Source organism: Rhinopithecus roxellana, chromosome 21 (assembly GCF_007565055.1).
Source record: "Rhinopithecus roxellana isolate Shanxi Qingling chromosome 21, ASM756505v1, whole genome shotgun sequence".
In the NCBI taxonomy this organism is placed as follows: domain Eukaryota; kingdom Metazoa; phylum Chordata; class Mammalia; order Primates; family Cercopithecidae; genus Rhinopithecus; species Rhinopithecus roxellana.
Genome location: NC_044569.1, coordinates 15,085,201 through 15,157,289, shown reverse-complemented (window position 1 = coordinate 15,157,289; position 72,089 = coordinate 15,085,201).

The window sequence follows — 72,089 nt, the reverse complement described above, 5'->3', positions numbered from 1 at the left end:
TCCTAGAATTCGCTGATGTCACTGTTTTTTTCTAACCTTATGCCATAATTAAGAAATGTTTCAGAATATTCAATCTTTGGTTCTCCACCTCCAACAATGAACTATGCCCCTGATTTCTACACTTATGTCGTGATAGAATGATAGGTTTACAAAACATTGAAGTGTTCATCTTCTGGTGTTATGCACAAGTTTTACTTGGCTTTTATGGTTTGGGCTGGAATAGAGTGAAGTTAAAAACTCATTTAATGCTGTGGATTCAGAGATAATTGAGATTCTTTCCCTTAAGGAGCACTTTAATAGTTTGTTTACTTATTTGTGTATATTTGTCTATGGGGGGACAGATAAACCTGCTTATGTTACCTTTTAAAGCAGTTTTAGATCATTTTTGCTCCTCTTTTTATTTGAGGCTACTGTCCCATTTTAGCCAGATTTCATCTACTTAAAATGCTAATTAGGTTGGAGGCTAGCACTTTAACAGCTGTCCATTGTCCAGCAGATGTGGCCCTGGTACCACATAAGGTATGAAGTTTGAACTAAAGCCCTTCATAGAGCTGAAGCCATCTAAGGATTTTGTTCTCAGTAGAGGTTGGACTAGCATATAACAAAACAAAACAAAAACAAAAACAAAAACAAAACTTCTCTGTCTCAGGCTTTGCTCTGAAAAAGAAGGAACATTTCCTCTGATAATTCATAACCATAGGTCCCTCACTTACGTTGATTTGTTGTTCCAATATGCAATAGCAATGCAATCATGAAGATTCATAGTTAGGAAATTAATATTAGTGAATAAGAGGTGGTAGCACCTGAGGGTGACTGGCAGAAGCTTTTGCAAATTCTCTTTGGAATGAAACAATTAACACAGGCCCCTAGGTTTCCAACAGAGAAATCACAACTGAACTTGAACTTGAGCTTGTATGCCCAAGTAGTATGATTTTTGTCATATATAAAGCAAAATTTGGCAGAATTACAATGAAAAATTGGCAAAACACTACAATAGTAGAAAGTTTGTCACATATTTTCATTCAATTCTTGTCTGATTTGACTGCCCTTTACTAAAAAAAGTACAATATTTAATCTAACAGTAAAGAAGCTTGGTCAAATGTACAGATATTTTACCTGTACCTAGCAATGACAGCATCCACATTATTCCCAAAAATATGCAAATAATTTTTTAAAGTTGCATATACATGATGCTATAAAACAGGTATCTACATTTCTAAGATGGATTCACACATTTAATTTGAATTCTTAATTTAAATTAAAAATTATAAGTGAATTGCTATTTGAAAATATAATTGGAAGTTTTAAAAGCACACTGAAAAATAATTCATCTACCAAAGAAAAGTCAAAATGGAAATTCGAAAATATTTTGAAGGAAATAACGAGACTATTTATGTCAGAATTTTTATGAGGCAGCCAAATTGGCGTTTGTCACTTTTAGTGTTTCTCTTTATAGGGGGTGAGGAGGATTGGAAATCAATGAGATATCCCATATGATTTAAGCAGTCAGAAAAGGAGAAAATAAAGGCAATCCAAAATAAGTATATAATAAAAAAGTAGAAACTAATAAACCCTTTCAGTACTGTGGGTTTGTACACTTTCTGATGAGAAATCCGCAAAAATTCAAGTTATTTTTATTCTGTATGCAATGTGTTGTTTATTCTCTAGGTGCTTTGAAGATTGCTTATTCTTTGATGTTCAAGTTTCACTGTGACATGACTAGGTTTCACTGTATTCTCCTTGTGATTTGGTATCTTGACTCTTGCAAATTTTGTTTAAATTTATGTCTTTCACTAAATGTGGGTTTTTGCCCATTACTTCTTCAAATCTTTTTCTACTTCCCTTCCTTCTGGGCCTTTAACAACCCACATGATAGAAATTTGGATATTGTCCCATAAATCTCCGAAGCTCTTTTCATTTTTATCAACCCATTTCCTCGCTTTTCACATTAGGTGTTTGATAGATCTATTGATCTATCTTTGTTCATGTCCTTAAGTTAATGATGCTTCTTCCCTACCAAGGCCTTTTCCTGTGTTGTTCCCTGTGCCAGGAATTCAAACCACCTTCCACCACCCTCTCCACGGAGTTAACTCCTATACATCCTTCGGGTCTCATCTCAAGTGGTGCTTTTTACAGCATGTCACCATAGTATTTCTTCTTAGTGTTTATGTCCTTTTATGATAATACATGTGCTAGTGTGATTATTTGATTAAATCCTGTAATTTCCATGAGATAAACTCCACTGGAACAGACAGAGTTTAAATTTTCTGCCACTATTCCTTCGCTTGTGGCACAAAGCAAGCATATAATAAATGTTGAGTATAAAACATACGGCTTTGTTCTTTCATGGTATTATCAGCCTATACACCTGTGTTTACTGTAGACAAGGCAAATACTCATTTGCCTCTCTTTTTGACCTCTCCTTGATGAACTATAAAATTGAGAAATTGGATTAGATTTTACCTATCGATTTATTCAACACTGAAATGTCATTTAAAGAAAATCTATTATTGATTTAAAGGATGCTTTTAATAGAAAAAGGATAAAGATCATAGCTTTCGGTTTTCTATTTTCTTAATTGTAAAATCATAATGAAATGGAATAGATATTGAATATCACTAAAACCTGCTTAATTCCCATGTTATATATTGTAATTTCTATATGAGTTAGCACCCTTTTGTAGTTTTTCTCATATGCAAATAATTTTGTATAAAAGAGTAATGGATCTTCATAAATTCATCATTATACTTTCTACTCCTAAAAGAAAACAGAAGAACTCAAAACCTTCGCTATACCTATTGTTTGATGTCAAAGAGACGGCAAAAGCAACAGGAATGTATTTCAAAAAGTTCTAAAGTATCTGCTCATTAATTTACCAAGCCTTCTTAAAGACTGTTATCAGAAGTATATAAGGAGTTATAAAATAGTTTGTATACCATATCTAATAAAACTACACTAATTGAATTTATAGAAAATACTTATTTGTTGAATATTATTTAGTTTCTTGAACCTTTAAGTGTAGATTAAGGAATTATAATATGGAGAAAGACAAAAGTTAATGGAAAATAAGTTAAACTATTCTAAGGGAAAAGTCCCTTTCTGCTGGTTTCTGTAAATGCTAAGTAATCTTTCCGTTGCATGGAAGTTTGCTGCAAATACATATGTTTTGCAGTTAACAAAGTGTGAATAAACCCTCTCGGAAATATTTGCTCGAGGGCCCCCAAATCCCTGCTGTGAACATCTAATCAAAATTCATGTTCTACTGACAATAGCTCAGTAATGTCAACTTCACTTAGAGGACAGGCCATTTACTTTATTATTTACTGAATTATGTTGTGATCTAAACCACTTTGTGATTCTGACTCTGCGCAGTTGAAAAGATTGTGAATGTGTGTGATCAGTCTCAAGTGGCTCTGATCAGCAGTTTTCTAAGATGTCATATAATGTTGTCAGCAGTTACCTTCCTTAGTTTGAGTAAAACAAGATGATAGAATCTTCGTAAGCTGGTTGACTGTCCTTAGTATTTCTATGAGGGTAAGTATGTGCACACATTTAAGCAGACAGCTCCTCTTGTTGAACTTGACACAATGGTAGAAATGTTTATTTGTGTCATAGAGAAGTATGAGGGAAACAATGTTTTCAGCATAAACATTCCTGAAGGGAATCTGATATTTTGCAATTAACACATTTTCTTCAAACATAAGAAGAAAAAGCAGGTATATATAATCATTCCTTTTTTGGTCAGAAGATGAGATTTATTAGTTTCTTGGGTATTCATGAGAATAGCTATTTCCTGTGTGACCTTCTACAGTTATCTAAATTGTTAAAGTAAGAAAGTTAGATAAAGGTTACCCTGAAGAACAGAAAAATGAATTCTTTGTCTACTGGGAGAGATTTTTAAAAAATAGAAGATTGTTCCACCTATACGTTAATGCTAATGTCATGATATTTTACCTTACTGAAGCAATGCTAGTGGAGAATCCCAGGCAAGGTGACATTTTTTTAACTTTCAGGTATCTTCATCATTGCAATGGAAAACAAAATTCATACAACTAGTCATAAATTTGGCATAATTGGCCATAATACAGTGGCCACAAGAAGCTTATTTGGCACACACTGGTACAAAGCTTTATTAAATTTAAATAGCATTTTTTTTTTGAAAACTAACATTTGCATTACAAACCTTGAAACTTAAAGGAAAACACAGCAGTATTATTTGAAAAGGTAATAATCTATCAAACATACATTAAATACAAACAAACTGGGTTTGGCCTCTTCAGTATTTTGTACTAATAAAATCATCAAGATTTGCAAACTTTGTTTTTTCTTACCTACATCAATTTCTACATTGATAAATATTTTGTTATTTGAGACTCATCTTTAGATTATTTTTATTAATTTTAATTTTGAGAAAGAATTTAGAAAGAAATATGATGCCAGTTGTCAATAGTAATATCCATAAAATGAAGATTTAAGAAAAATGTTACAGTGACGCCTTAGCATTTCTTGAAAACTGTATCAGTAATTTCTGATAAAGTATCTTTTAAAATTTTAATTGTAATTGATTTAACACAAGGCTGTAATTACAAGATTTTGGTAATTTGAAAATTCTTTTTTACTGTAAACTTTTTATTAACTTGAATTAAGTGGGTTGGAGTAAGTAAAATATCTGTATGTTAAATAGCTTTTAAAAAGATATTCACATATTCACATTTAGGTAGGTAGTTTTTCTTTTTCTTTTCTTTTCTTTTTTTTTTTTTTTTGAGATGGAGTTTCGCTCTTGTTGCCCAGGCTGGAGTGCAATGGCATGATCTCGGCTCATCCCAACCTCTGCCTCTCGGGTTCCAGTGATTCTCCTGCCCTAGCCTCCTGAGCAGCTGAGATTACAGGCATGTACCACTACGCCTGGTTAATTTTGTATTTTTAGTAGAGATGAGGTTTATCCATGTTGGTCAGGCTGGTCTCAAACTCCCAACCTCAGATGATCCGCCCACCTTGGTCTCCCAAAGTGCTGGGATTACAGGCGTGAGCCACCGTGCCCAGCCTAGCTGAGCAGTTTTTATATTAATTACATGTAAAAATAATTTATAACTTTATTATCCAAAAACTAATGAGGATGACAGAGCTAACATAGTAGCTCTTGAAAAATGAATAAAGTGAAACAAAATGTGTAAACATATTTAAATTTTGAACAAAGATACATTTTTTTCTCAGCTTACTTACAAGGTAATTTAATAAATCCCAACAAAAATTTGCTGCTCTTTTCTTCATTCTTTTCTCTCCTTCCTTCCTTCCTTCCTTCCTTCCTTCCTTCCTTCCTTCCTTCCTTCCTTCCTTCCTTCCCTCCCTCCCTTTTTCCTTATCTTTCTTTCCTTCTTTTCTTAGTTTCTTTTAAAATATAGTATCTATTTAACAATTGGAAAATAAAAATTGTATGTATTTATCTTGTAAAACATGTTTTGAAATATGTATAGATTGTGGGATGACTAAATTGAGCTAATTAACATACGCATTGCTTCACATACTTTTTGTGATGAGAATACTAAAAACGTACTATCTTAGCAATTTTCAAGAATGTAATACTTTTTTTAACTGTAGTCACCAAATCGTACATTGTATATTTTTAACTTATTCCTCCTAAGGGAAATTTTGTATCCTTTAAACAACATTCCCCAATCCCTATCCCCCACCCTAGTCCCTGGTAACCACCATTCTACTCTCTACTTCTGTTTGTTCAGCTTTTATAAAGTTCACATATAAATGATATCATGAAGAATTTATCTTTCTGTGCCTGGCTTTTGCACTTATGTCCTCCAGCTTCATCCATGTTTTAGCGAGTGACACAATTTCCTTCTTTATTAATGCTGCATGTATTTGGTTGTGTATACATACCACATTTTCTTTATCCATTCATCTGTTGATGGGCACTGGTTGATTCTATATCTTGGCTAGTGTGAATAAGATTGCAATGAACATGAGAGTATAGATATTTTTTCAACATTATGATTTCATTTCCTTGGAATATATACCCAGTAGTAGGATGGCTGGATCATATGGTAGTTCTATTTTTGATTTTTTGAGGATCCTCCATATTTTTTATAATAGCTGTATGAATTTACATTCCTACCAACAGTGTGCAAAGGTTTTTTTTTTTTTCCTCCACATCTTCTCAAATGCCTTTTATATTTTAAAAATAATAGCTAGTATAATAGGTATGGGATGATGTATCATTGTGGTTTAAAATTGCTTTCGTCTGATGATTAGCGATTTTGAGCATTATCCTGATATTCATATTGGCTGTTTGTATGTCTGCTTTGAGAAATGTCTGTTCAAATCCTTTGCTCATGATTTTTCTACTATTGAGTTGAGTTCCTTATATATTTTGGATATTAACCCCTTTAATATATGCATGGTTTGCAAATATTTTCTCTCATTCCATAGATTCTTTCTTCACTCTGTCAATTGTTTCCTTGGCTGTGCAGAATCTTTTCGGTTAGGTATAATTCCATCTGTCTATTTCTGCTTTTGTTTCCTGTGTTTTGATATATTTTTTCCATATATCAAAAAAAATCATTGTCCAGACTAATGTCATAAAACTTTTCCTTATGTTTTTCTCTCGCAGTTTTATAGTATTAGGTCTTATGTGTAAGTCTTTAATAATTTGGTGTTAATTTTTGTATATGGTATGTGCCTTAGTCTATTTTGTGTTGCTATAACGGAATACCAAAGACTGGGTAATTTATAAAGAATAGAAATTTATTTCTTACAGTTCTGGAGGTTAGGAAATCTAAGGTCAAGGAGGCTGCATCTGGTGAAGGCCCTCTTGCTGCATCATTTCATGGTGAAAGGTGGAAGTGCAAGAGAGCATGAAAAAGCAAGAGAGCAAGAGGGGGCCTAACTTGCTTCTTATAACAATCCACTTTGTGATAAGTAACCCACTCCCATGATAATACCATTAACCTACTCATGAGGGCTCTGCCCTCATGACCTAGTTACCTCTGAAAAGCCCCACCTCTCAACACTGTTGCATTGGGGATTAAGTTTCTAACATATGAGCTTTGGAAGACACATTTAAGCAACAGCAGTGTGAGATATTGGCTTACTTTTATTCTTCTGCATGTGGATATCAAGTTGTCCCAATACCATTTACTGAAGAAAATGTCCTTTCTCCATTATGCATTCTTAGCACCTTTATTAAAAATCAATTGGCTTTAAATGTGTGAATTTACTTTTGGGTTATGTATTCTGCTCTGTTGGTCTGTGTGTCTGTTTTTATTACCAGTACCATACTGTTTTGATTACTACAACTTTGTAGTGTGTTTTAAAGTCAGGTAGTGTGAGGACTCCAGATTTGGTTTTGCTCAAGATTGCTTTGGCTATTTTGCATCTTTTGTGGTATCATACAAATTTTAGGAATTTTTTTCTATTTATGTGAAAGTGTCATTGGAATTTTATTAGGGATTACATTGAATCTGTAGATTGCTTTGGGTACTGTGGATGTTTTAACAATATCCTCTCAAATCATGAACATAGGATTTCATTTATTTGTGTCATCAATGATGTCTTTCATCAATGATTTATTTTACTAAAGAACCAGTAAATCTCAAAGAGCTATAAACTTGTGACAGCTCTTTGTTTTTGCAGATACCAATAAAGGCTTCTTAATCCTTTGAGCTGAAAATCTTGCCAAAATTTCAGAGCTTTAATATACAATCCTGACATAGTGGAGAGATGTACATCTAATATCTTAGCACATCACAACAAACAGTATCTCCTTTACATAAGCTAATAATTGCAGGAGGAACATACACATGTGCATATATGAATGAGTATGTGTATGTGTAGGGGGAGAACATGTTGGTAGGTAGAGGAACTTTTAACCATGTAGGGTAAATTAGACAAATATAGAGATGTGACAGACTTGTAGCTAATATCACCAACCTGTATTCCTCTCTTGGCCTTTCTCTGCTGGCATAGCCAGCTTCCATTTGTAAAGTTTGAATGTGCTACACACTTGCTTTTCCAGCTTCCCTGGAAGCTAGAGATTTGGACTATAAACCCCATCTATAAAACAAGAGCTAAGGGAAATTCTTTTTTAAGGCTTTCAGGAAAGTTATTTCTCCATAAATAAAGAGATTAGCAGAATAAAACAGTCTTTGCTTGACATGGCAGTGCATAAACATGAAGCTGGAGACTTCTGAAGTCATATTGCAAACAACAGAGAGATAGAATTACCATGACATGGATGACAAAGGGTAACATTGGGAACTGTTAACATGGGTCATGATGATATCTTTTTGACTCAGAACCAAATGGAAAAGCACTGCCTCTGGAATTTTTTTGTATATGAAATTTTAAGTGAGTAAGAATTTTCAAGTTGGATATTATGTTAATTATAGTAAAATCATATTAACTGAAAAGTGATCAATTATTGTGTTATGTAGTACAATATCATTATATTATATATGTATTTTATATAGTATAGTGTAAATCAATTTTTGAAACATTTAGAACAATGGAAATGAAAAGAGTAAAACTTAATAGTATTTTCAACTGATAATACATTTTAAAATTAGGAAGTTAGTAGAATTGGGTGGGGATACAATCAAATACTTGTGGAATTTTCTTGTTTTATCACATGCCCACGACCTGAAATTGTGTAATCATGTAGTCGTATTTTTAAGAAAACACAGTAAAGCATAGGATCTTTCTACTTTCTGTTCTACAATTTCAAACTAAAGTTTATTTGCATATTCAGTGATTTTTAAGCAATATCTTTATTTTTTAAGTAACATGGGGTACTTATAACTCTGCCCTGATGAGATTCTTTGGCTGTGTTAGAATATTTTTGTAATAAGTGAAACAGTTTTGCATAGTTATGCCAGAAACCTATGTATAAAATACTGTTGACATGTTTTGGAATATAAAATTATTTCTATCATGTTCTGATCTGAATAACATTATTGTACTTTTTGGAGTGTGAAATAAATACACAACTGTAATGAAATGCATAATTTTAAAATTATTGTTAAAATATAGTTATGTGTATGTTTAAATATTAATTAAATTCTAAGTAATCAAAACCTAACATTTCATTTGCTATTTTTACATATTAAAAATGTCTTTGGACTCTTCCCTTGATCTGTTCTACTCAGTTTATGAATATAAATTACAAGGATAACAGAGACTAGGACTCACTATAAACAGATAAATGCTACTAGTAATTCAAAGCACACATTTTATTTTTGGTGACTGGGATTCTACCTTCATATATAAAGGACAGCACATATATTCATATAAATTTTGAATATATAAACATAATAAAATGTTACTGAATATATTGTTATTATTTGACAATTATTTATAGAAGAGTATTTGGGAGATATATACAATCATGTACACCATTTGTCCAGTTGCATTACATTTTAAGAGGCCATTTTGATTTATATTCCAAGCTTTTATTTGCATGCGATCTGCTACAGATGGCCTCTAGCCATACTTATCAAGAGCTAAGCATTCTCAGCTCTAGTAATTATGGTAAATGAATATCAATCAATCTGTTTTGCCACTTTATATAGACCATAATTCCAGATGGAAGCTTGCTGTTTATAAATCTGAATTCCTGCCAAAACAGAGATGTTGAAATTCATTTGGATACTCTCTATATGCAATATATCTAATACATATATATGCACACGCATGTGTGTGTATGTATATGTAGGTATAAAATAAGTAATATATATAAAATAATATGTTATATATAACAAGCTATATATATATATATGCATATATATAACTTTCTCTACTATTGGAATTGTAACTTTAAAACAGAACAATGGTCCAGTATGAAGTTTAGATGGAAACCTCATGATGTCATAGCAACCTGCCAAATAGATGTTTAAAATGAATCTCCAAGTCCATAGGGTACTGCCAATATGACTCCTTTGGATTCAAATAACTCAGCCTTATGGGAATTAAAAAATATGTATTTATTTTGCAAATGAGGAATCAAAATAAAGTAAATATTTTGAACTCAGTTTAAAATGGCTTAGTATTATTTTTTCAGATTTAATTGTTTCTAAACTAGAATACATTAATTTAAAATATACTATGTGGAATATAGTCTTAAAATGTGCTATTACATATAATGGAATAAGCTTATATGTATAACTTGGTAAAAATTAACTTTTTCATTAATAGGGATTCTTTGATTTTGCTCACTAATACAATTCTTGTTCTAGAATAGGGCCTCTTATATAGTAAACACCCAATCAAGTTTTGCTGAATAAATTAACTTTGAAAGTCAAACTGCTTGCTACGTTTTGAGTGTATTCATGAGAATTCATGTGTTAGAAATTTGATCCCCAGCGTGGCAGTGTTCAGAGGTGGGGCCTTTAAGTTGGATTGGGTCATTAAGAGGTATTAATGCTGCTCTTGTGGAACTGGTGAATTCTTAGGGAGTGAGGAAGTATCACTCTTGCTGGACTGCAAGAGTTACTATGAGATCAGGTGGTTATTAATATAAACTGAGACTGCCCCTCATGTTTTGCCTCTTTTGCATACATTCACTTGCCCTTCCACTTTTGTGCCATTTTATGATGCAGCACAAGGCCCTAATCCAGCACTGGCCAGATGCAGCCACCTGATCTTGGACTTTCCAGCTTCCACAACCACGAGCCAAATAAACCTCTTTGCTTTATAAATTATCTGGTCTCAGGTATTCTCTTACAGAAACAGAGAACAGACTAAGACACTGCCATTATTCAAGGTTCTTGGAAGTCTTTGATAGAAGTTAATACAGTGGAAATATAGCTCATTTTACCTTTAATCTCCCTGAGTCTATTTTTTTAAAAAGTATCAATATTTTTATAAAACCTTGAGGTCATGTACCTTGGGTTCATATGTTAATTTTGTATAGGTAAGAATATTCATTTGGGTCTAAATACAGATAGTCCTCAAATTATGATGGACTTAAGATGGTTTGACTATGGCTTTTGAACTATACAATGTTGAGAAAATTATACACATTCAGTAGAAACTGTACTTCAGATTTTGAATTGATCTTTTCCTGGTTTAGTTATATGTGATATAATACTCTCTGGGGTGGTGGGCAGTGACAGAGGGTCATTCTAGTTTTCACTCTTGGTACAGCATTCAATACATTACTTTAGGTATTCACATTTTATTATAAAATAAGATTCTATCAGATGATTTTGTCCAACTGTAGGCTATATAAGTGTTCTGAGCAGATTTAACGTAGGCTAGGCCAAGCTATGATGCTTAGTAGGTTAGGTGTACTGTGTTAAATACTATATTGTCTGCTACAGTATTTTCAACTTACAATGGGTTTATTGGGATATAGCCCCACTATAAGTTGAGGAATATCTGCAATATATACATTTATCAAAATGTGAAATTACTAAAAATTTAAGCAATAGCTAACTCTGGCATTATATCTTAGACACCTCTGAGACTGAACTGAGGCATATCTCCTTCAATTCTTTCATTTTTTTTTACTCCAGTCCTAGCATATATTCAACAATTATTTGAGTGGCAAGTATATATAAGACATTATACTGTATCCAGTTAATGACAAAAAGATGAATGACTTTTCATACTCTTAAAACACCTGTAATTAACATGGAGATATAGTATCTACAAAAATAACTACAGTACTTGACATCATGTGTAATTAGGACATTGCATGCATATTAAAGCACAGTGAGATACCACTACTTACTGATTAGAATGGTGAAAATCTAAATCTCTGACAGTACTAAATATTGGTGAGGATGTGGAGCAATAGAACTCTCATTCATGGTGGTGGAAATGCAAAATAGTACAGCAACTTTGGAAGACAGCTTCATGGTTTTTTAAATAAAACTAAAAATATTCTTAACACACAATCCTGCAATCAAACTCCTTGGTATTTACACAAGTGAATGGAAAACATAGGTCCACATAAAACCTGCAAAAAATTTTTAAATAATTTTTAAAACCTAAAAATAACAAGTTCTTCATTAGGTGATTGGCTAAATAAACTGGTATAGCCAGACAATGAAATATTTTAGCATTAAAAAGAAGTGGACTATCAAACCATGAAAAGACATAGGAGAACCTTAAATGCATATTACTAAGTGAAAAAATCTAATCTGAGAAGGTTACATGATGTGTGATTCCAATTATCTGACACTCTGGAAAAGGCAAAATATAAAAACAGAAAAAGTATCAGTGTAAGCAGGAGGGAGGGATGAATAGGCAAAGCACAGGGGAATTTTAGGGCAATAAAACTATTCTGTATTATATTACAATGGTGGATACATGTTATTTGTCACAACCTATAAAATTGAGAACACCAAGAGTAAACCCTAATGTAAACTATAAGTCCACTCTGGGTGATAATGATTGCCAAGGGAGATTAATCAGTTGTGACAAAAGTACCACTCTGGTGCAGGATGTTGACAGTAGGGGAGGCTATGCATATGTTAGGACACAGCATATATGGGAAATCTCTTTACTTTCTATCCAGTTTTGCTGTGAACTTACAACTTCACCAAAAATAAAGTTTTTTTTTTTTTTTTTTTTTAAAGCTACAATATGAAGAAATTTTGCAGAGTGCCAACAAAAATAAAATCCATGTGTTTGGGAATTTATAAAAGGCGGTTTATTGGTTCTGGTTAAGGAAAATTTTATGAAAGATTTAACCATGATATAAGGCTAATATTTTATTATGGGTAAGAGTTAAATATTGCATATGAGATAAATGGCAGTGGCAAAAATTTGGCAGGTATAGTACTCTCAAAATGCTTTTCTGTGGAATGGCACAAGGTTAATTGGACCAAAAAGCAGAGAGCAATTGGTGGAGTAATGGAAGCTAAGATTTAGAAAGTAGATTTGTGTAATTTTACAGCTAGAATGTTTGATGTGTTCACTCCTCATTTTACATACATAAGGAAGGAGGCTTACAGATAGGATAACACAATTAGTTATGGATATTTGTCACCTGATTCCTAGTTCTAAATTGTATTACTTTATGCTTCAGTAATTACACAAGTTCCTAGAACTTTAAAATAAGAAATTTAAACTTTATTTAATTGGCCATCAGTTTTTGTTGTTGTTTGTTTTTGTTTTGTTTTGTTTTGTTTTCTTATGTTGGACAGTAGCAAAATAGAACACAATCTTCAAATCAATATGGTAGAAGTGAGCAGAATGGATTATGGAGAAAGTGGAGATACCCAAACATGGAGAACATTCATATTTTGATAGTTCAGACCTGAGCTAAATAATACATTTTATTATAAAATGGATCATTTTTGTCACCAAACACCAAAAAGATTCCAAAAGCAAAGCGATGTATTTCAGAACTAAAGATACCATTACCACAACAAGCTTGATGACTTCTCCTGAAGTTATAAAGCCTAGTTTTAAACCTAATCACTAAAATGAAGAAAAAAAATTCCTGCGTCACAGGACTGTGAGCTGTCATATTAGGCACACAGCATGAAGAAAAATTGCTATTGCATATATGTTCTAGATATTATGGGTCTTTTGATATAAAGTAAAAGGACCTCATGACAATTATTCTTATCTCCTTGGTGAAGTAGGAGATAAGTCATGATTTGGGTAGACTGATAATGTTCTTAGGAAGTGAAATTGTATTTAAGCCTTATTCTTGAAATGAAAGGAGCAAAGATCATGCACTCTATAAAGTGAAAGAAAGTGCAAAATAACTTGGGGCCTGAATGGAACTTAATGAGAAACAAGAGATTTTCATGGAACACAATTGAAAAGAGTAAAGTTGGGTCTGACAAGAGCTGAAAAGCTTGTCTTTATTCCCCTTTGTGAAATTGTATGGTGGCTCGGAAATTCTTCCCTTTGTATAATTGTTCAAATTTTCTCTCCGAATTTTACCTTGGAAAAAAAAAAAAAAAAGCCTCTTTGCAAATTATCTGCCCATTGTAAAAAATTCAGGTTCTCTGAGCTCAGAGTTTCTTTCCTGTAACACCACCTCATGATGTGTGCAGATGTCATCTGACCTTCTTCCTGTTGCTTTGTGAGAAGTGGGGTGCGGAGAAGTATGAAAATCCTGATCCTTTGGCTATTGCTATTCCTAGAAGTAATCCATGGTCTTTTATTTCTGATTAGAAGTCCTGTGTGTTCTGCCAGAATCCGTGAAACTGTAGCAGGCTAAATTATTAGCTTGCAAGTAGGGCACAATCTCACCTCCTTCACAATTCTTGACAGTTTTCAGATTAGAACATCAACATTGCTTTAGCGGTTGACCATGGGAATCTAGTGTAATGAAGCAAGTGAAGCTTACAGAATACTGATAAATGGAACCATGAGAGAGGAAGAAGTAACTGAAAGCCTTAACTAGGGACAAGATAGAGTGTAAGTGTAGTGCGAGGATAAGATAACAGGTAAGAAAATTTCGAGTCCCTAATCTGAGGTCCTATTTAGCCTCCACAGGTTTCTGCTGACTGCCTCTGAATTCCAACTTCTGGTTACCCAAATTTCAGTTTCACCCATTTGTTACTTGTATGTCTTCTTCGCCACTTACTTTATATAAACCCTATTTTTAAGTGGTTTATTTTCATAAATTGTTTGAGAGTAGACAGTTTGATTGCTCCCACATGTCAGCTGGAAGTGCCCTTCCTGTCACATCCAAATGAGATTGGTTTCAGCCTCCATTCTGAAATGTGAAAAGTCTAATGCTATCCCCTAATGTTTTGTGAATTCATAAGGAGCTTTTATTTCCATATCACCTTTGGATCTGAACCCCCACCTTCTCAGAATTCTTGCTGTTCACTCTGTCCCTTGTGGATCTTCCTTTGTCATCAAACTAGTATCAACACAGAACTCAGTCCCTTTTTTGACTTCTTTTCTGTGACAACCCCTCCCACTTTCCAACTCCATGTTCTTTTTCTTTGCTGTAGGCCTTCCTAATGTTGTGGAAGAATATCAAGGTAATGGCAACAACTTATTGGTTATCCCTTGGAAATGCTCTTTGACTCTTTTTCATGTTGCTTTTCCATATCCCATTATATTACTACCTTTGAAATTGACTCATCCTTCTTAGAAACATAACTGTATCATGCTATTATATATAAAATATTATATTACATGACATAATATGCGGTTATTATGGTATTATAGTAACAATGATATAAATAATTTTCTTATTTAGGTAAATCCAGTACATACTCAGAATTAGCACTGAGCCTATGCTTACAGTTTCAATTTGGCTGAAGCTTTGTAATTACTTTGCAGGGCCATTTTGTTCAATGTTTAGATAAAAATAAATTTTAAGCTCTGAGTGTGTGTGTGTGTAAATATATGCTTTGGGATGGGGTTCATTTGCATAGTTAATTTTATTTCATTCATTTAATATCCTATCAGTTGCATTTTTGTTTTTATCTCTATACATTTTTATTTATATTTTATTTACATATTTATTTACATAGAATAAAATTCTCTTTGCTATATACAGTTCTATGGGTTTTGACAAATGCTTAGAGTTATACATCTACCACCACAACCATAACATGGAACAGTTCCATTGTCTCTGAAATTCCCTCATTCTTCCTTTTTGTATACAGCTCCTCTAACCACTGGTGGGTTCTCTTGTCTCTATTTTGCCTTTTCTAGAAAGTTATATGAGTGGAATTGTGGAACATATAGACTTTTGAGTCTGGCTTCTTTCATTTAGCCAAAGGCAGTGGAGATGGTATGTGAATCAATAGTTTGTTCATTTTAATTGCTAAACATTATTTCTTTGTAGGGATATATCACAATTTACTCATTTACTTGTTGATGGACATCTGAATGATTTCCATTTTTGGCAATTATAAATAGAGCTGCTACAATTGCATACAAATTTTTATGTGAATGTAAGTTTTCATTTTCTTGTTTAACTTTAAAACAAGTTGCCAAGCTGTTTTCAAAAGTGATGGTACCCAGTTTACATTCACACTAGCATTGGATAGTGTGTCACTTGCTCTACTCTTCACTGGCATTTGACATTGTCAGGGTTTTTATACCTCCATTATATTAGTGTGTAGTGATATCTTGAAGTTTTAATTTGCATTTTCTCATGAATAGGGCTATTGAACACCTTTTCCTATGCTTATTTGCATACACGTATTTTATTTGGTAAAGTGTTTGTTCAGATCTTTGCCCACTTATTAAATTGGCTTGCTTGTTTATTATTGAATTTTGAGAATTATTTCTATGTTCTAAATACAGGTCCTTTGTCAGAAATGTGATTTGCAAATATTTCCTTCTACTCTGTGAGTTATTTTCACATTTTTAAAATTGTGTGTTTCACAGAGCAGAAGTTTCTTCTTTGCTAATATCCAATTTATCAATTTTTCTTCCACAAATCATATTTTTGTGTCACACTGAAGGATGCTTTGCTTAAACCATGGTTAAACCGATATTATTTCTATGTTTAATACTAAAATAGTCTGTAGTTTTATGTTTTAAATTTACTCTGTAGTTCATTTTGAGTTAAAGTGTGAAGAATGGGTCAAATTTCATGTACTTTTTGGTAAATGAATGTCTAATAATTTCTATTAGCCATTTTAATTTTATCCATTTTTAATTTATCCACTAAATTCATTTAACTAATTTTGGATTATAGAGTTAATGCAATGATTTTTTTAAAATGAAAGAAGAAGTTTAATTTAAAAAAAAAATCCTTATTCTCACTACCCAAAGTTACTCACTGTAAACATTTTGGAGCATATCTCTTCAGGCTGTATTCCTCCTGCATTCAGTTTATAATAAATCAGTGAAGATATGAAACTATTCACAAATGTATCAATGTATTGAGTTTTATTAATGTAATTTACATAGCTTAAAATTAACTGTTTTAAAGTGTATATTTTATTGGTTTTAAATATATTCACAAGGCTGTGCAACCATCACCACTATATAGTTGTAGAATATTTTCACCATTCTAGAAAAAAATCATTCACACCTGCTAGCATTCACTCCTTATTTTCCTGTCCTTCCAGCACCTAACAACTATTCAACTTTCTATCTTAATGGGATTTGCTTATTCTGAATATTTTATATAAAGGTATTGATACAATATGGGAACTTTATATCTGGTTTCTTTCATTTAGCATGTTCTCAAGTTTCAGACATGTTATAGTGTGCATCAGTATGTCATTCTTTTTATGGATGAATATTCCATTATAGAGATATGCCAAATTTTGTTAATCCATTTATTAGTTGATAGACATTTGAGTTGTTTCCATTTTTTAGCTATTACAAATAATGCTGCTATGAACATTTGTGTGTAAGTTTTCGTGCTGATATATATGTTTTTGTTTTCTTGGATATAAACCCAGGAGTGGAATTGTTGGGTCATATGGTAAGTTTATGCTTAACTTTTTGGAGAACTGCCAAACTCTTTTCAAGGTAGCTGTACCATTTAAATCCCCAGAGCAACGTATGAGGTTCCCATTTCTCCACATTCTAACATGCTAACATTTGTTATTTTCTTTTTGTCTTTTCATTACAGCCAACCTAATGGATGTGAAGGAGCATCTCATTGTGGTTTTGATTTGCATTTCCCTAATGACTAATGATGTTATGCATAATTTCATGTGTTTATTGGATGTTTGTATTATCTTTGGAGAAATGTTTATTCAAACACTTAGCCCACTTCAATTTTATTTTCAGTGTTGAGCTGCAAGAGTTCTTTATGTAATCTAGAATTAGACCCTTCTCAAATATATAATGAGCAAATATTTTCTTCCCCTCTGTGGGTTGGCTTGTGACTTCTTTGATAGTGTTCTTTGATATGCAAAAGTTTTTAATTTTGATGAAGTCTCACTTATCTGTTTTTTCTTTGGCTGCTTATACTATATATGTCATATTTTAAAAACTCTTACTTAAAACAAGGTCAAAGAAATATGTACTTCTGTTTTTTTCTAAGATTGTTAAGCTTTAGCGCTTGCATTTAGGTGGTTGATCCATTTTGAGTTGATTTTTGGATATATGACATAGGTATTCAAATTCATTTTTAATATGTGCCTATCTAGTAGTCACAGCACCATTTGTGGACAAGACTATTATTTACCTGAGTGAGTTGTCTTGGCACCGTCGTCAAAAATTATTTTACATAACTATATGTGTTTATTTTTGGATGCTCAATTACATTCCATTGATCTACATGCCTGTCTTTGTTCCAATACCATGCTGCTTTGATTATTGTATCTTTGCAATAAATTTTGAAATTTGATAGTGTGAGTTCTCCAACTTTATTCTTTTCAGATTGTGTGAGCTTTTCTGGATTCATTGCATTTCCATATGAAATTTAGAATCAGCCTGCCAATTTTTGGCCTCCCTCCCAAAAAAGACATTTGGAATTTTGAGAGGGATTTTGTTGAATCTGTAGATAATTTATAGAGTATTGCCATCCCAAAAATATTGTCTTACAACCTACGAACTTGGAATATATTTTCATTATTTTAATCTTAATTTATTTCAATAATGTTTTGAAAATTTACAGTCTACAAGTCATTTAGTTTGTTAAATTTATTTTTGCATATTTTATTCTTTTTAATGGTATAAAATGGATTGCTGTCTTAGTTTCATTTCAGATTTTTCATTGCTAGTATATAAAATGAAACACTTAAAGATATTGACATTTATTAATTCTATTAGTGTTTCAGTAGATTCCTTAGGATTTTCTCTGTACAAGATCATGCCATGCAAATATAGTTATATACTTCCTCTTTTTTCAACATGGATGCTTTTATTTTTCTTGCCTAATTGTCTTAGCTAGAATCTCCACTATAGTGTTGAATAGGAGTGACAGAAGCATACACTCTTGTCTCCTTCCTGATCTTGGGGGACATTATGCTTAATGTTACTTGTTGGTTTTTTGTAGATCCCCTTAATCAAGTGGAGGACGTTGCTTTAAGTCCCCAGTTTGTTGAGCTTTTTTGTCATGGAAGCATGTTGGATTTTCCCCAAATACTTTTTCTCCATTTCTTTAGATAATCATGTGTTTTTACTTTATTTTATGAGATATTACATTACTAATTTTTATCTGTTCAATCAGCTTTGCATTTATCCATATGAGATACATTTCATATGGTGGTAGCATATGCTTTTGTATATGTTGCTGGATTTCGCATGCTAATATTTTTTGAAGATGTTTGGGTCTATACTAATAAAGGACATTGTTCTGTAATTTTTTTTTTCCTGTGAAATCATTGCATGATTTTGGGATAAGGCTAATACTTGCCTTATAGAATTCATTGGTAGGTGTTTCCTCTCCCTCTTCTAATTTTTGGAAGACTATGTAAAGAGAAAATATTAATTCTTTTTAAAATATTTGATAAAATTAACCAGTGAAGCCATGTGGTCTTGGGCTTTCTTTGTAGAAAGTTTTTTTTTTTTTTTTTTTAATCTGTTTAATCATAATAGGTTTGTCCTTTTTTTTTTTTTTTTTTTACTTTTTCTTGAGTGATTGCCTTACTCCATTTGGGGTGCTAAAACAAAATACCATAAACTGGGTAGTTTATAAACAAATGAAATACATATCTTACAGTTCTGAAGGCTGGGAAATCCTGGATCAAAGCACTGGAAGATTTAATTTCTGATAGGAGCCTGCTTTCTGGTGCACAGAGAGTGTCTTCTTGCCGTGTACTCACATGGCAAAAGATACCCCCCATCCTAATACCATCACAATGGTGATTCGGTTTCAATATATGAATTTTGGGGAACACAAACATTTAGGCCATAGCAATTAGTTTTGTTAGTTTGTGTCTTTCTTTGAATTTGTTCATTATTAAACATATTAATCTTTTTTTTTTTTTTTGGTAAACAGCTGTTTGTAGTATCACGTTATAATCTTTTTTGAAAATGTAAGTTGGTAGTAATGTACTTTTTTTTTTTTTTGAGACGGAGTCTCACTCTGTTACCCAGGTTGGAGTGCAGTGGCGCCATCTGGGCTCGCTGCAAGCTCCGCCTCCCGCTCCTGCCTCAGCCTCCCGAGTAGCTGGGACTACAGGCTCCTGCCACCACGCTGAGCTAATTTTTTGTATTTTTGGTAGAGACGGGGTTTCACCATGTTAGCCAGGATGGTCTCGATCTCCTGACCTCGTGATCTGCCCGCCTTGGCCTCCCAAAGTTCTGGGATTACTGGCGTGAGCCACCGTGCCCGGCCAGTAATGTACATTTTTTTTTCATTCTTTTAGTAATTTGAGTATTTTCTTTCTTTAAAAATAATTTATTCTGGCTAAAGATATATCAGTTTTGCTGATCTTTACCACAACGCAACCAACTTTTGGTCCTATTGATTATTCTCTATTTTTTCTAGTATTTATTTCATTTATTTCTACTATAATCACTATTATTTCCTTCCTTCTACTTGTCTTAAGTTTAGTGTGATTTTGTTTTCTAGTTTATTAAGGTAGAAGACTATTTTTTTGTTTGTTTTTGAGATATTTCTTTTTTAAATGCAGGCATTTACAGTCAGATTTTGCTCAAAGCAGTTCTTTTACTGCATCCTGTACGTTTTGATATGTTTTTATTTTCATTCATCTCAGAGTATTTTCTAATTACCTTTATGACTTCTTTGATTCATTAGTTTTGAGAGCACGTTGTTTAATTTCCACATTTGTGAGTTTTCCAAATTTATTTATGTTGTTGATGTCTAATTTCATTATATTGTGGTCATAAAACATACCTTGTATGATTTAAGTCATTTTTAATATTTTGAGACGTTCTATAGTCTAAAATGTCACTTATCATAGAGAATGCTACATGTACAATAGAGAAAACTATGTATTTTAGCTATTGTTGGATGAAGTATTCTGTAGTTGTCCAAATAGGTTGGTTTATCACATTGTCAACTTCTCTATTTCTTTTCTGGTCTTTTGTTTAGTTATTCTATCCATTTTTGAAATTGGGTTATTTAAGTCTCCAACTATTATTTCTGAACTATTTCACCTCTCCATTCTGTCAGTTTTTATTTCTTGTATCTTGTGGTGCTGTTGTTAAGTACATATATGTTGAAAATTGTCATATGTTCTTGATGGCTTGACACCTTTATCATGAAAACTATCTTTTTTTCTCTATAGTACTACTTTTGTCTTAAAGTATATTTGATCTGATATTTTTATAGCCTCTCCACTTCTCTTTTGGTTTCCCTTTGCAGTGTATGTGAGTTTTCATCCTTTTGCTTTCAACATTTTTGTGTCAGAATATCAAATATATCCATTGTATGCATATTTTTGGATAATTTTTAATCCATTCTGTCGATATCTGCATGTTAATTGTTGTGTTTAGTCCATTAAAATTAATATCATTACTGTTACAAAATAACCTGCTTCTATTTTGCTATTTGTTTTCTATGTCTGTGTCTGTTTTTCTTCCCCACAATTCCTTCTTTACTGTGTTCCTTTGTATTAAGTAGTTATTTTTTTTGTTTACCATTTTAATTCCCATCTTGCTTTTCTAACAATATATTTATGAGTTATTTTCTTAGTGGTTGTTATGGGGATTACCATTCATATCTTAATCTATAACAATCTAGTTAACATTTATACCAACATAATATCAATAGCATATAAAACTTGTGCTCCTAGTCTCAACTAGTCCTTATGCTGTTACTGCCACAGATTATATCTCTATACATTGTCCATCACAAGGTTATAATGATTGCATTATGCAGTTGTCTTTTAAGTTAGGTAGGAAAAAAGAGGTACAAACAAAAAATACATTATTTATCTTTAACTCTCCCTTCATATATTTATCTGTGTAGTTACCATTACCAGAGGTCTTTATTTCTTCTTGCAGATTCAAATTACTTTCTAGTTTTCTTTCATGTCAAGCTGAAAAATTCCTTCATCATTTCTTTTAGTTCAAGTATGCTAGTGACAAATTCTTTGAGTTTTTGTTTATCTGGGAACTAATTTATCCTTATTTTTGAAGAATAGGTTTTCTGGATATAGAATTCTAGTTGACAGGATTTTTTTTCTTTAGTGCTTTGATTATGTACATTCTGGCCTTCATGACGTCTGGCCATTGCTTTGGCCTTCCTAATTTCTTATTAGAAATTAATATCTTCTTGAAAACATCCTGCCAAAAACCTAATAGTCAGCCTAGCCTGAACACACCTGTGCTAATTAAATGTGTATTTTCTAGTTCCCATATTCAGCAAAAAGGGGACTCACACTCAGCCTGTCTCAGTTTTCATGCTAAACCATGTCAGCCAGATTTGTTTTATTTAAGTTTATTATTTGAAGTTTTAACAAATTTATTTAGGTATGATTGACATACAATAAATTGTACATATTTCATGTGTACAACTTGATACATTTTGACATATGGATGCACATGTAAAGCAGTCAGGATAATGAACATATCCATTACTCTCCCAAATTTCCTAATGCCTCTTTATAATTCGTTCCTCCTGCCTCTCCATGACCCATCTATCCGTATCTTTAGGCAGCACTAATCTGCTTTCTGTCACTATGCTATATAGTAGTTTGCAATTTTCTAGAATGTTATATAAATGGAATCATCAATGCACTCTTTTTTGACTTATTTTCACTCATCCATGTTACATGAATCAATAGGTTATACCTTTTTATTGCCTACTAGTATGCCAGTAGGTTTGGCATATCATTTGTCTATTTGTCTGTTGCTACACATTTGGACTGTTTCCAGTTTGGGGATATTTTAAATAACTATGACCATTCCTGTATTAAAAAAAAAAAAAGAAATCAACTCTATCTTATAAAGGATCCCTTTTATGTGATGAGCTACTTCTCTCTTGTTGCTTTCAGTAATTTTTATTTGTCTTTGGCTACTGACAGTTCGGTGATGTATGTAGGTAGCTTAGTAATTTTGGCCGCCATAACAAAATACCATACACTTGGTGGCTTAACAAACAGAAGTTAATTTTCTCATAGTTCTGGAAACCCAAGTCTAAGATCAAGGTGACAGTATTGTCAGCTCCTAGAGAGAGCTCTCTTCCTGGCTTGTAGATGAACACTTTCTCTCTGCAACTTTCATGGTAGAGAGAGAGAGAGAGATCATGCTCTTAATATTTCTTCATATAAGGGCACCAGTCCTATTATGAAAGTCCATTCTTAGAATCTCATCTAGCCCTAATTGCCTCCCAAAGCCCCATTTCCAAATACCATTATGTTTGGTTAGGGTTTCAACATATGAACATTGAAGGGGACACAATTCAGTCCGTAGCACCACGTGTGGACCTCTTTGAGTTTGACCTATGGGGAGTTCATTGTGTTTTCTGGATGTGCAAATTAATGTTCATGAAATTTGGGAAGTTTTTCTTCTATTATTATTTCACATATTCTTTCTGCTCCTTTCTCTCTTGTTTCCTAGGACTGATTGATGATATCTTACAGGCCTCTAAGGTTCTGTTCACTTTTCTTTGTTATTCTTATTTTTGTTCCTCAGATAATAATATCACTTGACTTCATTCTCATTGATACTTCCTTATTCATGTTCAAATATGCTACTAAGACACTCTAGTAAAATTTTAATTTCATTGATTCTGCTTTTTCAAATCCAGGATTTCCACTTGGTCCTTTTTTTTTTTTTTTTAAATAATTTCTATCTTCTTATTAATATTCTCCAGCTAGTGTGACAATGTTCTTATATTCTTCTTTAGCTCTTTGAACATATTTAAATTGACTGATTTAAAGTCTTTGTCCAGTAAATCCAATAAACTAGTGTCCTCTGAGACATTTCCTGTTGATTGCTTTTATTTCTACTTGTAGAACATACTTTCTTGTTCGTGTCATTCATTTTTTAATGAAAATTGATATTTAAAATAATATATGGGATCTCTAGAATGAAATTCTTGCCCCTCCCCAGGATTTGCTGTTGCTGCTTATTGTAGTTATAGTCGTTAATTGTTTAGTAAATTTTCTAAATTTAATTTTTAAAGTCTGTATTCTTTGTCATGTGTAGCAACTGAAGTCATTTCTCAGCATAGTGGTCTAATAATAGAACAGTGATTTCCTTTATTGCTTGGAACCAATAAATTCTCCAGCCTCTGCCAATGGGGTCTGTAGTGTACATTAGCACAAATATTTGACATTCACCTAACGTTGATTGCTCTTTCCTAACCTTTACCTCTTGCTTGTGAAGTACCTTAAGTTCAGTCAGAGGTGAAACCTTAGCCCAGTCTTAGATTTTTTCTGAGCATGTAGATATCTCTGTACATGTGTTGTCATCTGGATTCCTAGGGAATATGCTAGAGAGTTTCAAGAATCTTTGGATGTTTCATTCTCTAGTTTTTCCTTTAAGCTTTTTGTTTAGTTTACTATTTGATTCAACTGTTATCCACAGCTTTAGGCAGCTGCAAAAATAAAACATTTTCCTGTAATTGTTTTTTGCATGGGTGCTGAGAAGATTTTTCACACTGGGTGAAATCCAAGTCAGGTCAACAAGAGGCAGCCTGTTAAGTGGTGTCTTCCATGGAAGCACTGGGCATGTAAAATAATGTGATAATTCTTTAGGACTGAGGCATTGAAAAAGCCCCCGTTCCATTCTCCTTTCTCTGGTGGCTACCAGTCTGTATAGGAATGTGGGCCATTGTGAATAGTGCCGCAATAAACATATGTGTTCATGTGTCTTTATAGTAGAATGATTTATAATCCTTTGGGTATATACCCAGTAATGGGATTGCTGGGTCAAATGGTATTTCTAGTTCTAGATCCTTGAGGAATTGCCACACTGATTCACAATAGCAAAAACTTGGAACCAACCCAAATGTCCATCAATGACATACTGGATAAAGAAAATGTGGCACATATACACCACGGAATACTATGCAGCTATAAAAAATGATGAATTCTTGTCCTTTGCAGGGACATGGATGAAACTGGAAACCATCATTCTCAGCAAGCTAGCACAAGAACAGAAAATCAAACACCGCATATTCTCACTCATAAGCGGGAGTTGAACAATGAGAACACATGGACACAGGGAGGGGAGCATCACACACCGGGACCTGTCGGGAGGTTGGGGGCTAGCGGAGGGATAGCGTCAGGAGAAATACCTAATGTAGGTGACAGGTTGATGGGTGCAGCAAACCACCATGACATTTATATACCTATGTAATAAGACTGCATGTTCTGCACATGTACCCCAGAACTTAAAGTATAATTTAAAAAAGGAAAAAAATGTGGGCCATAACTTTTCAAGGCTACTCAGACATAGAGAGCAGGAGATGAATCTAGAGCAAGCTAAAACACCCCAAATTTTCAGATTTTTTTTTTTCACCAACATTTAGCTTTTTTATTTCTTTTTAACAATTGCTTACTGGATTGTTATGAAACTTTGATAGATTTCTAGAGTTTTGGAAAAGTTGATTTTGACAATGTTTGCCAGTTTTTAAATTGTTTTATGAAGAGCAAATTTTCAGAGGTTCTTTCTCTGCCATTTTCACTGATTTTACTTCTGTGCCCCAGTTTAAGCTTCCTTCTTTGAACAGTACAATTTTAGCCTGATACTTTGGTTTCAGACCCTCTAAAGCAGCAAGCAAATTGGTAGGACACTACTTATTGAATGATGCAAGACAGTTTGCCAATCATCATCCACTTCCCTTATTGTTACATGGTATTGTACTGTTCAGCTGCTCTGGCTCTGATTCACTCCATTAGGTCATGTTTCACAAGAGATTTTTAAACTTCAATTGAAATAATTAATAAGAATCATCAATTGGCATTAATTGGAGGCTCCTAAATGAGAAAGTAGTGAATAATGATTATGGTTGAAGTTAAAATAGATATTATATCATTCACATTAAAAAAGGTGAACATATCACTCATGTTCAGAGGATCCTTTTCCTGAGTAAAAATGCATTCATAAAACACATGGCACTGCCAAGATTTAAAATTCGTACATCTGTAATATCTGTGAGCATGGCAAAGATTTGCCTTTCAATAATTCATATAACACTCTGTCATAGGCTGAGACACATCAAGATATGTGGAGCCCCACAGCAGGTTGGTAACTTGGCACCACTTAAACAGATACTTTAAAAATATTCTTTCAGCATTTATTTGGTGGATACAGGGGGAAACTGATTTTTTTCCCTCACTTCTTTATCTTCATATCAAATAACTTTAAAACATTATTTTATTTTAACTACTTAATTAACAAACATTTCATATATTCAAGGTATACAACATGATGATCTGATATACACATATACATTGTGTGATGGTACAAATGTATAGTCAAATTAACATATCTGTCATATTCATAGATAACATTTTTATGTATGTGTGCATATGGGAGGGACATTTAAAATCTGCCCTCTCATCAAATATCAAATAATAAAGTATTATTAACTATAATCACCTTGCTAGACATTATATCTACAGAACTTATTTATTACTGAAAGATTATATGTTTGACCAAAATCTTTTTATTTCTCCCGTCCTCCAGCCGCTGGAAACCACTGTTCTACTCTGCTTCTATGAGTTTAATCTTTAAAACACTCCACATATTAGTAAAATCATTGAGTATTTGTCTTTCTGCATCTGGCTTATTTTACTTAGCATAATGTCCTTTGGGTTCATCCATGTTGTTGCAAATGGCAGGATTTCCTTCTTTTTATTGCTGCGTAATAAAAACACAGGCAAAAAAAAGCAAAAGCAAACAAGCCAGGCTATATCAAACTGAATAGCTGTTTGCAGAGCAAAGAAAAAAAATTCAACAAAATTGAAAGACAACCTATGGAATGAGAGAAAATATTTTCATATAATCTATATTATAAGGGGTTAACATAAAAAATACGAGATACTCAACAGCAAAAAATCTAAACAATGCAATTTAAAATGGGCAAAAACCAGAACAGATATTTTTCCAAATAAGATATAAATATGGCCAACAGGTATATGAAAAGTTCATCAACATCACTAATCATTGGGGAAATGCTGATTAGGACCACAATAAAGTATCACCTCATACCTGTTAAGATGGCTATCAAAATGGCGAGAGAAACAAGTGTTGATATGGAGAAAAGGGAACCTTGGTATACTGCTGGTGAGAATGTGAATTCATGTAGTCATTATGGAAAACAGTATAGAGTTTCCTCAAAAAATTAAGAAGGGAACTACCATATAGTCCAGCAATTCTACTTCTGGGCATAAATTTAAAAGAAATGAAATCAGTATCTTGGAGAGATATATGCAGTCTCATATTCATTGCAGCTTTATTCACAATAGCCAAGATATGGAAGAAAAACCTAAGTGTCTATTGGCACATGAATGGATAAAGAAAATAAGTATATGTATATATACACATGCACATGCACAATGGAATAAAAATAATAAAATTTTATTTTACTTGGAAGTATAAGTTGATTTTTTACTTTAGTCAGCATTTAAAGCTGGATGATTCAGTTATATTAGTCTAAGTATTAATTTCAATAAACACTTTGATATAGTTATCCAAAAATATTTAGTTCATTTGCTTTAAATAATGCTGGCAAGTGATATAGAAAAAATAATTATGAATATTTTAGTTTTTGATCTTAAAGCTTTTATGTTTATGTTAGAATACCTTATCAAAGATCATAAAACCAGGACTTCTCTTCTTCATAGCTTTCTTCTGTTCTGTGCCTCCAGAACTACAAGTTAAGTCAAGTTCCCATTTTGAAGTCTTTCCTTTTGTACAAAAGCTCTCATTCTTTTGTACAGGCAAGGCTTCATTGCTGGGTATCGTATTGGAGTTTTGCACCAAATTAGTCAATAGTAATGTTTAAGAACTTGATTACTATTTGGGACAGAGAGTATAATTCTGATTAAGGCTAGAATGTAGTTGTAAGAGTCTTAATTTAATGCTGCTTGATAAAAGTAGTGACTTAGAATACTACTTGATAAAAGTCATGGTCAGAATACATGGCTCAGACTCAAAGTGTCTGACTTTCCTCAGTGACTACATTCAAATATCTATCCAATTATCATCTCTTTATTTGTACAAGAGGAAGAAATGAAGTAAGAGCAAGGATTACTAGAAAAATGTTGACTTTACCTTCACACTAGGCCCAAGTTTCCTCTGCTTTGGTTTTCTCTGTTAACCTAATTGGACTTTTAACAAATAAGACTATGGTCAGTCAGGTATTTGGCTATTGTTTCTTGAAGGAGGGTACAAAGTGAATATCCTGGAAACTCCACAATATCTTGGATTGCTACTTTAAATTTTAGGGAGATAAATGAGATAGGTGATATGGTGGCTCATAACAGCAAATTAATTACAAATGTATTCCCTATTCTAGGATGAAAGTTTTCCATTTGTATTATTTCTTGAACCAGTCAAGCCTACCAAATGGTATACAAAGTGTACTACCTTCTTTCCTTAATGGTAGCCTTGGATGAAAACAACAAAACAAAAAACAACAAAAGGGGGATTGAGATTTTAAGAGTGGTAGAAGGCTGAGAAAATCTAAATCTACATCACATTTCATAACATAAACCAAGAAAATGTGTTGTATGATTACCTGAAGAACCAATAAACCTGAATTGAACTAATAATAATAAATGTAACATCTGATATACTACAGTTGTAATTAAATTTTTCTTATGTGGACAAGAAAATGAGAGGCTAACCATTTATTCTGTGAATTAAAAGAAAGCTTCAAATATTTATTCCCTCAAAGTCATATTCTATCTGCTAAAAATGCTGATCAATTTTAGCTTAATTATAAAAAATTATATTTTATTTATAGCAAACTGGATGTTTGCTGGTAGAACTGTGCATAAATACACACTTATTATATATTTACTGTTCATTTAGGCTGCTCAACATCTTGATCTATTATAGGGGAAATTATAATAAGCTTGAAGCATAGTTCTTAGCCATAGTATGTATATTTATATCCTCTTTTTAAAGACCATTTGTAAGATTTGAGGATCATTTTTAGGTATGATTAGAATTTCCTAAGGAGAATTTTCAGTCTATTAAAAATGGCTAGACCAGCACTATCCGATAGAAATACAATGTAAGCCACAGATGTAATTTTAAACTTTCTAGTAGTCATTTAAAAATAAAAACATATAAAAATAAGTTTAACAATATATTTCATTTAACCCAATATATTCAATATTTTTTACAATTTCAACATGTAATCAGTTTAAAACAATTATGAAGTGAGATATTTTACTTTTTTTTTTTTTTTAGAGAATTATAACCTGGGCATGGTGGCTCACACCTGTAATCCCAGCACTTTGGGAGGCTGAGGTGGGCAGATCACCTGAGGTCAGGAGTTCGAGACCAGCCTAGCCAACATGGTGAAACCCCCATCTCTACTAAAAAAAATAAAATAAAATAAAATACAAAAATTAGCTAGGCATGGTGGCAGGTGTCTGTAATCCCAGCTACTCAGGAGGCTGAGGCAGGAGAATCGCTTGTACCCAGGAGGCAGAGGTTGCAGTGAGCTGAGATCACACCATTGCACTTCAGCCTGGACGACAAGAGCGAGACAACAGCCCATCTCAATTCAGACTACTCACATTTCAAGGGCTCAATACCTACATGTTGCTACTGACTACTAGTTGGACAGTGCAAGTTTATACGCTTATCCTTGAGATATTTAACTAAAAATATGCTTATTATTCTCAATAGAGTTTCCAAAAAGGATCTGTAGAATGTCAGAGATAACAGTTAAATGGAAGAAACAGTACAGCATATACAAAGTCTAAACAGCAAGAGAGAGAATTGATGAAAAATAGAAAAATAAATGTATATTAATGTATATTAAGTATAAAATATAGTAAAATTTTGTCCTTTATCCCGATAAGGAAGTTCCATTCAATTTCTACTTTCCTGAGAGTTTTTATTAGAAATGGATGTTGGATTTTGTCAATTTTTTATGTGTGTTACTGAGATGAACATATTTCTTAGTTTTAGTTTGTTAATACAGGGGATGACAACTGATTTTCTAAATGTTAAACCAACCTTGTATTCCACTGATAACTTAGCCCTTGCAGTATTGGCATGGTACATGTTTTTCTATCCCTTTATTCGTTAACTATTTGTGACTTTAAATATAAAGTGCATTTTCTGTGGCATATATTTGGGGCTTGCCTTTTTAATCTGACTTTCAATTGGATGTTCATTAGAATATTTACATTTAATGTGGTTAGGTTTACGTCATCATGTTGTGTGTGTTTTTTTTTTTTTCCCCTGTTTGCCCAATCTGTTATTTGTTTTTTTCACCTTCTTTTTCCTGCATGTTAAAAATTAGTTAAATACCAATGGTTACTGTAGGGTTTACAGTATACTTATTCAACTTATTTAAGTCTACCTTCAAGAATTATGCCACTTACATGATGTAAGGGGCTTAGCATACTTCTATTTGCTTCTTCTTGGTTTATGCTATTGTTGTTATATATTTCTCCTATACATATGTGATAAATCTCATTATACATTGTCATTTTTGTTCAGATATCAATTATATTTAATGTGATTTATATAAAATAACAATAAAAAATCATATATTTATCCATGTGGTTACTATTTCTGGTCTTCTTCTTCCCTTTCTATAGATCTATATTTCCAACTGGCATCGTTTTATTCTGCTTGAAAGACATTTCTGCCTAAAGGATATTGATATTATAATACAGATCTGGTAGTAGTGAATTATTTTAGCTTTGTATGTCTGAAAATGTGTTTTGTTTTGCCTTAATTTTTATAAGATATTGTATTTGTATATTTCTATTTTTAACATCTCATTCTTTGTATTCTTGTCATTTCTGTTTATCTTGTTTATTTTTTAATGTTTCCTTGTCCACTACTTTTATGTGTAAAATTATTTTTTATTCACCTTCCCGCCTTGACTGGTTTGGAATTTATAAATTAGAATTATCTTAGAAATTTCCATTTAAATTTGAAAATACAAACTTATTACTATGTCTTAACATTTCTGCTAATCCTTTGACTTCTACGATATTGTAATGAATTTAAATCTTTGTTATCAAGGGTTTATTTTTTTTCTTTTGAACTCCAGAACATGGACAATAGCCTTCTTCTTCTTTTATATTTATTTTAAAATATATATTATAAATAACATAAATATCAGTTATCCTTACTAGATCCACTTGTTTTCAGACTCATCTTCCAATTCACTAGTTTTGTTGTTTTTCTTCCCCCTACTTTCTTTTCCTAGTCTGTGGGGCTTTTACTCTGCAGACCTTTTTCCCCCCCTGAAACTATTGCTTTAGAAGTTCCTTTAGTTAAATTCTGTGGATGATTATATTTCTTAATTTTACGGCTAAAAAAAATATTTCTATCTCTTATTTTAACTTTTTGAACATTTAAATATATACATACATAATTTTATTTTCTGGATTCCATTTCACCTCCTGTTGAGAAATGTGCAGTCTTACTGTCCTTTTGTAGTAAAGGATCAGTCTCTTGCTTAATAGTCTTAAAATTTTTATCTTTCTTTGGTATTCTACAGGTTCACTGCAATGTTCTAGGTGTAGATTTTAAAATAATTATTCTACTTGATATATGAAATTTTTCCTGCATTTCTGAATTCATGATTTTGTCGCTTGTAGAAAATTCTTTCATTATCTCCTTGAATCAGAAGGAAAAAATGATATTAAAGTGACTAGACAGATTTATAAAATAAAACAGAAAAAAATGTAAAATGCAGGAACTCAATTGTTTCAATAGAAGCTTAGATAACATTAAAAAGAGATTTAGTGCAGTGAAATCTGGATGTGAAAATATGTCCAAAATGCAGTCATTTTTATATTATTCCTTTCTTTCTAATTCCTTGTACTTATAAAACAGCTACATTTACCCAACTTTACTAGAATCCAATCCTCAGATGTTATGGTTCCTGGTACAGGGAATTGATCTCAGATAGGTCTCAGCTGTAGTTTTCCGTCATAGCTCACTAGTCTGGTTTCATTTTAGCATTTATTTAAATTTAAATTTTGGGGTCCTTGAAGATTTCACATACGTATATGTGAGCTGAACAATACATTTAAAATGTGATTGTTTCCTCTCCCAGATACAAACATACAAACCTCTCTCTCTCTCTCTCTCTCTCTCTAATTATTTGAAGAAACAGTCTCAGATTTTTCATTTTAGAAAGATACTTTAGGCCCCCAAGAGAAGAATGAAGGGCCCAAAATATGAAACAGGTAGAACAAGTAGTAAATTGAATAAGTAATCCAAGCAAGAGATACAAGCAATTATCAGCCGATTAGAGAAGTGTTTAACAACTAACACTTAGTAACTGGATATGTAGGAGGTATAAGAAATCAAAGATGACTTATTTTAAAGGTAAACTGAACATTATACAGTCTTCCCTTGGTACCCATTAGGAATTGGGTCCGGGACCTACCTGTGATGCTCAATTTCCTGATATAAAATGGTCTACTATTTGCATATAACCTATGCACATCCTTTTGTATACTTTAAAATCATCCCTCAATTACTTATAATACCTAATATGATGTAAAGATTTTGTAAATAGTTGTTATACTATAGTTTTTATTTGTATTTTTTTACTATTATATTTTTATTTTGTATTATTTCGCAAATATTATTCATTCCGTGGTTGGTTGAATTGGCAGATGCAGAACTTGCAGACACAAAAGGTCAACTGCATGTAAATTACTCCATATTTGTTAAAGTTACAGCTTGATTGTTATAAATGAATGAGCTTTAGTTAATATTTTTGTATTGTAGTAGTGACATGACTGCATTTATGGACATTTACCACCGGCTCCAGTTCAAATGATAGATCTTTGACAATGGGACTTTGGGAAAATGGAGGTAGACAAATTTTCACATTATCTACTTTCTGTAAAACACGAATATCTTTCAGTTCTCCTATTCCCTCTTCTAGACAAAGTCTATTTACTTACTTCATTTCCAGATACAAGATCCATTGTTTAAAGTGGCATACTTTCTTGAGAGGGAATTACAAGTTGGCTATTTTTATGCTGTTCTTTTATTGTTTTATTAATGCCTTTTCATCAAATACTTTGACTCCAACTTATAAATTCCTCAGTATCCACTGGCTCAGATAAACTATAATGTGGTTATATTCTGAAACATCAGTGGCTAAAAACTGTCAGCTTATGATGCTTTTAAAATTTGAAAATCTTATTAAAATGTTAATGAATATTTAAAATATTACAGTTTCTTATAATATAATATTATTTATTGACTAAGCTAGAGATTAAAGTTACTCTGGCCCTGTAATTGTTTTTAAGAATCTGAAAATTTCCCAATTTTTGGAAAGACATATTTTGTAAATTTTTATTCTATTGGCTTTTTTCTAGTACACAGTTACAACTTAAAGATTCTTAAATATTAAAAAAAAGTGTTGTTAGTAATAATTAATCTATTAAAATAAAGAAATGTATGACATACTTTTAAAAACCTAAACATGTATCAATTAAAAAAATATATTATTATTATTCAATAATATCTGCTTATTATATATCTCTTTAAAAGTAAAAGAAAAAAAGCAGAAGAAAGGAAAAGAATCACCTCTGGTTTGATTATCTAGAGACGTCTACTATTAATTACATATTTGGGGTATGAGATCTGTTTCTAGATTCTTTAAAATCATCTCTTTTTCTAGTCTCCTTAATTCTAGTGTACACTAATATCAAATAAGATAATTATTCATTTTAAAAGCTTTCATCAGAAGATCTGTGTTACTCTCTATAATTTACTGTCCTACTATATATTGTGCATTGACAGAAATAGAGCAGTACTTGAATATGCAAACATTGAGACCCAGCTGGAAAGCATGCCATACCCACTGAGGCTTCTAATGCTATGTGAAATACATAAAGGGTGGTGAGCTAGGCTAACCTTTTCAAATGGCAGAAGAAGCAGTCCAGAAGACTAAAAGCTTTTCTACTTACTTTCCCATTCAATTAAACATCTACACACTGGAACATGGGTGTTCTGATTCTTTCCCATCTGCTGTGAGATACTAAGGACATAAACTGAGGTTTTAAACACTGGTTTATACACAGTCTTTAATTTATACACAGACCTGTCTCTCAGTTGAAATATACATTTGCATTTAGCGTGGGCACAAATGAGCACCTTTGGCACTTGAAGGTATGGGTAATATGTTTGGGGAGATAGTAGATTTCTGCCAGCATAGAAATAGTTTGGCAGATAGTTTAGAAGTTTGGAGGATGATTAAATTAAAAATTAAATAAATATTACCTTTACTAATCTCCTATATACTGAATAACATTTAAAGGGAAATGCCTTAGAAAAAAAATCTATGGAAATAACTGCCTTATAAAGTTGAATATTTCAGTGCAAAGACACCAGAACATATCTAAGTTAACAATCAGGTAACACTTTAGTTAGTATTTTAAGGCATATATCTACTCTCAAAACTCTAATTCACATTTGACAAGGAATTAATATTGCAAATATACAAGGAACTCAAACAACTCAACGGCATAAAAAGAAATAATCTGATTTAAAAATGGACAAATGATCTGAATAGACACCCCTAAAAAAAGATGTACAAATGGCCAACAAGTATATGCAAAAAAAGGCCCAATATCATTAATGGTCAAGGAAATGCAAATCAGAACCTAGAGGAGATATCATCTCACCCCAGTTAGAATGGCTATTATCAAAAAGACAAAAACAAATGCTGGAGAGGTTGTGGAGAAGGGGGAATAAACACAACAGTGTTTATTTCTTGCAAAATTGTCCTCCTTTTGATGTATTATACAAGGTTGGTGGGAATGTAAAATTAGTATAGCCATTATGGAAAATAGTATGGAGGGTATTCATAAAACTAGAAATAGAATGGCAATCCCACTACTGGGTATATATCAAAGGAAAGAAAATCCTAATGTCAAGGAGACATTTGCACTCCCATGTTTATTGGAGCACTATGCACAATAACCAAGATATGACATCAACCTAAGTGTCGATCAACAGATGGATAAAGAAAATATGGTATATATACACAATGGAATGCTAGTCAGCCATAAAAAGGAATGAAATCCTGTCATTCGCAGTATTACTGTGCCTGAAGGACATTGTGTTAAGTGAAATAAGTCATGCACAAAAAGATAAATACCACATATTTTCACTCATATGTGGAAGCCAAGAAAGTTTATCTCATAGAAGTAGATAGTAGAAGAGTGGTTATTATAGGATGAAAGGGTGAAGTGGAGAGAAGATAGGGAGAGGTTGGTTAATGGACACAAAATTATGCCTATATAAAAGGAATAACTTATAATGTTTTATCGTACTACAGGGTGAAATGTGTTGTATATTTATAAATAGCTAGAGGAGAGGATCTTGACTGTTCCCAGAACAAAGAAATAATAAATGTATGAGGTGATGAATTTGCTCATTACCCCAATTTGATCATTACACATTGTACACATATATAAAATATCACACTAAGTCCCATAAAGATCTACAATTATTGTGCCAATTAAAAAATTTTAAAACTCTAATTAAAAGATCATTTGTTTTAGTATTTAAATGACCATATATATAGGAACTCATTTAAAAATTTCTTCAACAAAATATTACACTTAATTCCATTTGGCAAATGCTTTTCATTTCCTTATGCATTTTCTCCAGTTAAAGGTTATCTTTGCCATAGGTGCTAGTGAGCCAACAATCATTCAATGATACATAGATTCACAAGCATCTCCATTAATCTCTGGAAAATCAAGTATATAATATACAATCAGAAACACATTTATTACTTACAATATTTTTTAATTTTAAAATTTTGAGAATTACATTAAAATATCACAATAAACTCTCTTTTCATGAAAAGCCCTGGTTACAACAATAAAATATTAAATATTATTCAAGAAGAGGATAGATCCATTTTGTATACTTTAGAAAAACTGCCCTAAAATTTTTTCATTTTTTCAATCCGTATGGAATTGAAAAGTTGTTTCTTTGCCTTTTGCTTTGTCTACAGCTAAACAAAAGGGTTTCTTGCAAAATTTTCCTCCTTTTGATGTATTGGAAAGCGAGGCAAGAGTCCCCGTTGACTTAGCTGCCAGAAGAACCACCCTTCTCCACCTGGGTTTGTTTTGCTCCAGTAAATAAAAACAGGATTCAGTTGGGCTCTGAGCAAAATCTGTTACTGTATGCTATTTTGAAGTCCATTACGGGTGCCCCTACTGGGCACTTAGTTTACCATGCCAGGGATGACTGGATATGGCCAGCTGACAACTCCACCCCACCCCACTCCCCGGCCCGCACCCCTCTCCAGCTGAGAGGCCTACAGCGAGCAGGGTCGGGTCCTGGGTTCTCCCTGGTCTTGTCTGAGCGGGCCACCTTCTCTGAAGGTCTCTGATCCTTCCTTTGCTCCCCAGACGCCCGGGAAGGGTAGAGAAAAGGGAGAAAGCATCCGGCGTTCTAGTCCTCGAAGATAACTCTAGGTGGGAGTGAAGGGACTAGGGAGAGTGTGCTGCTGTTGCTCGGGTTGGGACATAGAGAATCAGAAGAGAAGGACTAAGGCCAGAGGGACCCCTCCAACGAGGCGGGATGGATTGGGGTGGGGCCCGCTCTCTAGGGGACTCTCAGGCTCTTGGAAGGTCACGTGCTGAAACTCGGTGTGACTGTGCCTCTCAGGCCCTATCCCCCACCACCCAGGGGAGGAGAAGGCGGCGGCGGCGGCGGCATCCGCGGATCAGGGTGAGGCCCGCGGCTTCGAGCCGGCGTCTCCTGCTCCTCCGAGACACCCACGCTCATGCTCGGGTGAAGCGGACGCGGATCTCATCCAGGCCCCAGCACTCTTGGTACTGGGGGCGGGGGACGTCAGCGGGAGAAAAGCCTTGGCTTTCCTCCTCCGGCCGTTGCCGCGGCAACTGTGATGTCTGAGGCGGAGGGTCGCGGGTTGGAGCACTGCTCCCCCTCGCGGAGCGCGGCGCCCAGAGCGCCTAGTGCGCCTGGAGGTCGGGGGAGGCGAGGAGGAGGGTGGTAGGGTGGAGGGCGCCTTTCTCCCTGCCACCCCCTCCAGCGTTGCTATGGACACCGCCAGGGCAACCTCACCTGTACTCGCTGCTCTAGCCGCCGCCGCTGAAGTAGAAACAGCAACCCGAGCTCTCTTTTGCCCCATCATCTCTTCCAGGAACTCTAACCCAGCAGCTGCCACCGCTTGTCTCCCACAAACAGGAAGTGAGAGGGCAGACGTCCAACATTTGTCCTTGTTCCATTATCATGCCTTTCTTTATTTGGCTTTCCATTCTACATTTTGTAACTCAGCATCTTCCAGAGTAAATGGTCTAGAGGATGGAAAAACGCTTCCTTTTATGCCGTCTGCCACGCCTCTTCTGTTAGCAGGCAGCTGATTTAATTCTACAAAACACTATCCTGGGCCCTATTTAATTATCAGAAGAAATATATTTTAAAAGTAGTGTGTTTCTTGTATTACAGCAGATATGTAGAATACCTAGTTTTCATTAGCAGGATATATAGATATTTATAGGAATGTCCTCTTGCTGCTAAGCACCCCTGAAATAAAAACTTTTTGACAAATGAGTAGAACAATTATGTGTCAGAATATCTGGGTACGTAAAGAACGAGATGTTTAGAAGCCCCTTCTTTCCCCATCTCACTTCCAGTTCTATATGCCAGTGCTAAAATCTCTTTTCTGGGCTCTAATCCATTTGTGTTTGAGGTCAGTTTTTGACTTTGCAAGGGGATTTATTTCAACATGGCTCTGTCTTTGAACTCGAGGGTGGGGGGTAAATTAAATACTTGACTACTTACACTCAGCTCAAGTGCGAGATTTAGTGCATAGATGCATCTCTACTGACTACCGACATAAATGCACTTAGTAAAAAGGACTCTCCCTGATTAGAGCAAATGGAGGCATCTGTGATCTTGAATTGCCAGCCATACCCTGGCAGGCTCTGTGAACTGCTGTTGGTCACAACCCCTTGCTCTCAAATTTCGTTTCTGTTGAGTGTATATATGGTAAAGCTTTCATTCTCTGAAAGCACCCCGGTAGCTTTTGCTACTGATAATCATGAGTTTCCTTACATAGTTCTGCAAGTTTGAATAGACAAGCCTTTTCAGCTGGCTTTGATACTACCTCTTTAGAAAATCCCAACAATGCAAGAAAACTATTTCTTTTTTTTTAAAAGCTGATAGGTGGGATACTTAATAATTTCATTTTGTCACACTTTCTGTGTCATGGTGTTTTCAAAGCCACTAAAAGAGATTTTGATATAGTGCAAGCCCTAGGTAAAGCTATGAATTCGAACCATGTTTGTCTTCAGTGTCCTAATCTACCCTGTTCCTACCTCTCCCAAAGGTCACCAGGCTTCCTAAATACCAAATCGAATGGTCCCTTTCATTTGTCATCCTACTTAACCTCCTATAAGAATTTGACCCTGTTGATCTAACCTCTCATTTTCCTTGAAAATCTCTTCCCATCTTCTTGTGCTCTCTCACCTATTTGAAGATCCTTTCTCAGTCTTTTTACTTTTTTCTTTTCCTTTTTCAATACTGTAGTTTGATCTGCTTTTTTTTTTTTTTTTTTTTTTTCATTCTGCAGATTTTCCTGGGCCTTTTCGTCCACATCAATTGTTTTATCTGGCATCTTATTCTCTTGTCTTCTAAATCTGTGTTATCTTGTGCAAACTTCTCTGAGCTCTAGATCCCTTTTTCTGAGCTACTTCATGGACAGTTCTATAGATCTTACCTGCAGGCATCTCAAATTCAACCTGTGCCTCACTGAACCATTTTCCTATCCAAAATTTGATTTTCTTATTGTATTTCATATCTCAGTTAATGACCCCATGCCCTTACTTATACAAGATCAGATGCATGAGGGCCATTTATTGAGCCAGTATTTAATGAAATTTTCTTACTGGCATCTACAATATGCCAGACAGTGTCATGAAGCTTTATTCTAGTAGAAAAGAAAGATTAATATATTTATGACCAGGTCATATAATTTCAGTTTTTGGTAAATTCTACAGAAATAAGGCAGATGCTATATGATAAAGAAGAGCTGGGAGGAGCACTCTAGACAGGATGATCCAAAAAAAAGTTTTATGTGCTAAACCAGAATGAAGAATGAGAAGAAGCCAAACATGTAAGTTGCTGGAGAAAAAAACAGGTCAGGCAGAGAGAATAGCAGTCACAAAGATCCTGCAATGGGGAAGGGCCTCCTGTATTCAAGAAAATGACATAAAAGTCAATCTACATGATGAGAAGGGGACAGTGGGGTGTAGTGAGTGTGGGAAGGAGGCAGGGGACAGATTTTGCATGACTCTGTGGGCCATGATGAGGAATTTGGATTTTATACTATGTGCAGCGGGAAGCCATTGAATGTTTTTATTCAGAGTAGCTGAACTATTTCATAATTATAGATGATCATTAGGTTGTACGGTGGAGAATGAATTGGAATGGTGACAGTTTGGAAGTGGAGAGGAGATTAAAGACAATGGAAGTGTTCCGGATCAGTGATGACAGTGGTACGGAAGTAGAGAGGGAGACAAGTGAATAGACCTGAGGTATTTTCAGTGGTCTTTTGTCTTTATCACTCACTATTGTGTGTCAGTCTCATTTCTGTCCTTTGAGCACTTCATGCCGTATGGGGCTTTCCACATCCCAAGTCCTTACCGATACATCCTAATTTTTATGATTCTTATACTTTTAGAACCTTAACTGAATGATACCTACATGTTACCTGACAAGGAGAAGGTAGAGAACAATAGTTAAGAAAGTAGGCTCCAGAGTTAAGCTGCCTTGGTTTGTAGCCATGCTCCATAACTTACTAGCAGTGTCACTTGGACAAATTGCTTGACCTTTCTGTTTCATTTTCTCCAGCTATAAAATAGGAATAATAGTAATCATAATTATTTACAGGATATTATGGGGATTAAATAATGCATATAATACACAGTATATGGCAAGTGTTCAGTAAATTTTAGATGATGATGTTGCTGCTAATGAAAAATGATAGAGGATGTAAGATCTTACTCTGATGAACATTTGAATATAATGCAGGGGAAGTTCTGCAGCCTTTCCTTGTAACTTGTTAGTAAGACTAAGAGAAGAGGAAGGGCATCATGGCTAGCATGGAAGGGAATGGGAAATATTCTGACAGACATCCAAGATAGTTGCTCCTCACATCTTCCTTCTTGGGGAAACCCTTTTATAGGAAAGCATTTTCTGTTCCTTTCTGATTTCTTAATCTTGCTTCCTTTGAGCCTGCATTAAATCGTTTTGCTTTTCTTGTTAGAGTGATTAGAAAGAAAATTGATGTGAAGTTTTTAATCATGACAAGAATGATAGCATACCTTTAAGCTGGAAAAAGTTGAGATTTGCTACTACTTGGTGATTTTCTTTATGTCTTGCTAATTCAATAGGAAATGCTCCTTAGTACAATCATGTCCTGCATAATAATGTTTTGGTCAAGGATGGGTGGTATATATGATGATGGTCTCATAAGATGATAATACTATATTTTACTGTACCTTTTCTGATGTAAATATATAAATACCCACTGTATTAAAATTACCTACAATATTCAGTACAGTAACATGCTGTACAGGTTTGTAACCTAGAAGCAATATACCATGCAGCCTAGGTGTGTAGTAGGCTATACCTCCTGTGTTTGTGCAAGAACACTCTATGATGTTTGCATGATAAAGAAATCACCTAATAATGCATTTCTCAGAATATATCCCCATCATTAAGCAATGCATGACTGTAATTCTAAATTTAAGTTTTCCTGCATTCCCAACTTAGCCAATATTGACTGCCTTGTTTTATCAAGTTATTACTGTCCTTCATGAATGGTCTATATCTTAGTTATCAAGCCTTCTCTGATTTATTGAATAAGTCAGTGATTCTTTATAAAATATATCTTTTAACATTTTTCTTTCTTTTCATTGTTGTTTTCCTCTGTCTAAATTAGATTCTCATATTTTTCAAATATATATATATATATATATATATATATATATATATATATATTACATTTTTAACATCTCTCTGATCAGCTTTCACTTATTTGTGGCAGATTTATTTTCTCAAAATATGGAGCCGCTCTTGCCATCCTTTCATTCAAAAATTCAAAAGCTCTTCACTGAGAAGAAAGTTATGAATTGGCAAAAGATTCATATTCAGACTTTATAGAGAGCTATTATAAAAAGGCAGACCCCCCAATAAAATATTGGGCAAGTGACGAAGAGAGATATTCAACAAAAGAGGGTGTCCAAATGACTAATAAATGTAAGAAAGGATTCACAACCTCAGTAGTCATCAGAGAAATTAAAATTAAAACCACTATCCACACTAATCAAAATGACGACAATGAAAGAGATTGACATTCCCAAGTGTTTGTGAGAATGTTGAGCAATCAGAATGTTAGTACTGCTAGAGAGATATTTAGTTAATACACCCACTTGGGAAAAACTATTTAGCATGTTTTACAAAAGTTGAACATACACACACACACACACACACATATACACATATACACATATGTACATATATGTATATAGCAATTCTATATGACATGAGTGATGGGTGCTCAAAAAACACAAATGAAACCGTTATAGCAGTATTATTTCTAATAGTTAAAAACCATAAATGACTCTAATGTTTTTCCTGAAAAAAATTGTTAAACAAGTTATGGCATATTTTACTATGGAATACTATGCAACAATAAAAATAGTACTGCTACACACTACAGCATCTATAAATCCCACAAACACAATGACATAATAAAATAGGCAACATGAATCTATGTTGAGAAGCTAAGGTAGTAGCTATCTCTGGGGAGGTAAGCAAGATGACTGATTAGAAAGCAGTCAAAAGGAGCTTGTGGGGGTGCTGCTACTCTTCTATATCTGGAACTTGGTAATCTGTATGTGGATGTGTTTAATGTGTAAATTCCTTAAACTTTACACTTATATTTTGTGAATTTTGTCTTAGTTATATTTCAATTATTTTTTAAAGACTTGTCATTAACTACTGTATTAGGTTACTCTCTTCAGCCTCTGCCTGTTGGATTTAACCTGTTTTCTAGCTGTTTCCCCTTACATCTTTGCACGTGTCTTATGTTTTCAACAGATTTGACTAGTAAATGAATTGTTCTTCGTATTCATTGTTTTTGTCCTTTTAGTAATGGAATCCTCTGAATGTTAGCTGGACCTATGTCTGACTCCTTATGGCCAATCTTCTGACTACATTTTCTAGCCTGCCTCAGCTCTAGATATGGCTGTATGATTAAGTGTGGTCCAGTGATTCATACCAGAAGTGATGGATCTGACTTACTTCCTCTACATTACTTTCACTTTTACTTCCGGCTGGGAAATAACAATGTCTGGGAAACCTTGGCAGCCACATGTTCTAGATGGCAGAGCTACCATGCTGGCTGTGGATCACTGGACTGTTAGATGAGAGAGAAATTAATTTCTGTCTTATTTAAGCTACAGTGTTTTGAAGTTCCTTTATTACAATATAGTCTCTGTCTTAACACAGTTTGTTATACATGTTGCAATTCATATGTGTCTCTGTGCATTTATTTGGCTAATCACTCTTTCCAGATGACCTGACCTACTGAAATGATCTCCAGGCAGTGCCATATTCACTGATTTATATCTTGCAGTGCTTTCCATGTCTTAGATATCTGACCATAAGGAATGTATTCATTTATTTGAGTTTCAGCTTCCTTACCTGTGAAATGGGAATAATAGATGATTATTATGAACACTAAAGGAGTTAATACATGTAAAGTATGTAGCAGTCTGGAGTACATATTAAGCATTCAACAAATATTATTTTCACCTAATAGTTTTAATATAAATAGTTGATATGGAACTGAGCAATAGCACAACAAAGAAACTCAATTTACATTGGAAGAGGATATGAATTAAGGACATTTAAGAGACAAGTTCATCTTGTTTCATGATTCGAGCCTTCTAGAGATTTGTTATTATTTTATAAATATTGGAAGTAGTGTAATGTTAATATAAATATACCTTATGACCAAGTAATTCTGCTCCTAGTGATGTATTGAAAATAAATGAGTACATGAGTATATGAAAAATGTAAGCAAAATATTTATAGCAGCATTGCTTTTAATAGAAACAACTGGAAACAACCCTGTTGTTTCCTAGATATAAGAGCAAAACTCTTAATTTTGGCAAATTTATTTTAACTGTCCCATGCTCCTCTTTCTTCTTAAAAATTGGTAATGATAATGCCTGACTATTGACTACTTAAGAATATGACTTATCTATGACTATGTGATTTGGGGAAAAATAGCTGAAAGACTAAAGTATTACAAATAAATTGCACTTCTATTTTTAGCATTCCCTTTCAATTATCTTCTAGCAATTTTCTTTTGTCTGAGGTACTTCCTTTAAGTCCCTTCATAAGGGTGGTAAATGTTTTTGGTGTGTTTGCCAGAAGAAAACCCTCTTTCTTGCATGATAATTTATCTGATTATATAAATCTACATTTATCAGCATTTGCCCTCAGAGTCGTGAAGCTATTATTGTATTGCCTTCTCACTTGGTGACTACTGAGAGGTTTGCTGTCAGACAAACTGTTGGTCCATAAGGGTGGTTCGTCTCATCTTCCTGGCTGTTTTTTTAAAATATAATCAGTTTGTGGTTATCTGCAGTTTTATACATAGTAATGTATGCAAGAGTGAATTTTTACAAACAAAATTATCCTGTGTGGGATTCACTGTGTTTCTTAAATCTGAGGACTCATGGCTCTATTAATTTTCCTCCATTGTTTTCCCAAAATATTAGACTATTTTCTTTTCAAACCAAGAGCCAGAGAAACCTAAGACACATCACCTTGTCATGTCTATTTACAAATGGGCAGATTACCTGGTAGTTCATTCATTCACTGCATATGGACATTTTTTTAAGAGTCCGTTTTTTACATGAACATTTCTGTTTCAAGTCTTGTGGCCCATTGCTCACATGACCCTAGAAATTTACCTGACTCTGTCAACTCTGCATTTTAAACTATGCCTGTTAGTCATTCTTTCTAGTTATTTCATAATGGGAGATTTCTTTCTTTTTAAAAAGAATATTGAAATAAGTTAATGTTTCATTTCTTTCTTTTTTTTTTTTTTTTTTTGAGACAGAGTCTCGCTCTGTTGCCCAGGCTGGAGTGCAGTGGCGCGATCTTGGCTCACTGCAAGCTCTGCCTCCTGGGTTCACGCCATTCTCCTCCCTCAGCCTCCCCAGTAGCTGGGACTACAGGCGCCCGCCACCGCGCCCGGCTAATTTTTTGTATTTTTAGTACAGACAGGGTTTCACTGTGGTCTCGATCTCCTGACCTTGTGATCCACCCGCCTCGGCCTCCCAAAGTGCTGGGATTACAGGCGTGAGCCACCACGCCCGGCCTCATTTCTTATCCTTGGCAGATTTTTATTTTTCAGTATTAATTGTTTTGAAAAAAGTTAGTGATATATACACTGAAAAGGGATAAAAATATTTCATTATTATATTCTAATTTAATGTGAATTTTTCATTTTCAAATTGATCAAGCATAGTTTACAAAAACTTCCTTGAGCTGGTCGTCAATCCACTAGAATAATTTTCCTCTGCTGCCACACAGGAAAGCAAGGCTTTCACTCCCCCAAAGAGTATATGCTTTTCCCCCTCTCATTTTAAATAGACTTCAGGTTCACAGCAATACTGAGCAAAAGTACAGAGTTTCCAGGTATCCCCTGCCCTCACAAGCTCATAAGCACCCCCACTATCAACATCTTGCACCAAAGTGGTACATTGGTTACAATCAATGAAACTACATTGGCATATGATTAAAATCCAAAGTTTACATTAGGGTTAAATCTCAGTTTTGTACATTCTATGAGTTTGGAAAAAAACGTATAATGACATTATCTACCAATATCATGTCATACAGAATAGTTTCACTGCCCTAAAAATATTTTGTGCTTTGTCTGTTCATCCCTCCCTTCCCATAAGCCCTGGCAACCACTGATCTTTCTACTGTCTCCTTAGTTTTGCCTTTTTCCAGAAGGTCAGATATTTGGAACCATATAGTGTTTAGCCCTTTCAGATTGGCTTCTATCACTCGATAATATACATTTAAGATTCTTTCATGTATTTTCATGGCTTGATACTTCATTTTTTTTTAGTGCTAAGTAACATTTCATTGTCTGGGCGCACCAGAGTATATTCACTCACCTACTGAAGGACATCTTGTTTGCTTCCAAATTTTGGCAATTATAAATAAAGCTGCTATAAACATCTGTGTGTAGGTTTTTTTGTAGACTTAAGTTTTCAGCCTCTTTGGGTAAATACAAAGGGATATGTTTGGTGGATCATATGATAAGAGTATGTTTAGTTTTATCAGAAAGTGCCAAACTTTCTTCCAGAGTGCTAGAGGTTTTACATTCCTATGAACACCAGCTTTTGGTGGTGTTAGTGTTTTGAATTTTGGTCATTCTAATAGCTATGTAGTGGTATCTCATTGTTTTAATTTGCATTTTCTGAGTGACATGTGATGTAGAGCATCTTCTTTGGTGAGGTGTCTGTTCAGATCTTTTGTACATTTTAAAATCAGTTTGTTTTCCTATTGTTGAATTTTATGAGTTATTTGTATATTTCAAATAACAGTCCTTTATCAGATTTTCTTCCAGTCTGTGGCTTGCCTTCTTCCAGTCTGTTGCTTGTCTTCTCCTTCTCTTGACTATGTCTTTCATGACCAGAAGTTTTGAATCATAGTGAAGTCTAGCTTGTCAATTATTTCATTCATGGATCATGCCTTTGGTGTTGTATCTAAAAAGTAGTCATATCCATGCCCAAGTCATGTAGATTTTCTCCTATTTTATCTTCTAGGATAAAAGTTGTATATATTTTTTGTATTTAACATTTAGTCTAGGATTCATTTTCACTTATCTTTTTGAGCAATGTCTAGACTCCTTTTTTCCACACGTGCATATCCAGCTGTTCCAGCTACATTTGTTAAAACCATCTTTTCTCCATTGTATTGCTGTTGCTCCTTTGTCAAAGATCAGTTGAGTATATTTATGTAGGTCTATTTCTGGGCTCTCTATTCTGTTCCACTGATCCTCGTTTGTTCTGTTGCCAATACATACTGTCTTGATTACCACAGCTTTATAGTAAGCCTTGAAGTTGAGTAGTGTCAGTCCTATGACTTTATTCTTCTCCTTTAATATTTTGTTGGCTATTCTTGGTGCCTTTAAATTTCCTCCACATTTTTTGAGGGCACTATTCTCAACATTTTCTTCGTGTAATAGGCTTAGTCAGATATTTGAAGGATACACATTATCAGTAATAAAGTAATAACTAACATTTGTTGAGTACTTATTAAATTCTGGGCAAAATTCAATTAATCCTAAATTAAGCAGATATATTATATAATTATCTTCATATTTTAGATGAGAAAACCAAGGCCAGGGAAATGTAAGAAAATTCCCCAAGGCGGCCGGGCGCGGTGGCTCAAGCCTATAATCCCAGCACTTTGGGAGGCCGAGACGGGCGGATCACGAGGTCAGGAGATCGAGACCATCCTGGCTAACCCCGTGAAATCCCGTCTCTACTAAAAAATACAAAAAACTAGCCGGGCGAGGTGGCAGGCGCCTGTAGTCCCAGCTACTCGGGAGGCTGAGGCAGGAGAATGGTGTAAACCCGGGAGGCGGAGCTTGCAGTGAGCTGAGATCCGGCCACTGCACTCCAGCCTGGGCGACAGAGCGAGACTCCGTCTCAAAAAAAAAAAAAAAAAAAAAAAAAAGAAAAGAAAATTCCCCAAGGCAACTTAGGTAGTAAATAGAGGAATATGATAGTCTGCCTCAAAGGGGCATAATGTGGTATCACCTCCCAGTACCTACAGCATGAACTAACTGTCAGCAAGGAAATTCTGCAAATAAACCAGGTTATAGAGGTATAAATTCTACTTCAATTGAACATTTGCTGATTATGTAGTATATACCAGGGGCAATTCTAGGTATTACATTTTTAAAATAATGATCACTAAGCGTTTTCTCGTAATGAGTTCATTGCGTAGAGTGTCATATAGTGAACAGATAAGTTAAAATAGTAGTTTTCTCCAAAGGGTGGCACACTGGAATCAACCTAGACGGTCATTAACTGGAGAATGGAAAGACAAATTATGGCACCACCATGCAATGGGATATCATTCAGCAATAAAAACACAGGGTGTGATGATAACAAAGTTTTGATATCTCTCTCACAGATCTTACTTGCTAAATCTTCATGTTTACTTCTGATTGAAACACTATCATAACTATTCTGATTAATTTAGTAGTGAAAAAATAATCTCTCTTTCTAGGCTTTAATTCCTTGCCTTGTATTTAGGTTAAAAATTCTTACTTGGTGGCCACATGTACCCCAACAAACTTACTGCTCCCAGAATTTTCCCAAAATAAAAGTCCTTTTATTTTCTGTGATTATTATTCACAAGATTGACTCTTATCTCTGAAGGCTTTAAAGATTTTTATTCTTTTAGCATTTCTTTCCAATATACTCATGTATTATAGATTGTTGGCTATGGACAACAGAAATATTTTGACCTAGTTTTAATCATTAAAATTACTATGAATATTAGCATCTCTCAACCTAATTTTTATTTGCTTTGCTCTGCATCCTACCCCCAAAGGTATAAAAAGGAATTTACTACTCTATCACACAATGATAATGCCTATTAGTTAAGGGAAAATGCAAGAAGATGTAACTGTACTTCTCAATTGCAGTCAAACACTGAATTAGCCACAATGATGACTAAAAAAGATAGCTCAAATGATTAAATCTTCAGATGAACCCTATATTTATATTAAATAATTCAATTTTCAAGGAAACAATAGTTTGTATATATTTTCACAAGAAGAGCTAACCTAAATATATATGCACCTAACACCAGAATACCCAGATTTATGAAGCAAGTCCTTAGAGACCTACAAAGAGGCTTAGACTCCCACCCAATAATCGTTGGAGACTTTAACACCCCACTGTCAATATTAGACAGATCAATGAGACAGAAAATTAACAGGGATATTCAGGATTGGACTCAGCTTTAGACCAAGCAGACCTAATAGACATCTACAGAACGCTCCACCCCAAATCAACAGAATATATATTCTTCTCAGCACCACATCTCACTTATTCTAAAACTGACCACATAATTGGAAGTAAAACACTCCTCAGCAAATGCAAAAGAACGGAAATCATAACAGTCTATCAGACCAGAGTACAATCAAATTAGAACTCAGGATTAAGAAACTCACTCAAAATGGTACAACTACATGGAAACTGAACAACCTGCTACTGAATGACAACTGGGTAAATAACGAAATTAAAGCAGAAATAAATAAGTACTTTGAAAACAATGAGAACAAAAACACAACATACCAGAATCTCTGGGACACAGCTAAGGCAGTGTTTAGAGGAAAATTTATAGCACTAAATGCCCACAGGAGAAAGCTGTAAAGAGCTAAAATTGGCACCCAAACATCACAATTAAAAGAGCTAGAGAAGGAAGAGAAAATAAATTCAAAAGCTAGCAGAAGACAAGAGATAACTAAGATCAGAGCAGAACTGAAGGAGATAGAGACATGAAAAAGCCTTCAAAACAATAAATGAATCTAGGAGCTAGTTTTTTTTTTTTTAAAAAAAGATCAACAAAATAGATCACTAGCCAGACTAATAAAGAAGAAAAGAGAGAAGAATCAAACAGATACAATAAAGAAATGATAAAGGGGATATCACCACTGATCCCACAGAAATACAAACTACCATCAGAGAATACTATAAACACCTTTATGTAAATAAGCTAGAAAATATAGAAGAAATGGATAAATTCCTGGATACATACACCCTCCCAAAACTAAACCAGGAAGAAGTCGAATCCCTGAGTAGATCAATAACAAGTTCTGAAATTGAGGGAGTAATTAATAGCCTAACAGCCAAAAAAAGCCCAGGACCAGATGGATTCACAGCTAAATTCTACCAGAGGCACAAAGAGGAGCTAGTGCCATTCCTTCTGAAACTATTCCAAACAATAGAAAAAAGAGGAAATCTCCCTTAACTCATTTTATGAGGCCAGCATCATCCTGATACCAAAGCCTGGCAGAGACACAACAACAACAACAACAACAACAACAACAACAACAACAACAACAAAGAAAAAAGAAAAAGAAAAAAAGAAAATTTCAGACCAGTATCCCTGATGAACATCAATGCCAAAATCCTCAATAAAATACTGGCAAACTGAATCCAGTAGCACATCAAAAAGCTAATCCATCACTATCAAGTCGGCTTCATACCTGGGATGCAAGGTTGGTTCAACATATGCAAATAAATAAACATAATCCATCACATACACAGAACCAATAACAAAAACCACATGATTATCTCAATAGAGGGAGAAAAGGCCTTCAATAAAATTTAACAGCCCTTCATGCTAAAACCTCTCAATAAACTAGGTACTGATGGAACGTATCTCAAAATAATAAGAGCTGTTTATGACAAACCTATGACCAATATCATACTGAATGGGCAAAAAATGGAAGCATTCCCTTTTAAAACTGGCACAAGACAAGGATGCCCTCTCTCACCACTCCTATTCAACATAGTGTTGGAAGTTCTGCCCAGGGCAATCAGACAAGAGAAAGAAATAAAGAGTATTCAAATAGGAAGAGAGAAAGTCAAATTGTCTATGTTTGCAGATGACATGATTGTATATTTAGAAAACCCCATCGTCTCAGCCCAAAATCTCCTTAAGCTGATAAGCAACTTGAGCAAAGTCTCAGGATGCAAAATCAATGTGCAAAAATCACAAGCATTCCTATACACAAATAACAGACAAACAGAGAGCCAAATCATGAGTGAACTCCCATCATAATTGCTACAAAGAGAATAAAATACCTCAGAATCCAACTTACAAGAGATGTGAAGGACCTCTTCAAGGAGAACTAGAAACCACTGCTCAAGGAAATAAGAGAGGACACAAATAAATGGAAAAACGTTCCATGCTCATGGGTAGGAAGAATCAATATCGTGAAAATGGCCATACTGCCCAAAGCAATTTATAGATTCAATACTATCCCCCATCAAGCTACCATTTGACTTTCTTCACAGAATTAGAAAAGAAAAACTACCTTAAATTTCATAAGGAACCATATAGCCAAGACAATCATAAACAAAAAGAACAAAGCTGGAGGCATCATGCTACCTGACTTCAAACTATACTACAAGGCTACAGTAACCAAAGCAGCATGGTACTGCTACCAAAACAGATATATAGACCAATGGAACAGAACAGAGGTCTCAGAAATAATGCCACACATCTACAACCATCTGATCTTTGACAAACCTGATAAAAACAAGCAATGGGGAAAGGATTCCCTATTTAATAAACGGTCTTGGGAAAACTGGCTAGCCATTTGCAGAAAACTGAAACTGGACCCCTTCCTTATACCTTATACAAAAATTAATTCAAGATGGATTAAAGACTTAGACATAAAACCTAAAAACATGAAAACCCTAGAAGAAAACCTAGGCAATACCATTCAGGACATAGGCATAGGCAAAGACTTCATGACTAAAACACCAAAAGCTACTATATAAACTGTTTAATAGGTGCTAGAGCAGTGAAATAATGACAAAGCCGAGAAACATGCAGCCTGAATAAATGGCTAGTCAGTACCTCAAAACTGAAAATTACTTGTATTTTAAGGGAAGCAACAGCATGTGTAAGGGATGTGATGGAAAGTCCCTTGTAAGACAATATCCAACAAATAAAGCTCACTTAGCCAGCATCTGCATATATGACCAAGCAGTGTTTTTCTAGTCTTCTTTTCACATTGGGATTGTCCTCCTGGTAACATGGACTTTTTATGCTAGAAAGAAGATGAATATTCTATGTAAACAATTGTGAGTATTTTATATAAATAATTATATATAGTCTCACTGAAGAAACAAAAACTTGGGATTCAATATTATTTTCTTGGGTAAATCGTTAATTTTGGAAAGAGTAGATGTAAATTTTATCTGCTTTTCCAAATGAATTGCTGGTATAAAATTAATAATTTTTGTATATGTTTGCTTTTCACAGAAACAGATTTTTTGGTTGAAGTATTTTAAGTTAAAAATGAATTTTTCTTTTATGCTACTGTTACTTTGTACTGTTGTTTCTTTTCCCCGAGATAATGTTCATTTAAAATTCTTATGTTTTTCTTTTCCTTTTTAAAAATAGTAACTCAAATACATGAGAAGATGTCAAGGAATACTGCCTATGAAAAATTCTTAGAGTTACAAACATACTATTTGTGAAAATTAGATTATTTACAGATGATCTCTATAAATTCTTGAGTTTAGGACTCTTGAAAATTGATTGCTAGAAATTTATAATGATTTTATTATCTCCTCTTTTATATTATGTCATTCTTTTATTTGTTGTTTATAAATTATAAAGTTTAAATCATACTGCTTTTATTTGTAAATATTTTACTAAAATTGCTATCGATTACACGAGCTACTTTATAATGATGATTTTGCCCATTAGAATATCTGATTGATAACACTTTGACTAGAAAAAGTAACAACTATTTTCATTCATTGAGTCCTAGAAGGTAAAATGTGCTATATTGACCTTAGTTTGAATTTTCTATTACAATTTCCATAAAAACCTTTCAGTAGATGTTTGATATATCAAAATTATGACTTTCAAATATTATTTTTAATTAATTGGAAAATGCAGCAAACTATCCTGTTTCAATCTGACTAGTATAATTTAGCATTATAACAGTGTTCTTGTCTGTCAATATCTTGCCAAATTACCTCCAAAGCAGATACAACGGCCTGTGGAGAATGGGAGTTAGGAAGAAGTTCAGGACAGTGATCTATAATGATTATTTCTGCATCAGTTCTTTCTGTCTGTTTTCGTCATACTGGTGAAAGTTCAGAATTTAAAAAGAAGTTGAATTTGAAACTCAGAAAAAGTATATTCCAAGTAGATACTATAAGGAGAAGAGTCATGGAGAGCTGCATGTCAGCCTTTTAACATAAATGACCCTTTGATTTTATCATAATAAAAAAGTTAGTATCTCTAAGCATGGTGTCTCTCATTTGTCAACTTCATATAATTGCTTTACATTTTTATGTGTATGTATATTATCTTACCAATTGGCAATTAGTGAGAAAGCATAAAGTTAAATAAGGGGTAACTCATTTTTAGCCTAACTTTTCTTTCCTTCAATCATTTTAGTGTGTTAATATAATACAACAAAACATTAAATAAAGCAATCATTTTGTTGAGCACAGACTTGCTATCACTAACTCAATTTACAAATTTGGTTAGTTTTGCTATCAAATTAGCTTTAATGTAAAACTTTTTCAATAGTAGCTATGTTTTTCATAGCACCCTGAAGTGTCACATTAGATCAGTTAGTTTTTTGAATTCTTGTTCTTTGAAGCTTTTTATGTCAATGGTTGACCACAGTGACTATTCTATAAAATATTTGCTGAATTCAGTGAATCTGTCATTTACTCATCTTGAATGACATAAAAATGTTGATATCCTGGAGCTGGATTGTACTAACTCATGAGAGCTAACAGGTAACTTCTTGGAAATTTTGCAATCCATTTATGAAACCCAGCAATTACCAAAGGTTGAATGATATAAACTTATTAAGTAATTAATATTAAAAGGGAATATATGCTCAAAATTTATCATGAATAATTATTTTTATATAGTGTAATATTGTCTATACTCTTGAGGTGGTGCATCTAGTTTATAGTATCATTATGGTGCAAATACCATATAATGGAAGATTATTGTGATTCTGTTTTCAAGTACACGTTCGGTGATTTCACACTGGTAACTTGAAAGAAACAATGGTAGAAGTACTTATACAACATATAAATTAGCAAATGACATGAGTCAGGACAGATTTATGATTTTGTCCATTGTCCTAGTAAAGCTGAAAGAAGTTTCAGGGTTTTTTTTGTTTTGTTTTGTTTGTTTTTGTTTTTGAGATGGAGTTTTGCTCTTTTGCCCAAGCTGGAGTGAAGTGGTGGAATCTTGGCTCTCTGCAACCTCCACTCACCAGGTTCAAGCAATTCTCCTGCTTCAGCCTCCTGAGTAGCTGGGATTACATGTGTGTGCCACCACACCTGGCTAATTTTTGTATCTTCAGCAGAAACGGGGCTTTCCATGTTGGCCAGGCTGGTCTCAAACTGCTGACCTCAATTGATCCGCCCGCCTTGGCCTCCCAAAGTGCTAGGGTTACAAGCTTGAGCCACCTTGCCAGGCCAGAAGTTTCAGTTTAATGAATAAAATTTGTATAAGAGTAAGAAATAATTTGACAGTAAATCACATACCGTATCAATTACAAAAAATACTGGGAAAAGTATTTGAAGATTGATATGGAGTTTTATTTGCCATATAATAGTTCAGTCAAAACCATAGGTTGACTGGATATACAAGGGTTCAGCAAAAATCAATGAAAGTATTCTGTGAGAATTGGTCACCTATATGAAATTTATAGTAATAAGTATTATATATTTTATTATTTATAAATTATGTTACACATCTTTTATATCAGTACTGTTTATAACCTTATATATTATATATGTTTTCAAGAGACAGTTCTTAAATATTTACCAGCACACTCTCATAATCACCACTACAGTATTGGTTGAGCCACTTCTGTTTTCACTCTGCACTCGACTCCATATTGTGGATTGTTTGAATTTGGATTGCATGAGCTCCTCCACTTGGTTTCTTCCCTTCCCTTCACTTCACTTCCCTTCCCTTCGCTTCCTTTTCCTTCCCTTCCTTCCCCTCCCCTCCCTCCCCTCCACTCCTCATTTTATTATGTTTTTGCATCCTTGAACTCAAAATCCAAAACCATTAGCAACTGTTTATCTTAACAGCTTTATTGAGATAGAACTCACATATTATAAAATTAATCATATAAAGTATATAATTCAATAATTTTAGTATGTTCAAAGGGTTGTACAACCACCATCATCTAATTTTAGAACATTTTGTCCCTCCTAAAAGATACTTTGTAGCTATTAACAGCCAGTCCTTATTTTTTTCTCCTCCCCAGTTCTAAATAAACAATAAACTAATTTCATTATTTTTATTTTTATTGTTTTGAGATAGTTTCTCACTCTGTTGCCAAGGCTGATATGCAGGGGCACAATGGTGACTCACTGCAGTCTCAACCTCATGGGCTCAAGTGATCCTACAACCTCAGCCTCCTGAGCAGCTAGGACTACAGGCATGTCACCATGCCCAGCCAATTTATTTATATTTTTGTAGCGATGAAGGTCTCACTATGTCTCAAACTCTTGGGCTCAAGAGATCCACCTTCCCCAGCCTCCCAAAGCACTGGGATTACAGGCATGAGCCACTGCATCTGGCCCCATTTCTATCTACATACATTTGCCTATTTTCTACATTTCATATAAATCGAATCATACAATATGTGGTCTTTTATGTCTGGCTTCTTTCATGAAACTTAATGTCTTCAAGGTTTATCCATGGGTGAATCAGTACTTCATTTCTTTTTATGGTAGAAAGATAGTCCTTTGTATGGTTATGCCACATTTTGCTTATACATTTTTCAGTTCAGGGACATTTGAGTTCCCACTTTTTGGATATTACAAATATGCTGCTATTAATATTTATGTATAATATACTTTGGGTGAACTTATTCCTTTTGAATGTGTGTGTGTGTTTGTGTGTGTGTGTGTGCATGTGTGTATATATATATGTATTTCATATATACATGATTTTGGCTTACCAAGTCATCTGGTAAGTCTATGTTTAACTTTTTGTTACTGCCAATCTGTTTTCAAAGCAACTGCATTATTTTGCATTCCCACCAGCAATGTATGAGGATTCCAATTTTTCCAGATCCTTGCCAATACTTGCTGTTTTTTAATATAGCAATCCTAGTGCATGTGAAGTAGTGTTTCATTGTTATTTTGATTTGCATTTATCTAATCACGAATTATATTGAGCATTTTTTCTTGTGTTTGTTTGTCATTTAAACATCTTTTTGGAGAAATGTCTGTTCAAATTCTTTAGCAGTTTTTAAATTTGGTTATTTGACTTTGTATTATTGAGTTGTGTTTTCATATATTATGGATGTAAGTCCTTTTTAGATATATGATTTCCAAATATTTTCTCCCATTTGTATGAGATATCATTTCACTTTTTGATGGTATTATTTGCATCATAAACATTTTAAGTATTTATGTAGTTCAATTTATAATTTTTCCTTTTGTTGCTTTTAATTTTGGTGGTTGTGAGAACTTTGCCTTACCCAAGGTTACAAACATTTACTTCTAGGTAACCTTGTACAAATGTTTAGTTTTAGCTCTTACATTTACATTGATCATTTAATTTAATTTTTATGTATGTGTTGAGGTTGGGACCTGACTATTCCTTTTCATTTGGGTATATAGTTGTCCTGGAATTATTTGTTAAATTCTTTTCCTACTGTATTGTTTTGACATGTCTTTTGAAGATGAATTGAATAAATGGAAGGCTTTATTTCTGAAGTCTCAATTTTATTCCACTGATCTATATATCAATTCACATGCCAATGCCACACTATCTAATAAAGACTTTAGTGTGGTAAACTTTGAAATTAAGAAGTGTGTGAACTCCAAATTTCTTTTTTTTAATGGCTGTTTTGTCTAATCTCGTTTCCTTGAATTTACATATAAATTTTAAGGCCAACTTGTCAATTTTCATGAAAAGCTATTTGGAATTTTGGTAGTGATTGCAATGATCCTGAAAAATAATGTTTGAAGTACTGCCATCTTAACAATATTGTCTTCTACTCTATAAATGTAAGGTGTATTTCAGTTTATTTAGCTCATTTGAAATATTTTCAGCAATGTTTTATAATGTTCAGTGGATGTCTTACACTTTTTTAACTTTATATCTAAATTTATTCCTAAATATTTTAGTGTTTTGAAACCCTCATAAAAGAAATTATTTTTCCTTCTTCATTTTCAGATTGTTCATTGCTAATAAAAACTACAATTGATTTTTAATATTGACTTGAACTCATTTATTAGTTCTAACAGTTTTTTAATGGATCCTTAGAATTTTCTATATATGGGATCATGTCATTTGTGACACACAAAGCATCTACGAAGATATTTTTACTTCTTCCTTTCCAATTTATTGTATTTTCTGTCTTTTCCCTGATTAATTTTCCTGGCTAGATTCACAGTGTGATGTTAAATAGATGTGGCTAGAGCACACATACTTGAGTGGCTTTTATTTTTAGGAGGAAAGCATTCCATCTCTCAAAATTAAATAAGATGTTAGTTATGGGAGGTTTTTGTAGATGTTCCTTATGAACTTGAGGAAATTCCTTTCTATTCCTAATTTACTTAGAATTTTTGTCAGGGAAGTATGTTGGCTTTTGTCAAATGATTTTTTTTCCTACATCTATGGAAACAATAATATGCTTGTGTCTTTTATTGTATTAATATGATATATTACATTAATTCCTTTCATTGTATTAAACTAACCTTGCATTTCTGGAATAATCCTACTTGATTGTGGTATATAATAACTTGTAAATGTGGTTGGATTTGGTTTGCTAGTATTTTATTGAGGATTTTTGTCTCTATATTCATAAAATATATTGTTTTGTATATCTTTTTTATCCTGTGATACATTTGGTATCTTTCGTATCAAGATAATACTGGCCTCATTGGATAATTTGGGAAGTGTTTTGTCACCTGTTGCCTTAAAAGAGTTTGTGATAAATTCCATTGATTCTTTGAATGTTTTGTTCAGTGAAGCCATCTGGGCCTGGGATTTTTCTGTGTGTGAAAAGCATTTTTAGTTACTAATTTTGTCTTTATACTTGTGATATGCCTATATATATTTTTTGTCAGCCATTATCAGTAATTTAAGTCTTTCTAGGAATTGTTAATTTTATATTATTAATTGTAATCTGTTGACATACACATGTTTATTATTTTGTGTGATTTTTTTTTTTTAATTTTTGTAAGGTCAATAATGATCCTTCTTTTATTCCTAATTTTAGTAATTTGAGTTTTCCCTTCCCTCCTCTTTTTACATTTTTATATAAGTAGAGCTTAAACTTTGTCATTTAAAAAGTTGTTTTCACATATTGCTTTTTGGTTTTGCTGATTTTGTCCATTGTTTTCTACTCTCCATTTCATTTGCTTCTCCTCAGGTTTTTACATATTTTCTCCCTTCTGCTTGATTTTAGTTTACTCTTTTTCTGGTTACTAAGGTGAAAACATAAGTCTGATTTGAAATTTTTCTTATTTTTTAATATAGGCATTTAGCACTGGTTTGAGCATGTTGTGTCCTTGTTTTCATTCATCTCAAAGTATTTCTAGTTTTCCTTTGGATTTCTCTGACCAATTAGTTTTCAGAAGTATGTTGTTTAATTTCTTTATATTTGTAGTTTTCCCAAATATCCTTGTGTCACTAATTTCTAATTTAATTCCATTTTGGTCATAAAACGTGTAAAATATATTTTCAATCCCTTAAATTTATTGAGGCTTGTTTTATGATAGCATGAGGTCTCTCATGAAAAATGTGTTACTATTTTGTAGAGTGTTCTATGTATGTCTATTAGTTTTTTTAAAAATTTAAGTATTATTTAAGTCTTCTATTTCCTTATGTATCTTCTTCCTAATTGCTCTACTTTTGAAGGTGAGCTTTTAAGTTTCCAGCTATTATTGTTGAATTGTCTATTTCTCCCTTTAATCCTGTTAGTTTTTGCTTCATCAATGTGTGTGTGTGTGTGTGTGTGCGTGTGTGTGTCTGTGTGTGTATGTCACTTGGAGTCTCTTATTGGGTCCATATATGTTGATCGTTGTTTTGTCTGTCTGGTGAATTGAACCTTTTATTACTATGAAATGAGTTTCTTTATTTTTTAATTATATTTTAAAATTATATTTTAGTGGTTGCTCTGGAGCATATAATATACATTTGAAATTATCAGAATCTACTTCAGATATATAGTATTTTGGTTATAACCAAGTAAATAAATTTTAATTTTATATAGCTCTATTTTTTCCCCACTTTTTTGTTCTATGACTGATACATATTTTGTTATATGGTTGATAAGTCATAAAACTGACACACAAGTAAAACATCTATATATGTTGAAATACAACAATATATTTTTATAACTATTGCTGTTTGTAATCTTATGTCTTTTAAAGAAGCTGAGGGAAGAAAGTAGAAAAGTATATATATGTGTGTATATATATATATATGTATGTATATATATGTTGTTTTTTTTTTTTTTTTTGAGACGAAGTGTCACTCTGTGGCTCAGGCTGGAGTGCAGTGGTATGATCTCAGCTCGCTGCAAGCTCTGCCTCCCAGGTTCAAGCGATTCTCCTGCCTCAGCCTCTTGAGTAGCTGGGACTACAGGTGCATGCCACCATGCCCAGGTAACTTTTGTATTTTTTAGTAGAGACGGGGTTTCACCATATTGGCCAGGCTGGTCTTGAACTCCTGACCTCATGATCCGCCCGCCTCAGCCTCCGAAAGTGCTCGAATTACAGGCCTGAGCCACTGAGCCTGGCCAACTTTCTTATTTGACCTTTTTGGTTCTCTTTCTCTCTATGTGTGGATCTGCATCACCATAAGGTATCATTTCCTTACTCCAAACTCCAATACACCTTTGTTTCTGACCCTTTTCTCTGTTATTGTCAAGTGTGTTACTGGTGCTCTGGATATTTTCATGTGAATTTGAATTACTGTCTGATGTCATTTACCTTCAGCCCAAAGAAATTCCTTTAGCATTATTGTATGTTATGTCTACTAGCATTGAATTCTCTCAGTTTTGTTTATCCGGGATGGTGTATTATACTTTTCTTTTCTTTTCTTTTTTTTTTTTTTTTTAGACAGAGTTTTGCTCTTGTTGCCCAAGCTGGAGTGCAATGGTGTGATCTTGGCTCACCATAACCTCTGCCTCCAGGGTTCAAGCAATTCTCCTGCCTCAGCCTCCCAAGTAGGTGAGATTACAGGCATGCATCACCACACCCAGCTAATTTTGTATTTTTAGTACAGATGGAGTTTCTCCATGGTGGCCAGGCTGGTCTCGAACTCCTGACCTCAGGTGATCTGCTCGCCTCTGCCTCCCAAATTGCTGGGATTACAGGTATGAGTCACTGTACCCGGCCATCACCTTAATTTTTGAAAGATAGGTTTCTCTGGCTATAAGATTCCTGGTTGACAGTTTTTTTACATTTAGCAATTTCAATATGTCATCCCGTTGCATTCTGATCTCCTTTGTTTCTTTTGAGAAGTTAATTGTAATTGGGGTTAACTTATATGTGATGGGTCTTTTATCTCCTGGTGCTTTCAAGATTTTTGTCTTTGGTTTTAATTTCTACTGTACTGTGTCTATTTACTTTTTTTTTTTTTTTTTGCATTTTTCAAACTTTGGGTTTGTTGAATTCTAAGCTCATTAAATGTATTTCTTCCAGTTTCCAAATGACTTAATTATACCTTACTGTCTAACTGATGATATTTGGCTGATTTATATAGTAGACCTAACCTCTGAAGGCATTTTTGATTTTTACTTATAGAGTACAGGTGTGTATTGTGCTTAACTCATAGTTGAGAGTAAACAGGTCCACATGACAGAAAGATAATACACATTTTCCTCCCCAAATAATGTGATTTTAATATTATCTTGACAAACACTGAACTTCCAATTTCTTGAGACAATGTTGACTGTTAATAAGTGATTGTGAAACATGTCAAATATATGCTCCTATGGCTCAATTTGTTTCTCCTGTGCTCTAACTCATACCCATTTGTAGTTGGTTGAATAATGGCCACCCTAAGATACAAAGTCCTAATTCTTGACACTTGTAAACATTATCTTGTTTGCTATAAGGACCTTTGTAGATATTATTAAGCATCTTGAGAAGATTACTTTGGATTATCTGATTAGGCTCTAAATCTCATCATAAGGGTCCTCACCAGAGAGAAAAACACAGAGGAGGGATACACAGAAGAGACAATTGTAATATAATGAAACCTCAAGCCATGAAATGCTGTCAAGCACCAGAAGCTGGAAGAAGCAAATAATGGATTCCTCCTAGAGCTTCCAGAAAGAGTATAGCTCTGTGGACATTTTGATTTTGGACTTCCGACCTCCAGGATTATGAGAAAATAAAGTTCTCTTTTTGAAAACCACTCACTTTTTAGTAAGTTGTTAGAGAATCCGTAAAAAATTAGTATGCTACCCTAGCAATCATTTCTTTAATGCCTATTTTCTGCATTAAACTGTAAGCTTCATAAATGCTCGATTATCTGTCTTACACATCTTGATAAGTCCAGTTACTAGCAGAGGGTTTAGTAATATCTGGGCCTTGTTGAATACTTATTGATAAAATGAGTTAATAGGCTGTGATCCCCACATCACTCACAGTTGAGGGTTTAGCTAGGTAAATCAGTGAACATGTGAATGATTTGAAGGGCAAATATATATTTATTCCCATAAACAATAAATACAGACTAAGTGTAAAAGATTATCACATGTTTTGGTTTTCCAGCAAAGGAACCCTCTCAGTTCATTTGCTGGAGACTGTATAAATTTTATGACTAGGAACAAAGAAGACAAAGTTTTATGGGTGGTTTTACTAGTGGATAGAGTTAGAATTTGAGTTTTCAGCCTAGGAAAGGTGGTTATTCTCTCAGGTATAGGGAATAGGTCAGGAGGAGGCATATTAAATTGTGTTTTTAGCTGTTTGACCTAACATGTGATTTACTATATAATAGTTGTTTGAATATGTTGCTTCAGCCACCACTACTTACAAGGCCTTCCTTAAGTCAGAAAAATAAATAAATAAATAACAACAAACTAACAAAAAGCACCAAGTGACTTACTTTTGGTTATGCAGTGAGCTCAGTCTGCTAGGGTTACTGTTCAAATAAACTCTTGCCATTTCACTGCATAATGATTTTGCTCAGATTAATCATTCTCTTGTGCTGTATGCTGGGGTTAATGGTTATGTTATGTTACTTCAAATTATATCACAGGGTCCAAATAAGAAGTGTGTGTGTGTGTGTGTGTGTGTGTGTGTTTGTGTGTGTGTGTGTTTGCAAGCAGGAAGCCCTTTCATGTTGCAGCCATGTAAGATTATTATCTCATTCTATTTTTCTATTTGTTTCTTACTCCTCTCTATTATCCATGAAAACTCTTTGTTCTTTGTTGTACTTCTCAGCAAAATGGCTTTTGCCTGGTTCCAACTCCAACCTATGTTAAATTATATTTCTTCCTGGAATCTACTTCAACAGGAGGTGATATTTTCTCTTAATTCCTATAGTACTTTGCATACTTTTTATCATGGTCCTGAAAATGACAAGAGCCACCATTTACTGAGTGTTCATTATATGGCAAAGATTGGATTACATCCTTTAAATGTATCATTTCATTTAATTCTTGCAACAGTTCTGTGTAGTGGGCTCTTTATTTTACAGGAGAGAAAAACTGAAATTTAGAGAAGTTTAAGTGATTTGCACAAAATATGCTGCTTCCAAGTAGAAGATCTAAATTTCACGTAGATAATTTGTAGCACTCATGTTTTTAACCTTGACCACATATTGTTCTTTAGACCAATACTGATAGCATAGTAAATGTGTTTTCTTTCCTAGGTTATATAATAACCTAGGATAACTCTGTATCATTTTTTCATTTCTCAAATTACAGCTTCCAGGACCCAGCAACTCAATATTGTTTGGATGAATTAATACATGTCTAGAATTTAATTATTACAATAAAAAATTACTGGGCCTTAAAATATATTTTAACATAATTTAAGAAAGTTGTACTGATGGCAACAAATAAGTCATCATAAAAACTTAAAAGATGGAATTTATGGGCAAGCATGATTTATTCAATATTAACTCTGCCAAATGTCTTCTCTCATGTTTCTTCAAGTTCTGTATGTAAGCAATGCATAAAATAGTGAAATATTCATTCATGAATTTTTGATATTTCCTATGTAGACGATTTTGTTGAGGTTATAAAAACATTTTGTTTTAATCAATTTATTTATTAAATGCAAATTGGTTTCTTAATCTTATGTGTTTTTGTTGTTGTTTTGTTTCCAGGATGGCGTGGGGGTAGATGAGAAGCTGTCTTTACGACGGGTAGCTGTGGTTGAAGATTTCTTTGACATTATTTATTCAATGCATGTGGAAACGGGGCCAAATGGAGAACAAATTCGGAAACATGCTGGACAAAAGAGAACTTACAAAGCAGTAAGTTAAAAAAGAAAAAATAAAGAGCATGCATTTTGAGACTTGATATTATGTATCCTTGTTTAAATGGGTTTGATAATTGTAAATATTCTATCTTCAACATAAATTAGGCCATATGATGGTCTTGCCCAACATTTAAACTGTAATTATTTTGGTTGTATGTTCACTAATCTATTCATATAATTTAAAACTGTCCCTAGAATTTTCATGTTGTTGCTTTTAAAAATGTATAATATGTGGTAGTCCCAATCAAATGCCCACAAATGGGAAGATATATTATATATTATATTATGAATATAATATATTCAGTGAGTCATAGCATATGAATTATGGACTGGAACATAAGAACTTTTATACTACCACTACTGTCAACATTTATTTTCCATCAAATCATATTAATATGTTTAGGTATTTTCTAGTTCATAGTAATAATAAAACGAGTAAGAACATTTTATGTACTTTTCTTATGTCACCTTATATTCAATATATTTATCCTGAAGGGTATGTATATCTTAATTTTCTAGGATAGACTATTAAAAGATATGTGTTATTTTAATAGATCGAATGCCCTTGAAAGTTTAAAAATGGAAGTATATGATGTTTTTGTCATAAATTTTGCAAAAAGCAGATTTAATTAACTGTTAGATATCGAAATATATTTTGTCAAAATGGAGTAATATATTATTTCTAAAGTTTCTAATTATACCTACAGTTTGATCTAGACACTTTAATCTAGCTTTTTATTTAAAAACTTTATAAAATCATCTTACTATAGATATTTCATCCTGTCTAGGAAAATTGAACAGTAAATTATTCTCCTATATGAGTGAAATGTACATCCGAATTACTTTGTCAGCAATGAGAATAATATCCTTTTTGAGAATTCTTATTGAATTTTGCTTTTGGCTACCTTTATATTAACTGTTTTCAGCTATATTGATATACAATATCAGTCTGGATCCATTTTTTTTTCAGATACAGAAAAATGTGTGAAATGCTCAAAGTTTCAAATACAGGTACCTATGTTTGAAAATTAGCTACTGAGCATAAGAAATAGCTTCTTTTTCATAACTATTTTTTGCTATATTGCCAGGGTCATATTGAATCTTTGTAGTTGCATAATAACCCCTAATACATGTTGTATTTATCCCTCCTCCTCTATGGTTTTGTTTCTTGGCTGTTTCCAAATTGCATGGTTTGTGGGCAGGCACTATTGTAAGTTTCCTTACATAAATCTGCCACATAAACTTTCTTTTGACTTACACATTCCAGGAGACATTCTTATCATGACTAATGATAATGGCCTAGCTTCTTGAGATATTTTTATATAGACTAACATTACTGAACATACTCATTTTGCCTGTCTCCTAAGCCAGGGTTATTCCTCTGGACAGTAATAGGATAAAAAGAAATGTATATTGATCTACTAATATCACTAACTGTGTAATCTTATAATAATGCATTTTCATGAAATAGCTACCTGAACTCGATAGGACTTTGTAAAAGAACTTTGCTAGGGATGCATAATTTCAATTGTATTAAATGAATAAAAACAAAAACCAAAATAACAAGAAAAAATCAAATGATTTCACTGTCAATAGTAGTGTGGAAGTCAAATCTGTTTAGGTGCCAAAAGCAATTTAAAATAATGTAATCTTTGAAATGTATTTATTATAGACCTTTAATCAAAATGAAAAATGAGTCAGTGATTTAAATCCAAATCTCTTGCCCCGTGTTTTCTTAAATGAAATGTAGAGAATCTGATCCATTGCCATTATGCATGCTAAACACTTACAATACATTGATAAACATGTTTCCAGTATACACAATTTTGAATTAATATTAGGAAGACATTTTCTGCATTTTGGGGTAGGGATACAACCTTTGAAAGTATATCCAGAATCTGAAACCTCATAAAATCCCTCTTGAGAATGTCTTATTTGAATATCCTCTCTTTTCCCAAGTTTTTATTTGTACATCTAAAGTGTTGTCACCTTTTCCTAATACCATGAAGGTTCTTTTTGGCCTAAACTTTTTCCCTCTGATCTCTCTAAATTGAATTCTAATTGGGCAACATTTCCTTTTTATGCAGTAATAATTCATTGTAGGAAAGAAACAAAATATAGAACTGCTTGCAATGCCAGTGAAACTGTGCATATGACTCTACAATGAATTTAAGTCTAATGTTAAAATGTGATGAAAGTGTTCAATTAATGGGGCATAAAACTAAAATGTAATTTGAAATAGAATGGTTTAGTGCTATTAAGGCCATAGACTGTTGGGCCAGACTTTAATTCTTAATACTAATGCTGAATTTGGCTAGTCATAGGTAGGATTAGCTAGATAACTATTGCAATTATAATGGTTCCCATTAAGTTTAAGATTTCTTTCTAATTCTTAAACATTAGCTTATAGAGCATGCATAATGATTATGTTTATTGACCTTCTTTTTCTCCTTTTTCCTACATGGCCAAGAAACCATACTTATACAACTAATCATATTAAAGTGTATCATATTGTCTTAACAATATTATCAATAGATTTAGTGGTCATTTTATTTACTTTGCCTTTTTGCAAATCTTTCTATGTTTTCATTCTGCAGGAAATGGTGGTCCTTTAATATTGGATTAACTTTTGAATGCATTTGGTTTTTCTATCTGCAGTATATCATTCCTTGAAATATCTAGGCATTTATAAAACTTAAACTTTATTGCAATCTGATTTGACTTTAGCTAAAATTGGAGGGTATATATATTATTTCTCATGAGCTCTTGAAAATCCCACACAAAATGACACATTTTAGGAATATGTAAAGGCTATCATAATTATTTTTTCAGTCGTTATTGAATTATAGTGACTCTTAAGTCTCTTTTCTGCATTTGTATCTGTGTATGTATTAACTTACTGGTACATTGAATGTGTTTCTTTCAATATATTTGTCTATAGTCTACCTTTGGTTATCTACATTAACAAAATGGAGAAGAGGTAGGACCATTCAATATCACTCATGTTTGAACTTAAAATATATCCTTTTACTATAAAATAGAATCTGAATGCAGATGTGGTTAGCAATTTGGAAAGTCACTTCAAAATTAATGATGTGACATTATAAAAATAACTTGGGATCCTGTTTTGTCTTCTAGTTTGTAACTCTTCTCAAATTCTTCCAAAACCTCACCTTCTGTGAATACATCACTGTTTTCTGGTTTTCTTTTACCAATTATATTATATCACAGGGTAAGCGAGTTCAGACACATTTCTTAAATTAGGGACTAATCAAAGGGTTAAGTTTCAGAGCTCTTTCTTGATACATGTAAAATAAGACTAACTGGTAGAAATCCAGGAACTAAGAGGGAAAGTCAGTGTTATCAATAGAGAAAACAGTCTGCATATATCTGTGCATAAACACATACACACACACACAACTCACAGTGTGATATTGTAAACTTACATGTATTACTCATATATATAACTGCCAATAATTACATTCAAGTCAGGAGTGGAGAACATATGCTATAGCTAAAAGGAAATAGGCTGGAAGCCAGACTAACGCAGTTTCAAATTTCAAATCTAACACTCATTTCGTATCTGTACCACTTTTGGCAAATTATTTACTCTTTTTCTTTATATGGTGGATAATGATACACATTGTGTGCTAAAATGAATGAGTTACTATGTGTAAAGTGCTTGGCATATAGTAAACTTGTGATTGGTGTTATTTCTCTCCTTCTTTGTCCAATCACTACTCATGTTTCATGTAGAAGGACAGGCAGCAAAATTAGCATAGCTCTATCATTTACCCTAATTACAATTACGGATCTAATTTCCTAGGCCCGCTCTGATGCCTCTGTGTTGGTAGACAGGAATAGTAATAACTTTTCATGCAGGCATTTTTTTGGTGCGTCCTGTAGGTGTCACTATCCCTGAAAGTCCACAGTTTGGGTTTATAAGAAAGCATGAGGAAAGGCCAGAGTTCTTGTGTTTAGGAGCTGTCCTGCCAGATGAAATTTGTGAGAGTTTCAGTTATTTCATTTGCTTTTCCCAAAGATTAAATCTGTTAAGCTAATTTCAAATTAATTTTCGGGAAAAAATAAAATTGTCTCTCTTTTTTTTAATGCTTTTAATATGAATGGAATATTCCTTTCCAGAGATATGCTGTAGAATAGTAACATATTCATGTAGAATCTCTACAGCCTTACTCTGAAGATTAACAAAGAAAATCTTTATTCTGTCATATCTAGGACACTGAACCTTAAAACTCTAGTTAGCATTATTTTTTGCCTAGTTCTTTTAATAAATATCTATTGGTTCACTGTCTCTATTGCTAAATAGAATATTCTAACTTGCACCACTTTCTGCTAGTTTGTCATACAAAAATTCCCAGAATTTTTATCAACTTATAATGAATAAATTATAAGTTTGGGACTAATGAACCAAATTTGCAGCCATCATGGTGTGGAAAAATAGCACTAAAGTCAAATTCAAGAATTCTGAACAACTCATTTAACCTCTTTGTGCATAGGCCACAATTCACTCACATATGTGATGTAATTCTATAGTCTAAGACAGAGTTTGTAGAGTTTGCAGATCTTAACAGTGTTAAAATAGGAGTTTATCTATATACATTTGTGATTCATGCCAGGAAGGCTTTGGTCCCAAGCACATTTTTCTTCTGTGTCATAGTGCCTCAAGTTTTACAATTAGAACTTAATCTATTTGGGTTAAACCGTTGACCCCTGTATCTTTATATAAAATTCAAATATCATTAAGCAAGAGAAGGTGGAGAATCAGTTAAGTTGCTAGCAGTCATTGATACTTTATATGATCATTTAACATACTTGCTTCTGTCTCTCATCTGTAGCTAAATTTAACTCAAGTCAGGAGTAAGATAGAAAGAAAATGTGAGTCATTGGCATAGAGCAATCTGTTGACCTCCCAATTAGAACAGGACCTGCCTGATTTTTTTTATTTTTATTTTTTGACACAGAGTTTTACTCTTGTTGCCCACACTGGTGTGAAATAGCATGATCTCAGCTCACTGCAACCTCTGCCTCCCAGGTTCAAGTGATTCTCCTGCCTCAGCTTCCCAAATTGCTGGAATTACAGGCATTCACCACCATGCCTGGTTAATTTTTATTTTTTTTGTATTTTTAGTAGAGACAGGGTTTCACCATGTTGGTCAGGCTGGTCTCAAACTCCTGACCTCAGGTGATCTGCCTGCCTCGGCCTCCCAAAGTGCTGGGATTACAGACATGAGCCATCACACCCAGCCCTGATTTTTATATAAGTCCTAATGTGGCATCACACCTAATAGCGTTTGGTATGTGTTTGACAGTTAAAAGTTAAGAACCATGTCATCAAGATGAGGAAGAAGTCTCAGCAAACTCCATAGAAAAAAATCTTTATTTTCCAAAAAAGGGGAACTATATCTATTCAAAATATTTAAAAATGTTAGAGTATATTTTAAAATAAATTAATGTTATTAAAAGAAAAACTGAGAATTACATACATTTCTCAGGAAAAAAAAAATGCTCTCTAGGCATGATTCACTCATAGAATATACAAATACTGTGTGTTTGAGTCTCTTTCACTTCTTTTTACTCTTTTGAATTTTTCCCTTTCTCGCCACAGATCTAAGTGCAAGTATAGGTTGTCTTTGAAGCAAAGGGGCAAAGAAAATCTCTCTCAGGCTTAGAACTTAATTTCATTTCTGTAGCCAAATTCTTTAATGTAGAAAGAAAATTAAGGCAAAATAACACAACAGGCAAATATAGGTTCCTGCCTTTTTAATGCAGATCCATTGTTTTTTCCCCATTTTATTATTACAAACTAGAGTGCCTTAAATAAGCTGCTGTTCTGAATGTCTAACAGAGATAGAAAAAACTTAAAATGAAGTATTCCAAGTTCAAATTTTTGGTAGACTTTGTCCAATATTGAACTCATTCATAATTTACACTGTTACACAATAAATCTGTGATCTAGAATTGTATTTTATAGCTAGTTTACCTTAGAGAGTTTACCAGTATAAAATAGCACTCAAATGTAGGTATTTTACAGATAATTTTGTTAGGTTATTTTGATTTATATATCTCTATATAAATGTAAAATATCTAGATATATCTATAGCTATCTATAGATAAATAGATCTATATCTTTCTATATCTGTTTGTGTCTATATAGACATGTATCTGTCTCTTTCTCTCTATATATACGTATATGTCTATTAGATATATAGATACAAATCTATATATACATATGTAGATATATCTCTATATATCTATATAGATATAAATATAGAAAGATGTAGAGCTATCTCTCTCTATATGTTCTCATATATAGAGAGAACCATATATATATATAGATATATATACTGCCTCACATTTGAGGTAGAATATAAACACATTACTTTTCACACTGGTTTATTTATTAGTTACACACATACACACACACCCTATATCCACACAAACATATATAGATTTTACACAAGTGATTTCTAAATATTAACTACAGCTACTGAATATTATTCAGATCACTGTCAGATGTGTACAACATCTCAGAAGGAAACAGTTAAAAATAAATCAGCATGATAATTAAATTTATCAACTAGCAATCCTAAAACAAAAGAATAGCTTACTGTCATTTATTAAAATTGAATTATATCTCATATAGGTGTAGTTGCTCATTGCAGTGGCCAGAGTAATACTGCAAATCTGTAAGATTCAGAAGCTATCTTCTTGGTAGCGGAGACAAAAAAAATGACGTAAGAGCTTATCCAAGCAAGTTTATCATCAGCTAATATCATATACCACATCATCAATAATTTTTATATTAAATTATAATATCCCAGTGAATATTCTTTGAAATACAATTTACCTTTTGGAGAAACTCCATTAGCTCTTTATGACAGCCTAGTAAATTACTACTTTAGTGCTCCCTAGTGGTGAAAAGGAGCCAATGCGGCTTTAAAAAGTAGCTGGTTAATGCCTCCTAGTGGGTGATTCTCACTCAGATCAAGAGGTTTGTTTTCCTTGCTACTCTGATGGTGTAAAAAAATTAAAATGACCAAATTTCTTAAAGTGTCTGCATGTATGCACCTGTATAAATTACTATATAGGTAATGAATTTGCATAGAAGATAATGGCAAGGAGATGTAAGACATAGGAGACGGGCATGAGATTGTGGAGACAGAATAGGCCAGCTTTCATGCCAGCTAGACTTGAGTTTAAATCCCATAGTGTAAGTTCTACATATGTGATGTTGGCATGTTATTATTTTGTAAGGTTGTTTTTAGGGCCATAAATAATATAGGTAAAGTTTTATATGATAATTGCTTCGAACTTCAGAAATTATAGATATTATAATAATGTGGTGACTAGAAAGATGGGTTTTTTCTTTTAATATGGAGTGGTTTTGGGGGTAACAGATGTTCTAAATTGCTTTTCCCACCTATTAACCAGGTAATCAAAAGCTTACTTCTTTTTTTTGTGTCTACTATGCTCCTTAGTGACCTATGGATAACACCCACTCATGTCTTCATTCATGATTTTCTCATAAATTTGAGAATATTATTCACTAGATTTATGAGCAGCAGACTTAGTTGTCTTATGATCAGAGCCAACTTTTACCTATTTTTATCCATTTATCTCTTCTTCTCCCCATTTTCCCCCCACCCACAATTTCCTGGGAATGTCCTCTCACAGTGAACACTTTCCTCGGCTGTATTTGAGTTTCTTGGTTACGGGTGAATTCCGAAAGAAACTGAGTCGGTAACCTAGTTGCTTCTTTTGAGAATTTGGAATTTGGAACAGGAAATGTCTATCTTTCTATGCTTTTTCTTATCAATAGATAATACATAGACATGATATATTTGGTCAGATATATTCATTAGTGTCTAATCATTGATAGAGTCTAAAATGTTATCTCTCAATTGGGCTATATAGGCCTTAGGGGCAGACAGGTAGCATTGTCCCAAGTACTCCAGGCCTTTTAATATCCCATAATATGTTAATTTTCAGCATCACCAACCCCCAGATACTGTGATAACCAAAACACCTTCTTGTCCTCTATTTGCAAAAGTCACCTCGTGAGAACAGTAAACACTCCCAGTTGAGAGACATTTTATAAAGGAAACCACATAGCCAGTTCTCTACTTGGTACCTTTGAAAAATATGTTTCTTATTTGCCAGTTATCGAGCAATTCAGTAATTCATAAAACTAATTCTGCATCCAGAGTGCACTGTCATCATCTCACAGATTCTGCACTTTGCCTGCATAAATACATGAAGGATATGCAAATTACTGGAGTCCCTAACAGAATGAAGTGAAATCTTCGCCATCTTTCTCTGTCTCCCTAAGATGGCTAATGATTGCCTGCTTTGAGCAGCTACAGCAACTGTGTTCTTGGATATGCGTTCAGAAAGAATTGCTGGCTCCCCACTGACCAGCAGTGTGTAAGAAAGGTAAACTTTAACAAGGGGAGTTGCAACAGCAGCCTAGGAGGGTTTGAACATGCCAATGAACTCTAGACCAGAAAAGTGGTATTCTTTGTGGTTCTCCCCTAGGGCCCAAAGGAAATATAAATGTATCATATTATACATACTCTTCAGGAAAAATCAAGACAAGAAGAGGTTTTCCACACTCCCATGTAAGTAATTGTGTATTTTAATGTAATTCTTCATGTCATAAGTAATTCTATAAACAATGACTTTGCTGAGTTATTTTATTTAATGCAATATTTAGGAATTCTCTTTATTTTACTATTAGTGAACATGTATGAAAAAGATCTTTTTCATTGCCCATCTGCTTATTTTTTCATCTAATGTAAGAATTCTCTGTTATGACAATCTTTTCCTTAGCAGCCAAATATTCGATCGTGAGAAATAACATAGCTGAATGTGGTGGCACATGCCTGTGATCTCAGTGCTTTCAGAGGCTAAGATGGGAGAATTGCTTGAGACCAGGAGTTTGAGACCAGCCTGAGCAACATAGCTGGATGCTATCTCTACAAAAAATAAAAATAAAAAAATAATTAGCTGAGCGTGGTGAAGCATGCGTGTAGTCCTAGATACTCAGGAGGCTGAGTTGGGTGATCACCTGCCCAGGAGTTTGAGGCTGCAGTGAGCCATGATCATGCCATTGCACTGCAGCCTGAGTGCCAGAGTGAGTCTCTGTCTCTAAAAAAAATAAAAGTAAAATAAAATAAAATAAAAAGAAGTGACAGAAAAATAGCACCCACAAGTTTAGGGATACATCTCCAGTTTGACTATTTCTTTTTTGAAATGGTTTAATTTTCTCAGTGGATGGCTCTTTTAATTATTGTAAAATAAAGTTCCAGATTAAAGATGTTAATCATTATAAAAAGCTAAAATAATAAAATAAAGTTCTTTCGTGAAAATCAATATATCTGAATTTGAAATATAATCAGTAAAGCAAAACAAGTTTCCAACGAAAATTAATTGTAATTTAACATAAACCACATTCTATTTTCTGCTTGATTACACTTCAGTCTACTAATGTATACTGATGTAATACCAAATTCATCTGATGGTGCCCTAGAATGCTGCTACCTGCATATGTTTTCCTCCTCTAGTTTCTTTATATCATATAGTGAAATGCTTTGCCTTCTTTTAAGCTGTTTTTGCCTCTGGTCTAGCACTTGTACCATTTCCCTATCTTTGGAGAATACTGACTTCCTACCTCTATACCACATTCACTTTTCATTTCTTTTGCTCTGTGTTGAATGCATTTGCCTCAAATCTCCAAATTGTTTTTATCTGTCTGAAAAACTGACT